Source organism: Erpetoichthys calabaricus, chromosome 4 (genome assembly GCF_900747795.2).
Source record: "Erpetoichthys calabaricus chromosome 4, fErpCal1.3, whole genome shotgun sequence".
Classification (NCBI taxonomy): Eukaryota; Metazoa; Chordata; class Cladistia; order Polypteriformes; family Polypteridae; genus Erpetoichthys; species Erpetoichthys calabaricus.
The window spans coordinates 140,896,093-140,968,181 of NC_041397.2; the positions used below are offsets into that span (position 1 = coordinate 140,896,093).

The 72,089-nt window shown below is 40.0% G+C and overlaps 1 protein-coding gene across 1 annotated transcript; it reads right to left on the minus strand.

The window, feature by feature from the left end:
- Positions 1-19,654: 19,654 nt before the first annotated feature.
- On the minus strand, positions 19,655-31,507 carry vgll3 (vestigial-like family member 3). Its single transcript, XM_028801280.2, has 4 exons — positions 31,056-31,507; positions 29,538-29,760; positions 24,913-25,419; positions 19,655-20,602 (listed from the first exon to the last, which is right to left on the minus strand). Exons 1-4 carry the CDS (start codon positions 31,149-31,151, stop codon positions 20,559-20,561), a joined length of 870 nt encoding a protein of 289 aa, XP_028657113.1. The 5' UTR covers positions 31,152-31,507; the 3' UTR covers positions 19,655-20,558.
- Positions 31,508-72,089: the final 40,582 nt, after the last annotated feature.

Below are 72,089 nucleotides of genomic sequence, written 5' to 3' on the forward strand. Positions count from 1 at the left end.
GAGGGTATGCACCCAATTAACTGTATTCATTCATCTCTTAAGTATTCTTTGAAATACATCAAAAGAACACTTAGAAAGGATTTAAAGCTTAAAACCATTTAATAGTCTTTCAAGGGTGAAAAATATCTTTAAAAAGACACCAATGAACCATCTTCTGCCTTGGTTTTCCCTTAAGTGATAGTGACTTCCTGTGAAACGGTCCTATTTAAAGTGTGGAGGTAAAAGAGGCGGAGTGAGAGGCGGAGTCAATGTTTTTTTTCTTCCGGAGTCATTTTTTTCTGGGCTGAAGGTGGAAAAGGTAGAGATATAAGTGGCTGTATCACAACCAATTTCTTCACCTGCATATCTAACAAATGGCTACTCAAAAGGGATGTGCTAAACCCATAAAGCATAGCCCAACATCATCAAACACAACGCTAATGCTAATCCTGAATGGGATGCCTGTCTAGTGTGGGGCACATTCATTCAGTCACTTGTGCAGTGCCAATCAAATTAATATGCATCTATGACTAAAATTTAAGAATGAAAAGTAGAAGGTTGGGCCAGCAGCCTAAGCAGTGGATGGAGGTGGCAAGCTCTTCCTTCCCTTTCTTTTATGCTCACATTCTAAAGTCGACACCTACATTCATAAAAATGAAGGATTTTGGAAAATTAACCCCATTTTGTCTGAGAAGATTGGAATGTATGCACTTTAATGTTATAAAGTGTTTGGAAATTGCATGAGATAGTGTTCTCAGTTAAGGTGTTATAGTTTAATAAATACATGTGGATTAGCCCATGTCCATCCACAGTTGAAATAGCATTTCATTGTTCCTTATTTACTTCATCATGCTTTTTTTTAGTTTTTGATAGCAGGTATACAACAACCTTACAAAATAAACAGTGCAGGACAAGCTTGCATTGGACAAAGGGGGGTGAGGCTAAGCAATCATGTTAGTCACCAAGGTCTCAGGCAGCAGCACAAATGAGTTTGCCGGTCATGTAAGTGGCCTGGAGCAGCTCAAATTCAGGCATTTCTTGTGGTTATTTTGCTTAAAAGATTGTCAGATAAATTGCCCTGAGGAACTGGACCGCAGGTGCTCTCATTCTCCATCTAATCATGTCAATTAAAATTCTGTGTGGTGCAAGGACTGCGGCGGTTTCATAACCCGCTCCCTTACTCAGATATATTCAATAGTTCAGAGAATCTAAGCAGGGAAGAATAAGGCTTTTGTTATGTTTTTTCACATGCTGGCAGCAAAATATGTTCTGAACTTAAATATATAAAGAAGAAAAATGAGAGGTTTAATCCTCAGATATATAAAGAAGTAAAATGGAGGCTTTACCTTCAGTTTTAACAGGTAAGGGTATAATGTAGAAGATGGTATTTGGCATCCCAGGCAGAATTCCCCATTAATCAAGGAACTAAATATCGAGAAACTTGTAAACACACTATCAGCAGCACCTTAATGACTTAGCAAATAAGTAATGGAGTGCAGAATTGCTTCCATTCAGGTCTGACATTACCTTGATGGTGGCAATTCCAGCCTTTAAAAATGCAATACAGAAGGACAGAGTCATCTTCTGGGTCAGCAGTGGTCAGATTGTGAAGGGAACAAACAGACACATCCCTTGACTGGCTTAAGCCCTGAGCCTTTCCTGTGTTCTCTTTAAACATAAACCTAGCAGAATGATTACATTGTCAACATCACTGAATGTGGGCATAACTTTTTTTTAATGTGCAGTGATGAAGAAACAAGCACAGTATTATCCTAAAAGTGTGTGATCAAGACATTGAATTTGTCCATGTCACTGCCCAGGAAAGTAAGTTGCATCAGCCTGGCTGACTCAGAAACAGAAATGATTCACTTAGTTACCAATATCTTAATTATGAATCATTCTGAATGCTGATGATTTAAGACAAGGAATCAAATGTCTATTAGGTATGTTCCATTTATGGACACTGCAGGCTGGACCTGTTCTATTCAAATAATAATGCCTTTAAATATAAACCAGTGGTAATAATCTGAGTAGGCCTGACCTCACCTTACAAAGCAGCAGCTCTTGTTTATCCAAGCCAGATGTATTTATGTGTTTCTGGGGGTTGTGGTTTGTTTTTGTTTTATTTATTTATTTGGTCCTTCTATAAAATTTTAATTTCCCCATGAGGACAAATAATACTGCGGTGGGTTGGCACCCTGCCCGGGATTGGTTCCTGCCTTGTGCCCTGTGTTGGCTGGGATTGGCTCCAGCAGACCCCCGTGACCCTGTGTTCGGATTCAGCGGGTTGGATAATGGATGGATGGATGTTCCATTGTACTTGTGCTTTTCTATTTCACTTCAGTTTTTAGCTTGCTCATCGGAGTTTAGCTTGCTTACTCACACTACTATGACATTCTTAGTTATGTTCAACTACAGTTATAGATGGTCACTGTAGACCCCAAGGCTGCTGCTGTCTGCAAAAATCCTTTGTGTTAAAATCATAAACTTTTTGCACTGCTTTTCACTTTCTCTCACTGTGTATGTTATTAATAAAAGCAAATTGCTCTTTTTTAATCTTATGTTTTTATGGATTATAACCAAATTTCTAACCTCTGGAACAATTGATTTGAATCCCCTTGTAGATCAGACTAGTACAAGAACAATAAATATACAGTATCACTTGACAGAGGCTTGGTCTCACCTACTTTAAAAATGCTTCTGTAACCCCAATGTTAAAAAGAGTCTGGTCTTGATGTTGACAATCTAAACGATTTTCACCCTCTCACTTACCTTTTCTATCTAACGTTCCTGAGCATCTTATGGAGACCCAACTCACTAGTTACTTAACTTATAATAAGGTGATGGAACCCCTTTGGTCTGGTTAACAGTGCTCAGCACAGCTGCTTTGGGTAACTATTGGCTTACTTTTGGCAGCAGACTCTGGTAAACCAGCAAATTATGTCTTTTAGATATTAATGCAACATTTGATACTGTCAATCTTGATGCTCTATTGTTCAAAATGGAGATCTTTCTGGGTATCTCTGATGTTGCCCTGCCCAGTGGTTTAAGTCCTAACTGACTGATAGGCAAGAGTTTGCTAGTCTTGATAACAGCTCATCGCCAGTCACACAAGGAGTTCCTCAGAACTCTGTCCTCAGCCCTCTGCTGTTCTGTATCTTCATGCTTCCCCTTCACCATATCCTTTGTTGCTTTGGACTAGGTTATCATTTTATGAGGATGATCTATTTCAGTAGTAAAAGTGAAAGTTCCTCAGAGTTTTCTCTGCTCATAACTTACCTCAGTGAAATTAAAACCTGCATGGGACACAACTCCTTAAATCAAAGTCACACTACTTAACACTAAAGCTCAATTTAAGAAAATTAGCTCCTTTTCAGTCCCCCTTGGGGTTGATGTCATCAGACTTTTTTCTTCTGCTAGGAATCTTGGTGTCATTTGTGATTCCTCCCTTTCTTATTCTACCCACAAAAAATAGATTAAGAAACATTCTTACTTTCACCTCAACAACATATGCCATGTTTGTCCATTTCTCTCCTTTTCAGTTGAAAGTTGTCTGTGTTTTTATTATATCCCACAACAATTATTGTAACTCACTATTAGCAGGTGCCCCTTCTAATCTGTTATCGTAGCTCCATTTGGTTCAAAACTCTGCTACAAAAGTCCTTACACATATCCACAGCTGCTTTGTTTTCACTGGCTCCCTGTGTCTTATGGGATTGAAAGTAAAATTTGATCTCTAACCTATAAAGCTTTCAATGACCTGGCATTAGGCAACATCAGTACCCTCCTCCATCACTACTTCTCCAGTCTGCCCACTAAGGTTTACTGATTCCAGCAATCATGTTGTGACCCAAAATATCCTGTGCTTGATGGGTTACAGAGTCTTTAGCTGTATAGTGCCAAGACTTTGGAATGAAGCCTCTAAATTATTGAGATCAGCTGACTCAATTCATTCTTTAAAAAAAGTACATAAAATTAATTTGTTCGGGAAGGTATTTACAGTGGGGCAAAAAAGTATTTAGTCAGCCACCAATTGTGCAAGTTCTCCCAATTAAAAAGATGAGAGAGGCCTGTAATTTTCATCATAGGTATACCTCAACTATGAGAGACAAAATGAGAAAAAAAAATTCAGAAAATCACATTGTCTGATTTTTAAAGAATTTATTTGCAAATTATGGTGGAAAAAAAGTATTTGGTCACCTACAAACAAGCAAGATTTTTGGCTCTCACAGACCTGTAACTTCTTCTGTAAGAGGCTCCTCTGTCCTCCTCTCGTTACCTGTATTAATGGCACCTGTTTGAATTCGTTATCAATATAAAAGACACCTGTCCACAACCTCAAACAGTCACACTCCAAACTCCACTATGGCCAAGACCAAAGAGCTGTCAAAGGACACCAGAAACAAAATTGTAGACCTGCACCAGGCTGGGAAGACTGAATCTGCAATAGGTAAGCAGCTTGGTGTGAAGAAATCAACTGTGGGAGCAATTATTAGAAAATGGAAGACATACAAGACCACTGATAATCTCCCTCGATCTGGGGCTCCACGCAAGATCTCACCCCGTGGGGTCAAAATGATCACAGGAACGGTGAGCAAAAATCCCAGAACGACACGGGGGACCTAGTGAATGACCTGCAGAGAGCTGGGACCAAAGTAACAAAGGCTACCATCAGTAACACACTACGCCGCCAGGGACTCAAAGCCTGCAGTGCCAGACGTGTCCCCCTGCTTAAGCCAGTACATGTGCAGGCCCATCTGAAGTTTGCTAGAGAGCATTTGGATGATCCAGAAGAGGATTGGGAGAATGTCATATGGTCAGATGAAAAAACTCTACTCGTCGTGTTTGGAGGAGAAAGAATGCTGAGTTGCATCCAAAGAACACCATACCTACTGTAAAGCATGGCGGTGGAAACATCATGCTTTGGGGCTGTTTTTCTACAAAGGGACCAGGACGACTGATCCGTGTAAAGGAAAGAATGAATGGGGCCATGTATCGTCAGCTTTTGAGTGAAAACCTCCTTCCATCAGCAAGGGCATTGAAGATGAAATGTGGCTGGGTCTTTCAGCATGACAATGATCCCAAACACACTGCCTGGGTAACGAAGGAGTGGCTTCATAAACTACTGTATATGATATCAAAGCTAAGGAAAATTTACTAAGTGTTTGAAAAAAATTGGTAAAGTCTCAAAAAAGACAGCAAAATTATTTAAAATACCTAATCATATCAATGGTTGCTGAAATCAGTGCCATCTTCAAGAAAAGGATAATTCAGACAGTAACTCAAGTGACTCTGTTATGACTAGTAGAGCAGCTACAATACATCAACCACAGGAACCACTACAAAGTCGGCACAGACATCACCATAATGGCTCTTTGCAGGATAGGATGTACTGTATCAGAGAGTCAACATAGCATAAGAGTATATTACAGGATTGGTCTACGGATTCAATGGAGTAAAGACACTTTCTGGAGGTAGTGTAAAGAGCAGAGGTTCACCTAATATGCCCCTTATGTCTGATAGAGGCAGAATTGTGGTGCTGTTTATGCAGCGCAGGGCTTACAGACAGCTGGCACTGAGTTACTTATTGCTACAATAATCATTCACCTAATTATCCAGGAATGTAGCAAAAAACTAAAGTTTTGTTTTGATAGCCTAGCACTGTGGTCTCCCTAGGGACTGCAATTAATCCCAGCAGAAGGAAAACCGTTGCACAATGTTTTCAGTGGTGGTGGTGGTAGTGATGGTGGGGGGTGGTCCTCCACTCAGCTTGTGGGCCTCTGATAGCCTTAGAGCTGCAGAGCAGTTGAGGTGCTACTTTATGAAGATGTTTTCTAGTTCCGCTAGTCCACCTAATGAGTGAAAGCACTCACAAAACTAGTCAGAAGGTCTCCTTGAAATTAAGAAGCCATTACTGTCTAGCTTCTCTTCTCATAGTTCTAGTCTAGAGTTATCAACAAAGAAGTGTTTTCACCAACAGAAAATAAAAGAAGAGTTTCTCATGCCAAGCCAGAAAAGAATTAGTGAATTGGCTTCTGCAGCAGGTTTTGAACCATGGGAAGTCTGGGAAGCATGTAGTTAACTCGGCCTCACCCTTCATTAGTGGGATTTTTTTACATTCAGCTGATTGGATGCAATGTGAGAGAGGAGGTCAAGTTTAGTCAAATGTTCTGTCAGCTCCACTGGCTCTATCTTTATCTATGACTACAATTCTCCATTGGTCTTTGCTGATCTAAACTTCTTTCCCATGCCATTCTGTGTCATAACAGAGTATCAGACACTGCAGAGTAATAAATAAATATGACCAGGAAATGATAGAGAAAAGATGGATTTGAAAACAGACAGGGGTCTAAAATGGGAAGTATACAAATTAGTTACAGTGAACTAATAAGAAATGAGATCTAAAAGTCAAAGTTGAAGAAAAGCAAAGCAAAGGCCCTAAAACTAAAGCCTTCCTGATAGCACTATTTAGCTACCACAAGTAACCAGGACATGAGAATTAAATGAGAGTGCAAAGAGTAAAGCAGAGGTGTTGACACTTAAATCTTGTTAGTGCCTTTTAGTTACAATGATAACTTGAAGGAAATTAATTTTTTGTTTATTCTTTTAAAGGTCTTTGATCCAATACACCAATGTTAAATATGGCATCCCATAATGAAAGACTAGCCAGTGGGTTCCTTGCAACAGTATGTCATTGTAGCAATATGGCTATAGCTATAACAATGAACATAAAAATAGTGATGATAGTGGGGAAACATATCTAAAATGCATTCAAAAGACTTTATGGTTTTAACGAACAGTTAAGCTATAACGTTACAATAAACAAAGAAATGTATTTCAAGATATGAAAACTAAAATCAGAACATTCAGAGCCTTGCTTTACCAGCAGCTTCAATGCACATTTGACTGCTGAGATAATATGGTTATGTATGTGGGATTGTTACCAGTGGTCTTTCATTTTTTTTAACCCTTAAACTTGAGTGAAGTGAAAAGTGATATTTTGGCAAAATTCCGTGATTTCACCTATAGAGCAGGAAAGATTTCTGTGGGATAGAGTTACGAAGAGGTTATAGGTTTCAATAATGAGTATATTTAAGAATAACCAGTTTGGTAGCTAGCATTTTATTTGTCATCTTTTCATTTTTTATTATTATTAGTAGCAGTAGAATACAGTATTAGTATTAGTTTTATTATTATTATTAGTATTCGTTTACATTTTTTCTCTCTCTATTTCATTGGTTTCCTTCCACATCCCCAAGACTTGCATGGTATGTTTATTGAAGATTCTAAACTGTCCCTTTGTGAGTGTGGGTGTTGGACTGAGTGGGCTTTGTTTGCGATTAACTGATGCCCAGTCCTGGGTTAGTTCCTGCCTTGAAGATAAACAGTTTAGAAATTCACCAAAACCCACTTAACTCAATGCAATAGGCTTCCTGGATTCTCTGAGAAACCCACTGGCTCTAGTTGACATTTTGCTATATAGTGTATGATTGGAAACCCATGTAAAAGAGTCAGGAATCTTCAACTTACTGCATACCTTAAAGTGGCAACAGAGCACAAGCCTCCTGTACCCCACGGACCATTTTAATTGGTTTATTATAGAACAGTTTAAGAAAAATGTTCAGATATGGTATGAAAAAAATTATTATATTATAGAAGATGAAAGAAATCCTGAACAATGAGCCTTCCTCACATGAGCCATGCAGTCCTGCAACCCACAGGATGCCTTATCACCTGCTTGCTTGACTCTTTTATTTTCATACAATCAAATTTTACTTCAGATAAGTGTCACAGGTGTCTGGTCACACTTATAGGTAATCTAACTTAGACACCATTAAAATATCCGACTACGCCACCCAGTTTTATTAAGAGACTGGGAACTCCTGAAATGTATCAATAATAGCACACAGGTTTCTTTAAATTGGGTGGTGAGTAAACACACAATGAAAGACACAACAGTAATTTCAGAAAAAGGAAACAGTAAGTTCTATTGTACAAGACAATATAAGGTACATTAAAAAGATAAACGAACATAACAGAACCTAAACATATCAGGAATTAATTTCCTTTTTTTAAAAGGAAAATACACAGTCCACACTCTAAAAGTCCGTAAAAACAAGAATTGGAGCATACAACCTTTAGTGGTGCAGAGTCCAGTTTGGGCACTGTGTTACCCCAACACTTAATTGTTCATGGATGCACTCTGTTCCCTGGCAGAAGTTGTGTCAAATTGTTGACTCCCTGTCAGCATCTCTTCGTTGTTCCTTTTTCTTCCACTCTGGGCTCCTTGTGTTGCTGGGACCTAGGCACACCTCATTCCTCGTCTGTCAGCTTCGCTTGGTCCTCTCATGCGGCTTCCCTCTTTCGCTGGACCCACAACTGGCGTCTCCTTGTGGAGCTGTCTCTTCCTCTCTGGAAGTAAATGTTGCCGTCCTTGTGCCTCACGTCGTGCCAGCCAGGTACCCTTGTCTGCCTGCGAGCCCCTGTGCCCTGTCCGAGTGTCTTGGCAGCGTTTCCTGTGGACTCTCCCCTTCTGCCTTCTGCTGGCCAGGAGTTTATATTTACTTCAGCCCCTGCTGTTGTCAGTCCTGGACAAACAGTTTAATCAATGGCACATCTAAATTGCCTGGGTTTAACAATTAATAAAAACACAAGTTAACAAAATGTATGGTTACCAAACATTAATAAGTACAGATATGCTGATTAGGAACCAATATTTCCAAGCCAGGTAAATACAAACATTCTCTAAGGCCAGACTTCAAAGCAGTGACTCCCTTGCAAGACAGCAAATACCATTAATAAGTACAGATAGCCTTTTAACTTCTCACCCCCCAGTCCCAACAGTGGGTGCCTAATGGAACCACCCAGTGCACAAAAAAATGTAAAAGTGTCCCCCTCTGACATAAGAGTCAAACTTTACATTTACTGCATTTGCTAGAAGAGTAAGCTTTATATGTTGTGTTTCACTTTGCTCTGTGACATTTATAATAGGTCTGTTTCATACGCTTACTGTTACCAGCTTGAAATACATAAAGATGGGGACTTTTCTTTCTTGTCAAGTGCTTAACATTTTCCTCTTAACAGACTTTTGATTTCCATGTTGCCAGTCTGGATCAGGATCAGGACCGGATCTAAGTATAGGCAGAGTATGCAATGGCTTGGTTGACATGCAGGGAGGGCACCAAAACCTCTCCTTCAGCTTCCCCTCTGGTTCCAGAGATAAACACGGATCCCCCCTTTCATTGATTTCATATATGCTTTCAGTGGTGCCTAACACCAAGGGATCCCATTCCCCTAGCTTGTCAGTTTCAAATACAATCACAAGGGTGTCATTTTCCAAGATGAAACCCCCCCCCCCCCCAAACCCCACCCAACCACTCATCAGTTTCCAATCTTCAAGGTGGACCGATCCCTTAGTAAGTCATTGATTGCAGTTACTGATCCTGCCACGTGGATCTAAAAGGAGGACCCTCTTTTGGATGTCTCTTTTTAGGTGCTTGAAATCAACACTGCCTACGGGCACAATGCACCATTAAGTCAGCCCTGTTAGGTAGTATAATTAAAGAATTTGGGGAAACTATAAATGCTTTATTCATTACTGCATCTGTTTTCATTTGATTTGAATAATATGTCATGCTTTGACAAGACTAAGGGAATCTCTTTAATCAAAGTTACATCAGTATTTCAGAAAAATTAAATCAGCTTATCTAGCATAAAAGTGTCCAACTACACTGTCAAATACATATTTAGGGATGCCATAAGAGAAGTCCATAAAAACGAGGCACTTTTTCACACACAGGATCATAGGAGTCAAAAACAAACTCCTAAGTTTAAGCAGTTATGTTAACAGGTTATAATAACAAATATCAACTAACCAAACAAGCTTGATTTAATGAGTGGGCTTATCTCATTTGTATAATTTTGCATGATCTGCTAGATTCTGCAATGCAGCAAACAAGAGCGACGTAGATTTGCACTCTAATAAATTTTTTGGTAGGCTAAGTCACACATTTTTCAATACCTGAGCTAAGCTGATCATTACAATGTCATACTATACATTTGAGTCAGGACCAGGAATGACCTACACTTGCATAGTACAAATCTGTAACAGCAGGACCTGGTGATCACTCCTCTAAGCAATGACAGACAAAATATCCTTAGCCAATGCAAGCAATCTGTGAATCATTTCCTAGACAGGCATCTGCCTATCTGTTCTGTTAACTCTGACCATGCTTTTGCTATGGGTTGCATTTTGGCTAGGTTGTGGCCTACTCCTTAAGTGTGTTTTTTGTATCAAATACTGTAGGAAAATGTCAAGATCAGTAACACAAACAACTCCATGACATCAGTAATGGAAATGTTAAGCAGTAAACAGATAGAGGGGTTGATCAGTATTCACTTTTGCCGGGTTGACCCCTTTCAGAGCAGAACATGTATACAGCAAAAAATATCATCATTTTTTAATTTCATTTATTTATTTTCTTTTTTAGTACTTAATGTAATCTTTCCTCCTTGGGTTTGTGGTGTCTGGATTTTTTTTTTTTTTTTTTTTGCTTTAAACCGATTAGTCTATTTTATGTAAATTAATACTATGTTCCGGTGTTTATTCCATAATGTCTTGAAAAAATTAAAAAAAAAACAATGTCAGAAATCAAAGTATATTGCCTAACCTATACCTCTGGTTTAACTATATATATAAGAGTAAAAGTGGCATCTTGGGCAAGAGCTGACGAAGATCTTCTTTATCTGGCCTGGAGAGACATGGTCATGGAGTAACATCACCATTCAATGTACTCCATTACCACAAGGCTCATAGATGACCTGAGAGGAGAAGTCAAAAATTTACTTCTTGTCGAATGAGTTTTAAGGCTTGAAAAGTCTTAATCTTAAACATTAAACCATTTTATCGCCATCACAATTCAAGAGCTTTAACACTCTCTCTCTAATCCTCTAGAGTTCTCCCAGCAACTCCAATCCAGTGTTTCTTGGAGTTGTTTAGGTTAACATCTCATATCTCAGCTTCATTTAAGAGTCAATTATATTACCCATAAACATTGATAGATTATAATCTTAATTCTTAGTTCTAAATCCATCATTATAACTCACTTGGATTAGTGCTTTTCTGTTTTCAAGTGTCTTCATAAGCACAATTACAAGTTTATGGTCTATGGCATTGATATTGACCAAGCCTCACAACTATTTTATTTAGAACATTATAACAATATAGATGAGAATAGGTCATTCAGCCCAACAAAGCTCGCCAGTCCTATCCACTTAATTCTTCCAAAATAACACCAAATCGAGTTTTGCATGTCCCTAAAGTTGTACGGTCTACCACACTATTTGATAACTTATTCCATGTGTATATGACTCTCTGTGTAAATAAAAACTTCCTAATATTTTTACCAATTTCACCAATAACAAAGCTGTCCCTGTGTTCTTGATGAACTCATTTTATAATAACAATCTCTGTACTAATTGTATTCATAACTGTAAACACTTCAATCATGTCACCTCTTAACCTTCTTTTGCTGAAACAGAAAAGGATCAGCTCTTTAAATCTTTCCTCGTAATTCATGCCCTGTAGGCCTGGAATCAGCCTAGTCGCTCTTCTCTGGACTTTTCCAGTGCTGCTATGTCCTTTTTGTAGCATGGAGACCAAAACTAAACACACAATACTCCAGATGAGGCCTCACCAGTGCATTATAAAGCTTGAGTATAACCTCCTTGGACTTGTACTCCACACATATAACCTAATATTCTGGTGATTGTCTTAATGGCTTCTGAACAATGTCTAGAAGTTGAAAGTGACAAGCCCATTATGACTCCTTCTCATAAGGTGTACTTTTGATTTTCAAGCTGCTCATTGTGTATTCAAACCTAACATTTTTACTTCCTACATGTATTAGTTTACATTTACTTACATTAAATTTCATTTGTCACAAATCTGCCCAAGTCTGTATTCTGTCCAAGTACCTCTGTAATGATTAAGCGGATTTTAGATTACTGTATCTGCCAATCCACCTAGCTTGGTATCATCTCCAAACTTAACCAGCTTGTTATTCATATTGCTATCCAAATATTTTATTTATTAAAAATAGAAGCAGCCCTAGGGCTGACTCCAGAGGGTCACCACCCTTAACATTATCAAATTCTGATTTGGTTCCTCGCACCATTACCCTCTGCTTCCTGTGTCTGAGCCAATTTTGCACTCATGTACACATAACATTCTGAACTCCCACTGCATTTAGTTTAATGCCCAGCCTTTCATGTGCCACCTTATTAAATGCTTTCTGGAAGTCAAGATAAAACTAAAAACTGAGCTGCTTTTACAGCATTGTCCAAGTTCTGTGGTTTCTTATCTTGCATAAAACTTTGTTTCTGGCCAGTAGCTTTCTTGATATTAGCAAATGAAAAAATGAAACTTTTTCAACACTGTTTCAAGGCCATGATTCCTCCATATGTAGCAAGATGTCAAGAACAATGTATTAAGATTCAGCTGACAGGAAGCTTGTTGGTGGAGATTGGAGTGAAATGTGCCAGGGGCAAACGGGAAGGTGATACTGGAAGCAGTTCATACTCAAAACAATGGCACTCTCTTTTGTGAGAGAATATCTTGCTATAACTAAGATCTGTTTTCCAATGAATCTCGTTAGTGACACCACTGTGTGGAAAGAGATGAGCGGGATTGCAATAGTTTAGCTGTGTCCTGCAAGTATTCGAAGATTTTCAACAGCGCTTTATTATAATGTGCTCCTTTAGGCTCCTTCCTGATGGAGGAGAGTATAAATTTCACTATTCTAGAGTATAATTACCTTGATGACAGTATGCAACACACAGTTGCTAATTTATTATTTCAGTCATTGCTTGTCATCTAAATCAATTGGCTCTGGGTCACCATTCGCTTCTTCCCTTACCTCTCTTTAGCTCCATTCTTATCCAGTTTGTTTGCATCTACTGGACTCCTTTTTCTCATCTGTTCTCTCTGCCCCTCCCCATTACTCATTACATGGCTCTGTAGCACTTGATCTCTGACACTCATACTTTATTTGAGACACGCTGTGACAGCTGCAAGTCTTTGAGTACATGCACCCCCATCTTACTCTATGCAGATGGCTGACATTTGGTTGCCTGAAACTTCTACCACAGAGGACACAGTAGTGATTCCTATTATTGACTCAGAAATATGACAGATTTATTGTTGTGAGAGAGGAAACTGTAATTAGGGAGCTGAGCTCATAGGTATTTTTCTACTGTAGTCTGCCACCTACTCCATTTCTGATTTTGTTTTTTTATAACTCCGCATCGCTGTCCATTATGGAGTGAGGACTTTGAAAGGACAGTGTTATTGCAGTTATGAGCTTCAGATTTCTTTATGATATGGTTTGAATAAGACTCACCATGAAATACGGTATACTAGTTAAGCCAGCACCAAAAGTAAAGCGTGCTGATTCTTGAGTCATGCAGAGACCTCAGCTAATTGCAAAGAAATACCCAGGACAGCTGACAAGGACGTCCCACTGCAAGCTGCCCACAGACCTCCTACTTTGAAGGTACTGGAAGTACATTTACCTAGTCCAACAAGGACTAAATACTGAGTCAAAATTTTGTCTGATTTTCTACTAATTTCCCTTGCGGTGGTGTCAGAATGAATGACAACTGCATAACCTTTTTATGCAAAACCACCAACAAAAACAAACACGTTATGTACAGTAAATGAAATGAAATTATGAAAACGATAATACAGTACTGAAAAAAAAGACTGTTATACAAAGCAAGCATCATACAGTATTCATGACATTAAATAAATGAAATTAAAAAATGAAGTGAAATTACAAAGTGATTAACCAATTATTCATAATTTCCGGCTGAGAAATAGTGGAGATGTTATTTTGGAAAAACACTTGCATCTTCTAGAACTTATTATTCTGTTGTGATTACTTCTGACGGCTGACTGACTGACTGTTGTGAGTTACACTCATTGCCAGCAGCAATGCAAATTAATTTTTCCATGCTCACTATCATTTCAGTGCACGCACATATAAAATGCATTTACTTATATAGAGCTTGTAATACATGAACACATACATTGAGGCATGATGCAACACGCAACGTGAATAATACACACCAAGCAGTAGTAGGCATGTACAGTATGTGGAATGTATGTAGTACATTCTACATGCAGGATCTAATCAATAACATGTTAGATTAAGCATTTAAATTGAGGAAGCAGATTCGTTCTCCTCTTTTTTATTCTATTTATTATTATTAATTTATTAATTTATCTATTTACTTATTTTTACTAGCTTAAAGTTTTACTCTGCTGGCCTAGCTCTCTTTCTCAGGGTTGGGGGTTGATTTGATTTTTGTAAAACTTGAGTTATTTGTATGAAATGTTATTTGATGTTAATAAAATTAATAAAATCAAAAAAAAAAGAATGTATGTAGTATCTGATTGATACCGAGGTATCAGACATACTTTTCCTAGAAACTTTCTGTGTACACATATGGATAACCTAGATGTTCTTATTGATTTGTCAGGATTTGAATTATCGCACTACTCTTTTGATCTTGCTGACCTATGGTGTAGCCCAACTTCTGCTTGACATGCGCCACTTTATGGACGCGTAGCACAATGTGAGTCTTAGTGGTATATATTATGGTGGAATATATTAATGCTTTTTAGGTTAAACAACACTCCAAAAAAGTACCGTACAGCTACAGCACAATGTACACTGGTATCCACAGCAAGAGCTGAAGGCCACTCCACAAACATTAACATGAACCTGGCTTGTGATACTAGGTTTTTTTTTTCATAATCTTCTAATTGGTGTTACTGAAGCATAATTTGACAAGAAAGTCCAAGATATGTTTGACTGTCTTCTCAGTTTTTAAATTCACAAAGTAACCATTTAACTAACTCAAATTGATCTCCATTACAATCTGAAAAAATAAGTTTTTGATAGTGTAAATGCTGCCTCGTGATGCCTGGCTTATATATCCAATGGGTGTTGCAAATAGTTGGTGCTGCAGGTATACTTTTACAGGTACAAGGGTGTTACCTCTAGAAGGGCACATTGGCTACTGATTTTAAACCAACCAGCAATCTAAAGTGACTTAATTATTGCAATTGAAAATGTCTTCTTGTAATGTTTTATGTTCCACTAGATAGATAGATAGATAGATAGATAGATAGATAGATAGATAGATAGATAGATAGATAGATAGATAGATAGATAGATAGATAGATAGATAGATAGATAGATAGATAGATAGATAGATAGATAGATAGATTAAGGGAAATTTGGCATTTTACAGAAGCTCTGTAAATAAAAATACATAAATGGATAGATAATAAATATATATGCACACCCTATGGTCTGAACTCACACCAGAATGACTAAAATGAAAAAAAAAAATGAAAAACAAAGAAAACGTCTGACTTGGCTGTCACAATTACAGAGTGGCATTATGTAGACATATTGCTGTTGGTATAAAGGAGCCCCAGTACCGTTTCTTGACACACTTCTGGTGAATAATTCGTTGGCTGAAAGTCCTCAGTGTTAGTGTGTCAGGGAGAGGATGTGCAGCATTGTTCATAATGGCACTCAGTTTTGTTTTAATTCTCTCCTTCGCTAATACCTCTAAGGACTCCAGGGTGTGTCCCTTAACTGAGCCAACTTTTTAATTAGCTTGTTGATTGGGTGGGCATCTCTTGAAGTACCAGCCCAGCACAACACAGTTTAGAAATTGGCACATGCCATCACAGAGTTGTAGAACATGTGAAGGATGTCATTATCCTCAATAAAGTAATGCAGTCTCCTAAGGAAAAAAGTCTGCTCTGCTCTTTCTTATATAGCTCCTCTGTGTTCCGAGAGCAGTCCAGTCTACTTTAATGTGGACCCCCAAGTACTTGTAGGAGTGCATCACCTCCACTTCCACTCCCTGAACAGTGACTGGACATAAAGCTTTTTGCTGCGGTGAAAGTCTATATCCAGTTCCTTGGTTTTGCTGATGTTAAGGTGCAGACAATTACTTTTTCACTAAGAAACAAAGGTCTCCTATATTTCGTCTCATCCCCCTTCTTGATACACCTCATAAGTGAAGAATCATCTGATAATTTCTGCAAGTGACATGATCTGGTGTTATATTTATAGTCTGATGTGCACAGAGTGACAGGACTGTTCCTTGTGGTGCTCCAGTGTTGCTCACATCCATACCAGAAACATAGTCCTTGTGCATCATGAACTGTGCTCTGCCCGACAGACAGTCTGTTATCCAGGACATTATAGGCTCATCCATCTACATCTGAACTTACCCCTTAACAGGGATGGCTGGATGTTTATGAGGGTGCTGGGTAAATCGAAAAATATCATCCTCATGGTGCTGCGAGCTTTGTCCAGGTGAGAATAAGCCTTTGCGATAGGCAAACTGCAGTGGGTTCAGGTTGTCTACAACAAGAGGACTTATATATTCCAGCACTATTTTTTCTATATCACCATACCACTCTGCAGTGGGCTGGCACCCTGCCCTGGGTTTGTTTCTGCCTTGCGCCCTGTGCTGGCTGGGATTAGCTCCAGCAGACCACCGTGACCCTGTGTTAGGATATAGTGGGTTGGAAAAAGACTGACTGACTGACCATACCACTATATACCACGCTTTCTATAGTGAGAAATAGAGGGCATCAAACCCAACTTTTGAGCAGCTCTCCATATTTAGAGCCTAATAAAAGCTTGATAAAAGATCACTTGTTTAAACATATAAAATATTAATTGAAATTTCAGCTAACTCATGTAGCAGGTACACAAAACTGTAAATAATTTTCTGTATACGTCATGTGGAGCTCAGCTTGCATTAAAAAAATGTGAATGGTGTGTATAGATAGATAGATAGATAGATAGATAGATAGATAGATAGATAGATAGATAGATAGATAGATAGATAGATAGATAGATAGATAGATAGATAGATAGATAGATAGATAGATAGATAGATAGATAGATAGATAGATAGATGTGAGTTGACAGAGTGTTAACTTGAGCCTGTAAGCCATCATGAAGGAATATCAAACTACTCCTTCTTTACAGCGGATAGATGCCTGTTCAGAGTAAGCAACTATAATAATTTTAAAGAAAGGGTAAAGTCCAGTTAATCCTTCCACAAAATAAAGCTCACAACCAAAGGTCTCACTTTTCTATCAGTAAGAAAAAAATTTTCACAAATTATGAGCAGGTGGTTAAAGTGGCTTTGGCTAAGAATTCTCCAGTTTGACCCATTTAATTAATTGGTTAACTTTAATTTCCTTAGTTAAATAATGGCCATATTATCTCCAAGACCACTTCTAATGTAGACTTTCAAGCACTTAGGTGTTCACTGACATTTCTGTCAAGTGTTTTTCTTCACAAGAGGTTAACAAAATAACTTTGTGGAGTGCCAATATAACTCACCAATGATTTAAAGTTGTGGCAAATGAACAAGTGATTAACTGTCCTGGCAAACTGGAGCTTGGCAGCAAATTAAAAATTCAATATGTGCAGCCTTTCTCAGCCTCTATGGTACTTTGGTGGGATAGCAACAACTGATCTCTGCTGCTAGTCAGCTGCAGGATGCCATTAAAAAGCTAAAAGGATGATGCCAGTTGTAAAAAAAACTCCTACTGCTGCTGTCCACAAGTGTGACCAAAAGAAACAGTCAGGCTCTGTTATGAAAGGGAGAAATGATGTACAGGAAACAGACCATTTTAATCTCATACAGGGGTATTCATTGAAGGCACTAGAAAACGGCTGCTATCATAACAAACACATGTGATCAGCTTCCAGATAAACTCCACAAGAAACAGTAAAAAGCGACTTAACACTTATGACTAAGTGACAACAGATACTCTGAGAACATGTAAAACTCTATTTATTGACAAAAACAAATATACAGCTTACTTTACAAAACATTCACAACCGCATGCTGTATAAGAGCAGTGGCTTGAAACATTGAACAAATAAGTCAAAGAAGATTCACAAAGTGACTCTACAAGAAAAAATAAAAATGAAATTCATTTTAATAAGAGTTACACAATACTGGCGGCACAGATGAGCAAATGCACTGCTAAAACACAGGACATTGAACACCCTGATGTAGCAAATGATGGGGTCCATGAAGGCCTATAAAGGACCAGCAGGCCTTAAGGCAGGCCTGTTTCAGGCAGTACTGATCCAACGGCTGTTTAGGTCAACTTCCAATCCTTTACATAAGCCTATAAATATTACATTTAGATATATCAAAAATATTTAAAACACTGTTAAAATAATATCATCTATGACTCCTTTCCCAATAAGCAGTATTGCAAAGTGACTCAATCAGTATTATAACAACAGTGACCACAATGAAAGTCACTAGAAATAAACCAGGATATAATGCAGCAATCCACAATAAAAAAAGAAACAGTGTACACTTTGTATCACAAAGGCAAGGCACTCCCCAGAAAAGGCACTATATACTGAATGAAGTCTGAAAAAATATTAAGTCTTAATTTTGTACGGCACTCCTCACAGAAATGGGAAACATGTTTTATACAAAAAACTCAACTCATACTGTAAACGTGATCATTTGACACTACATAGCCATGACAGGAAAGGTGCTAAATGTAAATATTATATGATCTCTTTCGTAAAAATGACACATTTACATTACACAGTACTACATACACTCCCTCAGACCTTCTTACGCCAATCCAAGGTTGGTATATATTGTCACGCATGAGTGCCTGGGGACCATCTTCTGGGCTCTCGTGAACAGTACCACCCTGGGACAAGAGGAGGTGCTGACTCTGACAGTATCTTCTCCTTTCCATGCAGCATTGAACAGCCAGCCAAGGAGGATGCCTAGCTGCAACACCAAAGCCCCCAGAAGGCTCCATCCCTTATGGTCCCAACGATATAAAAACGAGCCACTCCACGAAGGTGTTATTGCATTCTGACTTGATGATCATAGAGGACAGGGCTCTGAAATTAATTATTGGCGTGCTATTTTCATTTTGTTATATTTGAACCCTAATTGCCATCTGGCTAAACAGGGTGACCTGGTCACCACCTTACCTATTTCTCGGTGTGCTCTCATCTACTTTCCAGCTGCAGTACAATATATATGTATGTATATATGTGTATACTGTATATATACATACGCAATATATTTGTGTGTGTGTATATGTGCATATGTATATACATATATAAATATATACACAATATAGGTATGTTTACTACATATACAGGTATAAATAGACACACACACATACATACTGAGTGTAATACTATATGTTTATATTTCCCCTCTGTTCTGTTAGTGGTTACTGGGTTCAATCCCTGCTCAGTCACTCTATGTGACTGACAGCCTGCATGTTCTCCCCGTGCTGATGTGAGGGTCAGTGTGTCTTACAATAGACTAGGTTGGTTGATGATACCAGCATAAGACTCCAGCCTCTTAACAACCCTATAAATACATTCAGTGGATATGGATGATGAATGAATGAATGTAGTGCCTTTACTAGAAAACAGAAAATATTTTGTACTCTAAATGTTATCATACTACAGAAAGCAACAATGCATGAACAATGTACGACATTGTATTATAGTAGCATTCACCTAGGAAGATGCTATATATCAGCCAAAACTCGGCAACTTTCCACTTTGTTTACTATAACACCTTCTATAATGACCACAGAGCACATTACACAGTAATTCGCAGTACAGGGCAGGAGAATTTAACCTTTGGCTCCAGCAGACTACCCTACTGCTGCCCACAATGGCATATTTGTGAATTTTTCTTCAGATACAGCTTCCCCTTTCTACAAACAGCATTAGTTGGCCCAGTCAGTGAAAACAGCAGCATTTAAAGAATCCTGAAATTGAATATAAAATATAATTTCTCTATGAATCATTTGGCAGATGAAAAATCCTGCATTGCAGACACATTTAGACATTTATGTACAGCAGAATAAACTACAAAATATTAACTGTGATAGAGAAGGAGCAATGTTTTATGAGAAAAATAATCACATGAATAGAATATAATATGTCTATATACCTTTTTGTCTGAGAGATAGAAGGTTTATACAGAAAAGGAAAAAAATTGGCATGAGATGAATACTGACATCAAGCAGCTGCAAAATGCATGTGAACATGCTGACAGTGCCAGTAAGGAAAGCCAGGCGCCATTATGGCACAAAACTTTTCAGGACAAATGAAAAAGACATTCACGAATAGGCTTGAATTTTATATAACAGTGTTTCACCAAAAATATATACCTCAATGGGCCATAGGATTTCTAAATTCTATACAAAAATACATTTAGCTTAAAAATAAACATTTTCGTCCTTAGCTGGCATGCTCTTATCTTCTCCTCAAAGTATCAGAAGGATAATTTGCAGCTGGTCTCTATCTTTCTTCTTCAGCTTTGACTTTTTTTTTTCCAATTTGTTTTGTGGTCCCTGTTTCTCATGATACTCAAAAGCTGACAATGGAAAGGAGAAAGCACTAAGCTGTATTCCATCTTGGGAGTGCTGCTCACTTTGTAGCACATTAGGGTTCTAGTCAGAACCATCCGGCTCCCTTCCCCGCATCTGGATGTGTAAATGCTGGGAAAAAAAGAAATAGAAGAGGCACAAATAGTGAGAGGAGTCATTGTTAACATTTATAGAGTCAGACAGAATATGCTAATCCAAATCGTAAATGGTAAGAACGCCTGTGGCAAATATATCTAATGCCAGATGCAAACACATCATTTCAACAGAAGTTTAAAAGAAGATTTGGTATTTAGGAAGAACCTCACTCGTTGCCTCAAATTTGAAGAAAGAGATCATTTTCAACGGCATTATTAGTTCAACCTGAACTAATGTAAAGGGATTATGATGTTAATTGAATTTCTAAAGAGGTTTGTGAAGAAAAAACATATATGACCATTAGTCCAATGTACGAAATGTATATAGGAAAAATTATAAAAAAAAGTCTAATTATTTACTTCATGAGTTAGAAATACATAAAAAAAGAAGAACAGTTGAGTCAAATATTTGAAATATTAAAATGTGTGCTACAATGTAAAAGTTTAAAGTCTAAATAATCTCAATTGTAATAGAAATGTGCCCTTTTTATCCTTTGAAAAATGTCTACAAAGGGCTAGATCCCTAATAAAGGATCAAAAGTCAAAATACCATCATATTCGTAATCACTGACTTTGAAGCAGATTCTCTCACATGCTTATATTTGAAATTTGTTATTTTCAACCTCCTGGGAATGGCTCTTATAGGGCTAGGACCATCGGTAGAAAATCAAATATCATAAATATTATCATAGTCATGATCATCAACCTTGAAATAGCATAAAACAACATTCAACATTTTTTGAGGTTTTGTGAAAAGGAGCAATTTTGACATCTCATATACCATTAGGGAGTGAACCATTGGGGTCTGTTGATGTAGCTTGCACAATTCAAGTTCCTCTGATCATTTTTGATTAAGACATCTATTGGTTTACTCTTTATTATAAGGGTGTGATTTTCTGCACAAAAAATGGCCTAACATGGCCTAAAAATAAGGACCTTTCAGGAATATGGGGGAACCACAAAAAGCATGACATCTTACATAACTAGATATCAAGATAAGTTGAACAGTATACCAGATGTGGGGGTTTTCTCGTACCAGTGGGTCAGAAAGCAAAATCAATCTACCCAGCTGTCCATTTCCCTAACAGACTTTTGCACTACAGAACTGCTGGAAGCAGAGACTATCTCACCAGATTCTGATGCAAGGGAGAGATCAAGCACACTTGGTTAACTCAGAGTTAGTAATCAACCAAACATTAAAACCTTTGAGATGTTGAAAAAAAAACCTGGACTTCCTGGATAAACTGTGCATGACCATCGAGAGAACAAGGAAATACCACACAAACAAAGGACACACTGAGGATCACAATAATATCCCAGAGCCATAAGTAGCAGTAAAATCACTCAACCAAGCTGCACAAACTTTTGTTTCCTTACCTTAAATACAACTTTGAATTTTAATTTTGTGTTCCTTCTGCAAGATGACCTTCCACTGAGTTTAGTCTAACGAAGTGATGTGTCAGTTAACTACCAGGTTTTTGATAACTATTTACATTTTTTTTAATTAAATTTGATTGAAGTTAAACAAACAAATAACCATTATAAGTTAAGAATTAACAATCAATAGGAAGACAAAAACTGCATGTATTGCACCAAAAGATGTAACTTAAGACAAATTATGAAGGTAGATTACTGACAAAAAACATTCAAAATAAATAGTTATAAAATCCCTGACCCAAATGACCCTGTGCAGGAGATTACTAGAGAATCGCATGTCACTGATGCCAGTGCAGACCAGGGAGAAAGATACGACAGATACAGTAAGCACAAAATTTTCAATTTTAAGAAAATTAATGGGACGTCTAAACTGACAGTTTCATCAATGTTTGTTTTTGTAGTCTAAACAGATTTTTTTGTACCAGGAAAGGCATTGAATTTTGATGTCTAATCTCAAATATTTGATTCCATTAACAGGGTAAAAAGATACTACTGAACTTATTAAAGCTACAGTATCAACAAATAGAGAGACTGTTTGGCTTTTTCTTTCCTTTGTTTTATAATTGATGATAAATCAAGTAAATGTAACAAACAGAGCACAGATAATAGTTAATAAGAAACCCTAGAACATAAGAAATGTGACAAACGAGAGGAGGTCTTGGAGTCCATTAAGCCCGTTCGTTTAGCTAACGGCTAAGCTGTCCCAATATCTCATCCAGATTCTTCCTAAAAGTTGTCAAGGTTTGTGCTTTAACTACACATCTCAGTAGTTTGTTCCAGTGTCCCACAACTCTTTGCGTAAAGAAATGCTTCCCGGCTTCAGTTTTAGATGCACTTCCCCTCAATTTCCACTGATTGTCGATGTCCTCGGGTATGTGATTCACCCTTAAGCTGAGAGAATGTTGCTGGATCTACTTTTCCCTCTGTCTTTATATAAATTATCTCAGGTATCACGCTATTTTTATTAGCATATGGAAAGATTGTCATAGTGAATTGAGAAGCACAATCAAATTATCCTAAATGTTATATTGTACTATATATTATACCAGTGTGGCTGGGTGTGTGACTGGCATTTTGTTCAGGGCTGATTCCTGTCTTGCATATAATGTTAGCTGGGTATGTTTTGTCTCCTAGCAGCTCTGACCTGCCTTAAGCGGGTTGGAAAATGTTATATTGTTTTAAGTGAACTGTACACCAGTACGTGAAATGCAGTCTGTAGTGTAGAGATGAGCAAATCAGCAATTGATTTGTGAAGATGTATTGTTCGACTTCTAGTGACTATGAAGTCAGTAGATGGACTGAGAGAGCATGGGGGGGTCATGAGGTTGCTGGAAAGGGGTGTGTGGCGCTCCCGATATCATTGCAAAAGGACGAAGGTCTAAGTCTTTAGAGTCCTGGTACTTCCTGTTTTGCTATATGGTTGCGACACATGGACGCGTTTCAGGTCACTGGAACGAAGTCTAGACTCCTTTGGTATTGTGTCTCTTTGGAGAATCCTTAGGTACTGCTGGTTTGACTTTGTGTCAAATGAGCGGTTGAACATGGAGTCCTGGATGAGGCACATTACCTGCATTGTGAGGGTGCGTCAGTTACAGCACTGTGGCCATGTGGTGCGATTCCCTGAGGGTGATCCAGCTCATAAGATCCTCATTGTTGAAGACCCGAGCAGCTAAACCAGGCCAAGGGAACACCCACGTAACACCTGGCTGTGGCAGATGGATGCATTTTTGAAGGGTGGGACTGGAATGAGTGTCTGTCTGGGGGGATGCCAACCAGGATCCTGAGCTGTTCCATCAGGTGGTGGGTGCAGCAATATGCTGTACCAGTGCATGCACCCCAACCTGACCTGAAAGCACTCCAGGTACTATAACAGTAAAATATTGTTACAGCATGGCTTACACTGCTATAGAGAGCTTATTTTCCTTAATCCTAAATGCAAACATGCATTTCTATTCTTTATTTTTGATAACCTTTAATGAATCTAGATTAAAGGCAAAAGTATAAGCAGTATTTGTTGCACACAGGGACAGATTTGGGTTTAGACATTTTCAAAATGTCTCAAAAGCTTATAGACTTTTTCCAGTAAACTATATCCATAACTTTCCTTAAATTACACCTGTTGGTGCAATAAATGCAGTTTTAGGCATGGATTGGGTATGTAAGAAAATTTTTGTATATTAGGCAACTTATATAGTGCTTTGTTTTAGAAATATAAAGAAAAGATTAATAGATTAATTTGGCAAGAAACTTTGGCTGTGCAAGAATACTGGATGTCTAGCTTGTGTCTGACACTGCCAGGGTAACGTCCAGCTCCCTGCAGCTCTTTACTGGATTAAACATGTTTCCGAAGGACTAGGTGGATAGTTCTTTCACAGCAAGCACATTAATAAGACGCTTCAGAAAGTTAATGAGAACTCACTGCCATACCACTGAACACAACAGATTGTAAAAGGGATAAAATAAATTACATTTTGACTCTTTCTCTTGTTTTAATATATTTATCATTTTCAGACACCTGTAATTCACATGTAGCCATGAACAATTTTCATCTGTTAGGAAAGACCAGAAATCAGCTGAAATGGTCTATTAGATGTTTTAAAATGTGAATGTTTGTTTGCCTGCTGTATTGCTGTATTTCAGTATTTCACCTGTTCCATTCAGTGACACCAGATGTCATCTTTAAGTTCATCATAATTGATAAAAAAATTTGAAAATCAGGTTCCTATGATCAAACAAAAATTATGTATATCACTGGAAAACTAAGTTTGAAAAGAATACACCCTTAAAAATGATTAAAAATAAACAAATAAAATAACAAGGCAGACCGATCCTGGTCTCTGATCTCCTCACCTGAATCAAAACTGATGTCGACCATTCCCTGGAAGGTTCCAGCCCATGGCTGGCTGGTGGAGGTGCCATCTCCTTTGGTCATGTCACATGTAGTTGTGGAGTTCCGGGAATGTGCAGAACGCATAGCAGGGACTAACAAGGAGCTGTAACGTGGGTCCAGATGGGAGCCGTGACTGTGGTGCAGCAGGTGATGGGGGTGCTGATGATGGTGGTGGTGAAAGTGAGAATACACATCATGGACATGTGGGTACGAAGGGCTAGCCTGTGAGGTGAGCTGGTAATGCCAGGAGTCTGTGAAAGCTGCCGGATTGGCCAGTGCTGGTTGCTGAAGGCTGTGCCCCCACCCCGAGGGATCAGAGTTATGGAAGGTAGCAGCAGGGGTTGTGCTTGCAGCTGGGAAATCTGCATGAACTCCAGCAATGCATGGGGCTACCTGTGGCTGGTATGATGAACTCCAGAATGACGCAGGGAAAGTGGTGCACTGGCTGCTAGGCACTGGTGAGCTATCTGAAAGACAGAAGAGGACACACACATGAGCAGTCATAATAGAGCAGATTAAATAAAGAAGCACAGTTAGTCTATTGTAGCTACTTGATCTTCATAGATAAAAAATATTACTGCTTAGAAGAGAAGGGGCTGAGCTGCAAATAGCACCCTAGCAAGGTTGACATACCACCTTTAGACTTGCTGTGTAACTCTCTAACTCAATTTCCTCAAAATAGTATCAATATTCAGTAGAATGGTACCAACCACAATAAAAGTATTATATAATGGTGTGCCAGCATGATGTCAATGTACCTACAAAGCGACTAATATGTGCACATGAAAAGCCATCAGAACGACAGGCTGACACAGGACTATGAATGCAGAATACTAGGCCTAAAAAGTGTGTCAATTGCAGAACACACTTGCACTTGTCAATGCTTGTGTACAAACTAAGGCAGATTTGGATCAACCTACTGTAACAGCATATACTTAAGCAGTTTGAGGAAATCTGAATCTTTGGAAGGTAGCACAGGGAGAACGTACAAAACTCCACACAGGAGGCAACAAAAATGACCGAACACTGTTTTTATTTTACATTACTTCACATAGTGATTTTAGGAGAACAGAATAAATGTGAACAGCGCCACATAATCAAATAGCTTCAGAGAGTGCTTTTTCTATACATGATGTGTAATGAATGTACAAATCAAAACTGAAAATCTTTTAGTTGTCATTTTTAAAAAACACAATAACAAGAGCTGCTAACCGTTCCTCACACTCTAATAAAGTGGAAAAAGGTAATAAGGGTGATGGTGTCAACACAAGAGGAATTTCAACAGCAGCGCTGCAACATGCAGCAACCCTACACACATTGGTTAATGTCCGAGCTAGCGCAGAAAAGTGTTGCACAAAGAAAGGGCTTAATAGGAGGAACGTTTTCATCCTGGAATGGAGAACAGGAGATTTGCATAAAATATTGTTTATCTGTTGTAATTACCTTACAGTTAGCATACAAATTACAAAATTATTGCAGTGTTCTTTCAAGAACAACAAGTAAGAAAATGTAAGCATTGCGTAACATTCTGGTGCAATCAGGGTCTTCTTTAACTTTTTTAAATTTTTGTTTATTATCTTCATCAAGAGAAAAGATTCCATATTTTTGATTATTAAATGTATCTGTAAAAATAAATCATACTCAAAAGTAACAGTGACATCCATCCATCCATCAATCTATCTATTTCCAAACTTGCTTATCCTGAGTAGGGAATGTCCCAGGGATTGTAATTACATGTATTAGTAGAACACATACTGTAAAATGAATGCTTTTAGAATTATTCTACATCATGCTATTAAAAAAACAAATAAAATAGACTTGTGATCATTAAAACAGCTTTAATAGACAATAGATTGCAACTCAAATGAAGTTAAACTTTGCTTCAATTGATGTACTAAGGTTAGTTGTGGGTTGTGAAGGTTCTACAATTAATTACGGTTCTCTTTCTTAAACATAAAATTTTTAAGAAAAGTACTTAAGAATTAAAATCTATTTTGATGTTCTCCTGTGTGCTGCTGAAGTAACAGCGAGTTTCCAATCATCTGTAAGACCCTGCAGAAGTATAAAGAACTTGTACTGTTGATATACTTTATTTCAATGTCAAGAATGGCTATCATACATTGAAAAGAGGAAAACGTATAAATTGAAATAATCTCGGTCAAGGCAAATTTGAAAGAGTAAATTAATTGATAATTAAACTTGTACAGGATATTTGACTGCTTTAAGACAGCTATTTTGACCTTCTAAATGGGAATTACTAAAATTTCAAAAAATTGTGCAACGTTCCCTATTTGTAGCTTGATGAAATCTGAACATTTCTGTCAAATTGTCTCAAAGAAAGGTGGAACAAGTTTCCACAAAATTAGTTCACTGGGAACTAGGTTGGTTCATGCAGACAGACAAACATACATGAGGTGCACAGTAGGTGATTTCATGTGTCCAAACCACCTAAATATTGAACACAAATTCTAATTTTTTTAAGTAAAATAAAGTAAATTGGCTAACAATCAATAATAGCACATGCAAAGAAAACATAGACTGTCCCCTTTGACATCTCTCACATTAGAACCCAGAAGGTTCCTGGAGAAGCACAAAGTTCAAATCTGACTTTTCACACACCAACCTTTAATACATAGTACTGGAGTTCTGAAGAGGAATACATGAAGGATTCTATGTTATTGTAAGCGTGTGTGTGTGTGCACAAGTGACCCAAGTGGTCAGTGGGCCTGAGCTCCACTGCCTGCCTCACACCTGCTCATTTGAGACCACCCTGGCAGCAGCACCATATGACTCTGGTGAACATCAAAACAAACTTTACTCAGGATGTGGATTCTATTTCAGAGCTGCAAGCGCAGGCTCAGGTCCTACTGTGACTTTTATTTGGATTAAACAGGTTGGAGAACGCAGTGTTACATTAAAGAAAGAAAGAAAGATAGAAAGAAAGAAAGAAAGAAAGAAAGAAAGAAAGAAAGAAAGAAAGAAAGAAAGAAAGAAAGAAAGAAAGAAAGAAAATTGCGAAGTAGCACCTCATTGCTTATCATGGCCATTCTTTCTTTTTAAACTGACACTCTTAAGCATAACTTCTTTTCTGACGGGTAACTCTACTTTCTATTTACGGCTATAGGCTGGTCCAGCAGGTGGGTTTAAGGAATGCAACTACACCCCATTAATTTATCTGTTCCATAACCCCCTAACCAGTTCAGGGTTGCAGGGACCTAGTGGCATCAAGAAGAATGCCAGGACAGCCTAACAGTAATGATATTTTTCATGTAGGTTTTCATAACTGACTACATACAGGATGTCCTATCCTATGAAGATAAGTGTGGCTGCAAACCAGGACTTTACCCTACATGGATGTGTAGTCTACCAGACTCAGATGCATAATGATCTTGATAATTTATTTTTCTTTAAGGATAGCTAAAAGGGGAATATTTAATGACTAATACACACAATTTCATAACAGATGATATATTTCCATCTATACTTTTCTTAATCTGTTCAATCCTAGAACAGATGCCATCCCATCACAATGGGCCAATGACTGAATTGACAATTAACCTAATTTGCACACTATTCATCCATCCATCCATTTTCCAACCCGCTGAATCCGAACACAGGGTCACGGGGGTCTGCTGGAGCCAATCCCAGCCAACACAGGGCACAAGGCAGGAACCAATCCCGGGCAGGGTGCCAACCCACCGCAGGACACACACAAACACACCCATACACCAAGCACACACTAGGGCCAATTTAGAATCGCCAATCCACCTAACCTGCATGTCTTTGGACTGTGGGAGGAAACCGGAGCGCCCGGAGGAAACCCACGCAGACATGGTGAGAACATGCAAACTCCACGCAGGGAGGACCCGGGAAGCGAACCCAGGTCCCCAGATCTCCCAACTGCGAGGCAGCAGCGCTACCCACTGCGCCACCGTGCCGCCCACACTATTCATATTTTCCTTTTAATTAGTATAATGAAAATTATTTGACATCAATTTGTGATTTGTGTCTAACAATTGGTAAAAGCATGGTGGCACAGGGGTTAATCCTGCTGCCTCACAGCTCCAGAGATTTCTCAGTGTGAAGTCTACGTGTTCTCCATATTTCTACTTAGGTTTTTCTCCCATGTCCCAAAGATGAGAATCTCAAATTAATTGGAGAGTCATTGTGAGTGACTGTGCATGGGTATGCAGGGCTGTGGCTAGCCATGAACCAGTCAGGCTGGGTTCCCACCATGCATTCAAAGGTGTTAAGGTAGACAATGAAAATTTATAAATAGTTCAACTGGTAAGGAAAGGTGCAAACCCCTCCTGGACGAGATCTAATATGTAGTAATTAACAAGTGGCCATTGGTGCTATCAATCTAACCCAGCTGCATCATGCTTATATATTGCATCGATTTAGTCCAGCATCCCAGCCTCAATGCATGATCTTGCTGCTACAATGTGTAACATTTTTTTTAAATCATCTGAAAAGGATGCCTGCTATGAATAACACTAAACAAAAACATTCAATGATTTTGTGGTCCAGAATTCCTGAAGAAGATTAAATAGAGTTGTCTGAGACCCTGAAATTGTACACTGACCTCTCCATGTTTTGGAACATTTTAGCTCAGCTCGGCAGTCGCTGGTCTGGCTCAGGGCCCGAGAGAAGTGCTCATCCACCACATCGCCAATGTCTCCTTGGAAGTAGGTGAAGAGTACACAGCGGGAGTTCAGATACTCAGGCTCCTTGGCGGCCTCCTCTGTCTCTGCTTCAGTCTCCTGTTTATCTTTGGCATCCTCTGCTTCCAGCATCCTTGTGCCTCTCTGTAAAAATAGAAACATGATTTGTGAATTTGTTCGCAAACAATACTAAAAAGCTCATTTAGACATGTTACAATTCACAGATGGGACAGTAGCACTGCCAAGGTCCAGTATTATAATGTCTGACAAAATGCAGCTACATTGTTTTTTTTTTGTGAATTTTTGTTTTTCTTCAGCCATTTGTACAGTAAGATCTAACAGATTAAAGAGTCAGCTAAAAGGTGGTATCATTTTCTTCTCATTACATTAGGATTCACACTCAAATTATTGAGTAAATCTCATAACAAAGCCATTTCCCATATTGTGGGACCATTATTCTCAATGTACAGGTGTTTAATGATTCATTTCAGAATTATAATGACAAATGACTATAGCATTTATCTAAAATCAAAAACACTTTATGAATTACGCTTGATCAAGACATTCAACCTATAAACCTGGACAATAACTCTTAGGCTAAACACTACTACCTTCATAAACTTCAAACCTAACAATTTCATAATATATTGAGTATTGTGCCACAGTGGTTAGTGCAATCACCTCAGTCGTTCTAAATTGCTCTAAGGCTTGATGGAGTTCAACCTGTCCATGTTGAGTTTTCTACAGGATACCAGTTACCTTACAGTTTAATTGGAGTACTGCGTTGTTCAATGTTATCATAAAATGGACTGGCACATTCCACCCTGCCCTGGCCACTGCCTTGAACCCTGTGTTGAGGTAACTCACAAATCTCTAGTCACAAAAGAGTCTTTAAAAATGATCAGATGCTTATTTCTTATTTCTGCTACTCATTTATGTGAACTGTGTCTCTGCAATGAGCAGATGAAGAGTCTTGTGCTGTAAGGCACTATAAAGTATTGCCTACACAGTACTTGCCTGTTTACCATTCTTAGTGCAGTTTCATGTTTTTAAACAGCAATGCATGTGAAAAATTATTTCATTTCATATCTATCTATCTATCTATCTATCTATCTATCTATCTATCTATCTATCTATCTATCTATCTATCTATCTATCTATCTATCTATCTATCTATCTATCTATCTATCTATCTATCTAAACGCACATTAACTGGCGTTGTCGTTCGTGCAGCCTGAAAAGCTCAAATCGATCTGTCAAATTTACAATTCAGCGAGAGAAGCAGTGAAGCAAAATGTCAAGATCGTATCAAAAGGAAGGAGAACAAATCAGGCACCACCGCGATCAGTGGGTATTCTTCGCACTAGGGATTGCAGAGACAAGATGATTCGGACGGGTAAAAAGATGAGACTGCCGAATACGAAGATCGGCTATCCTACCTGCCGGCCCAGCTGTCCGTACTGCTCCTTGAATCCTGCTGGCACAGATGGAGGCAGACCCTGTCGAGCTCCGCACAGTACATCCAGGCAACTCATGGCACGTCGGACCGGGCGGACGGAATCCTATCAGCACCGAGGAACGAGCTTTAGAAACGCGGTGCTGCCTGGACTGCCATCGCCCCTATATACTGTAACAGTGAGGCCAGGCGGCCGTGCTATTAGCATAAACACAAAAGACCTTGGTGCGGATGCAAGTGGCAAGTGGCAGGCTTTCTGGGACACGACAGCGCTTCTCTGATTGGAGAAAAGTTTGACACTGAAGAGATCCGTGGATCTCAAGAGCACTCACAGTTAAATGCTGATTGCCGAGTAGGAAGCGCGGCTCAAAACAAGACTTGTGCGCTCCTCCCGGACAGCGAGAGTTGTTGCGCTCGTGTACACATTTTTTCAGCCGGTAAGTGGGAAAAGTAAAACTAATGTATCAGTCTCTCTCTCTTTTTTTTTACAAGATAATCTCTAGTTCGATTTAATCTTTTAAGTAGAGTGGGGTTTATCGAGCTTATGGCTGACTATTGACAGTCGACTCTGCTCAAAATCTAAACATTTGAAGAGATTCAGCCTGAAGCTGCGCAACCCGCATAATTTTCTTTTACTGCTATAATTGTAAATAATATAACCCCTTCCAGTGGGAGATGTGACTTTATTGTCTCAATTTCTTATTTTTGGTAAACATCCGTGCTCAAACTAATGTGTTCGTGGAGGCTGATTAAATGAAGTGGGGAGAACAAACAATGTCCACATAAAAGCCACTTCACATTAACTTGCTTTAGTCTTGTATAAAATACCCTTTGGACTTTCATCCATTCACCTATTTCCAGTATCCTATCCATTAATCCATCTCACAGTTATACATTGAAAAAATTGTTTCAGCGATATGTAATTTTTATATATTTTACGTGCTGAATTAAAAATTGAAAAACATTTTTCTCCATCATGTGACATTTTTTCACAAAAAGTGAATTATATATTTTAAAATTGTTTTCCCATTATAATCAATTAAATATCAATATTCTATTTTAATGATAATTTGTTTGAATGTAATTTTTTAATCCGTGTTTAAAACAAAACACTTGCTTTATTCAATACAAAGGTCAAAATATGGAATGGATGGAATTAAACACAGCAACAGGTAGCAGCATGTGAAGATATTAGAGACATGTCAGTAATCAATAGGCAAGACCTGCTGCTCATTTGAAAGAAATCAACCAGAACTCTGAAAATCTTTTTGAGAAGGTAACTACAATAAGCACCATGGGTTTATATGGTATGTGGGGTCCAGAAAGTTCTGTGTATCTTAATGGGTTAGCAGTCAGGGCATACAAAATTTCACTGTTTTCTCTGTGAGTCGGACAGCAGAGCCAAGAACTGACTTTCTTTCCAGGAACAGCCAACTAGAAAAAAGCTACAGCTTGGTGTTAAATCATCAAACATAGCATGGTAGATCCAGATGAAGTGCTACTACCACCACTTTATATTAAGCTTGGTTTAATGAAGCAGTTTGTAAAAACTTATCAAAAGATGGAGACTGTCTCATGCACAGTATTTGTGCTAAACGTTTATGGATTTGTTTGAGTCTAAATTGAAAGAGGATATTTTTGATGGACCTGATATTAGAAGACTGATTTCTTGTGCATAGGGTGATGAACAAATTAGAATGAGAGGCTTGGGTATCATTCCGAGTTTTTAGCTAACAACGAAGATCTACTTTATTAAGAAATTGTGAGAAATTAATTAGTTAGGTTTTAAGGAATTAGGTTGCAAATTGAGTCTCAAAATTCACTTTTTTGGAGTCACATTTTTCCCTGAAAATCTTGGAGCAGCGAGTGAAGAGCAGGCTGAAATATTCCATGAGGTTATCAAGAACATGGAAAGAAGGTACCAGGAATGTGGGGATGTCAGTATTGATGGCTGGATGATTCATAGGGACACATCAGGAAAAGTGCTCAAATGGCAGGCCACCAAATGAAAAACTAAGAAGTGACAAAAATTAGAAAAGTTATATGTAAGTCAAGTATAGTATGTATTTTTGTTTTCTTTACATATACTGAATGATTTAAAAATATTAAAATATTAGATTGACTAAATATTTTCTATTTGTTATATTGATTTAGAACAATATGGTATACATGAATGCAGTGTATAATTTTAATTGCATTTCTTTTCAGTTTTGTACTTACATGTGATGTGATAGAAATGTTCTACTTTTATTTTTGCACTGTGTTCATAAATGCAAATAAAAATAACAATCTACAAAACAATTTTTATGAGTTTAATTTTGCAGACCTTTGAATTATTTAATTCACTGATTCCGATTCAGGATTGTGGTGTTCCAATGCCAGGCAGCAGCATCTAACACCATTAAATAATGTCCTTAGTGTTCTGTTTACACTCTGTACAGAGCGACATCTTTGTACATTTGTAAAGTCATTACAAATGTTGGCTTTTGGCTCACAATGGCTCATTCCTCCTTATCCAGTATTATCCTGTTATTCATATTGTAAGGTTATGGAACAGCCCATCCTAATAATAAATCTTATAATTAAAAACACTGTGTATGTATTTTATATAAAAATACTACTAAATATATATTGTATGTAACTGTATATATGTATATTTTCATTGTTGTGTCTTTGTGTAGGTATTCTATTATAGTCACTGTACTGAGGAGATCATAAGAATTCAATTGTATTAATACCCATGAATTTTAAAACCACAAGATTATCAGCCTAATCCCCCCAATGAGATGCTGTGATCCTGAGTCAAGTCAATTCACCTGCCAGCACAACAAACTTAGATACAGAAAGCTGTAAACTGTTCTTTAATGACACTTAATGGCTCTTGACTGGGTCATGCGGTTCCTTGTAGAACCATTGCTTGACAGTGACCATTTCTTTTCTGGGGAGGGTTCTTTGTATATGAAGTTGCTTCTTTGTGCTTTGAAAAACTTACTAAAATGTGGGAAAAAACTGAAGTCTTTAATGTTTGGGAGGCTAACTACCAGGACACTAACAGATAAAGAAAACCCAGACTTAGCCTGATTTACTGTATGCAGCAAGAGTCCTTTTAAAATCATGACTTACTTTTATTTCACAAATGTGCTACTGTCTATTCATGGCTATCTACTGTAGGCAGCCTGTTTTGGGTCTAATTAAATAGAAGTTATTTGTGGAACCTTCCTGTTAATGGGTCTTTCAGGAACCAAAAATGTTTACCCTAAAGAACCACTCTGGTACCTTTATTTTTAAGAATGTACATTAAGTAATGTACACTCTATTGTAGTTGGGTATTCTACAAAATAGAACTTGGATGAGAAGTTTATTCCAGAGTTTATCAACCATGTGCATGAGAAACAATGATGATTGTCAGTTTTAAACTAATACTTTTATTTTTCTTGGCCTCTTCTTCTTTTCAGGAGCTGCTCTCTTTCCCTGTAACTCCCCTTGTTAACCCGATATTGTCTCATATTTTTTGACTACTTCCAATGTGTCAACATCTTCCATGCACTGTGCTTAACATTTTATTATGTCATGTGGTTAAACATTCCATAGGAGTTCATTACACTTCTCAGTGTCTTTCACACACAACATTCTAGAAACATTCCACCATTACTCTCATCCCACTTAGATAGATAGATAGATAGATAGATAGATAGATAGATAGATAGATAGATAGATAGATAGATAGATAGATAGATAGATAGATAGATAGATAGATAGATAGATAGATAGATAGATAGATAGATAGATAGATAGATAGATAGATACTTTATTAATCCCAGGGAGAAATTCACATACTCCAGCAGCAAAAAATATTAAATTAAAGAGTAATAAAAAATGCAGGTAAAAAACAGACAATAACTTGAATAATGTTCAATGTTTACCCCCTCTGGTGGAATTGAAGAGTCGCATAGTTTGGGGGAGGAATGATCTTCTCAGTCTGTCAGTGGAGCAGGACAGTGACAGCAGTCTGTCGCTGAAACTGCTCCTCTGTCTGGAGATGACACAGTTTAATGGATGTAGTGGATTCTCCATAATTGATAGGAGCCTGCTGAGTGCCCGTTGCTCTGCTACGGATGTCAAACCGTCCAGCTCTATGCCAACAATAGAGCCTGCCTTCCTCACCAGTTTCAGACTTATAGAGTCTGCCTCTTTTATTTAAATCTTCTATCTTTATGTCACCATATACTGTATTGCTTTACATTTACAGATACAGCATTAAACTCTCTCATTGCAAATATATCCAGCTAATGTTGTGTTCTCAGATTGCTTTGATCCATCTAACTTGTGAATTTGCCAGTTCACTTCAGTGTTGCAAGGAGCTGAAGGCAATCCTTGCAATATCAGATGCCTAGCAGCAAATCCATTTGGATGAAAGAATTAAATACAAACAAATACATACCCTTAATTTTATGCACAAATCTTCAAAGAGCGCTATCCCAAGACAATTTCATAGGCACAGTACTGTACAGCTGTATCTTTCCATCCATCCCTCCATCCTTCCATTTTCTAAACCAACATATCTAGAGCAGAGTTGCAGGGAAGCTGGAGCATATCCTAGCAAGCATTAGGCAAAAGGCGGGAACAATCTCTGGGCAGCCCATAGTACTACTGCTGTATCCATACACCTGTATGTAGAGCCCATGCAGGTCATTTGGTCAGAGTCACACATTGAATTAGTAATAGTGACGGAAGTGAAAAAGTTGTGCTTTAGAGTCAGATCTCTTATTCAGAAGGTGGCACTACAGAAAACATAACATAAGATCTGCTTACTCTACTTTATTGTGGCTGTCCATTCAGGTAGCATTGGGCTGAAGCAGGAATCAGCTGGATGGGATGCCAGTCCATTTCAAAGGAAATGCACACAGGACCAGTTTGGATTTGGAATAAGTAGGTCCCTGCCTTTGGCATGTGGGAGAAAAAAATAAGTACTGTACATGCAGAAAGACTCGCACAGACATAGAGAAAATTAAAAACTCCGCACAAACAGTATCCAAGGGTGATATTCAAATCCAGGATTTGACGCTGCAGGACTACTACCTTGCTACCCCTGTTTCAAACAGATAACCTTTGTTTTATATAGCGCCTACCTTGAACAGATAACCTTTATTTTATATAGCTCCTACCATTTCAAGATGCTTTACAAGTGACTAACATTATTACTGTTGTTTACATTAACTGGCTATTAGGGTTACACACAATAAGTCAAGAGTCTGGGAATGACCCAGAGCCCTTACAGTTTCTAGGCCATCACTTTAACTATTTGAAGACTAAATTCAAAATAGAATGTGTTTCTAAGGGTGCCCTGAAATGGTTTTGTCTTTCATTTTTCTTCCCTAGTTGATCTCTTTCCTTCTTGTGTTTGTCAGGATTAGCTTCAGCTCACTGAATTTTTAAAGGGGAAAGTGGATTCCAAAGATGAATCACATGAAGTTGATTTTGTCAAATATGGCTTGCATGTCAGAGGTGACTCAGGTCATTTGTGAAGAAGGCTTAAAGCATAAGTAATAAACCATACGCACTGAGCACAAATTATGCACAAAATAAGGTGAAACTGTGGATATATTCGCAAGCTCACTTGTCGTCAGCTTATGGGTGTCATATATGTCATTCTTGATGGTCATCTTATCTTCAGGAAGAACACCCTACGTTTTAATTGATGTCTCTTTATCTTTGAGTTTCATGATCCCAAGGACTCATTGCAATCATACAGTCAACACTTCATCATACAGTTTTAACTTGGTCTCCTAGTCTTGAAAACTCTTCTCAGACATTTTCTAAAAACTTTGTCTTAGCACCTTTCCACCTTTGACATGCAGATGTTTTTTTATCAACATATTTCCACATATTTGACTTGTTCACTACTATTGTTCTGTTTATTTTCTTTTTCAGTTTTATGAAATAGCTTTACTGGTATTGTTTAATTCCATTTGCTGTGAAAAATCTATCAGGTATTGTTTTAGGTGTTCTTGGTGTCTACCAGTAGAGAAGTGGTTCCCAGACTCAATCCTGGGGACCCACTGTGGCTGCAGGTTTTTGTTCCAGCCAACTTCCGTTTTTTCATTGGACTTCTAGCCTAATTAAGTGAGTCATTACTTCCCAGTTTCTGTGTTTGGGAGTCAATGTAGAAATTACAAACTAAGTTTGGTAGGTTTCTCTCTATTACAAAAAAAAATCTTGGAAGGCTTGGAAGGAGACGAGACATGATTTTCTCAGAGACACTTTAACATCCCGTGAGACAAGGCAGTGAGACAAAAGGACAGCTGCAGATCACGCAGCATGGCAGCAGCAGCAAGCCAGCAGCTGATCGAGCAAAGAGGAGGTAAAAAGAAAATGTATTTCTCCCATTGTATCACCATTTAAGAGGGGGTTTTGGAGGAGCGACTGCATCTCCTTAGTGTGCATTCAGCCTTCCTCTTCATAACGTGAGCGGCAGAGATGCGAAGGGGCTGGCACGCAGCACGCCCCGGTATGGGGGTTGGTGAGCGAAGCGAGCAGGGGGCAAAGACCCCTAGTTTATTAAAATGTAATAAGCAGTTATATGGGGAATATGTATTTTTTTCTTTTTTGTCATTAACAATATTTTCAACCATTCGGCTTTTCCAGGTGTGGGCAGCAGTGGGTAGCGCTTTTGCCTCGCAGTTAGGAGACCTGGGTTCGCTTCCCGGGTCCTCCCTGGGTAGAGTTTGCATGTTCTCCCCATGTCTGCGTGGGTTTCCTCTGGGTGCTCTAGTTTCCTCCCACAGTCCAAAGACATGCAGGTTATGTGCATTGGCGATCCTAAATTGTCTCTAGTGTGTGCTTGGTGTGTGGGGGTGTCCTGCGGTGGGCTGGCACCCTGCCCAGGGATTTGTTCCTGCATTGTGCCCTGTGCAGGCTGGGATTGGCTCCAGCAGACCCCCGTGACCCTGTGTTAGGATATAGCGGGTTGGAAAATGACTGACTGACTGACTTTTCCAGGTGTTCTGGTTATTTAATTTACTAATTAGTGGGTCTGACACTGAAGTCGTTGCTGCTTTCATCATCCCAGGTATCTGCTGTGCTAGTTGTTAATTCTCACTATTAGGGTTAAATGAAGGGAGCAAACTACACAGGAAAAGAGGAAAATAATAGGAAAACAACAAAAGAGAGTTAAGCATTTATAGCTTTAGAAAAAATAGAATTTTTTCTAAATGTCTTCCATCCATCCATCCATTGTCCAACCTGCTGAATCCGAACACAGGGTCACGGGGGTCTGCTGGAGCCAATCCCAGCCAACACAGGGCACAAGGCAGGAACCAATCCCGGGCAGGGTGCCAACCCACCGCAGGACACACACAAACACACCCACACGTCTTATAAATGTAAAAACCTTACTGTTGTGTTTTTCTGAATGCAGAATAAGAGATGAGTAAAAAAGACCAGCTAATTAAATGAGATCAGTTGTTATCGATTATTATTACTGATTGTGAATCTGGTTTGAACAGAAACCTGCAGCCATATTGGGTCCAAAGGATCGAGTTTGGGAACCACTGCAGTAGAGCATTACTAGTATCCCTTGTTTTGTGTGTCCTAATATTGCACTGTATAGTTTTTAAATTTGATTGTGTGATGTAAATTATTTTCATTTTAGTGTCTTGTATTTGTGTGTGTGTTTGTGTTATTCTGGTATTGCATTTTTGTCACTGATCTGAAGAGACATGCAAGTGAGACCTTCATTATATTATGTACACTAGGTACTGTTATAAATGACAATAAACTTGAATTGATGTTAATTGAGTGATAACTGTAAAGTGCCTTGTGATGGAGCATGCAGTTAATGGCATTATATAAAACTAGCCAACCCGCGGCGTAACATACGCCGCATAATTATGTATTGATGGGTGAACACTTGCTGAATGACACAGTTGTCCAAATGGGGTGGGTTTGTGGATACCACTGTGAGTGAATGAAAAGATGGACCTCTGGAGAGAGCAACATACAATTGTCCGTGACTGAAAGCGGAATCGTCTGTGACGATGGAGGCCATGCTGGTGAAAGTTACTTCGTCGGTAGGGTTAAGTTTCAGCACTTGTTCATTAAGGTGTAGCGAGTCTTCGTTGTTGACGCTTAATATAGCTTGCGTACTGAGTTGTTCTGGAGTCACAGTTGAGAAACACTTTTTTAATGTCTTTTAAGCACAGGGAAAAAAATTAACATGTGAAACATCCGTAATGTAATAAGCCACCAAGAAAAGTAACATTGCAACAATACACGCTACGATCCGATCGCTGTAAACAGAAGTGAAAACAAAATTGAGGCCAGTGCATTCTTTAACTGCCTTGTAGCGCAATGGTAGTACTGCCGTTTTGCAGTAAGGAGACTGTGGAAGATTTTGGGTTCACTTCCCGGTTTCTCCCTGTGTGGATAGCGCTTTGAATACTGAAAACACTGGTATATCAATGTAATGAAGTATTATTATTCTTATGCGTCCAGCGCTCTCTCTCGCGCGCGCGCGCCTGTGTGTGTGTCTCTCGCTCGCTGCACGTGTTCCTGCAGGCATACGCCGCATAATTATTTATTGATGGCTGAACACTTCTGGAAAGACACAGTTGTCTAAAAGGGGTGGGTTTCAGGATACAACAGTAAGTGAATGAAAAGATGGAACTCTGGAGAGAGCAACATACAACTGTCCGTGACTGAAAACTGGTTTTGGCAGATACATGCACATCTTTTTGAAAGTTTGGCCCTGTGCCTTATTAATTGTCATTGCAAAGGCAAATCTAACAGGAAATTGTCTTTGCTCAGATGCACGCGCAGGCTCTCTCTCAGCAGCACCCGAGCCCCCTCCCCCTCTCTCAGCAGCACGGGAGCCTCCCCAGCCCCCCCTCTCTCTCTCAGCAGCACGTGAGCCTCCCCAGCCCCCCCTCTCTCAGCAGCACGGGAGCCTCCCCAGCCCCCCCCTCCCTCTTTCTCTCAGCAGCACACGAGCCTCCCCAGCCCCCTCTCTCTCTCTCTCTCAGCAGCACACGAGCCTCCCCAGCCCCCCCTCCCTCCCCAGCCCCCCCACTCTCAGCAGCACGCAAGCCTCCCCAGCCCCCTCCCTCTCTCTCTCAGCAGCACCCGAGCCCCCTCCCCCTCTGTCTCTCAGAAGCACGCAAGCCCTCTCTCTCTCTCTGTAACATTGCAGCAGTTGTATAAACACTTTTTTTTTTAAATGAGTTTTAAGCACAGGGGGAAAGAAAGGAACATTTCAACAAATCCGAACTTTATTTAAAAGCCAACCAAGATAGTAACATTGCAGGAGTTCACCATTTTTAATCAGGCGACTGACAGTAGTGGAGTCAGGCACAGAGAAGGTCAGCTGCTGAGAAAGCATCTCGACTGTTGCCTCTGTGTGTGTGCCCGGCTCTCTCTCCGCTGCCTCTGTGTGTGTGCGTGGCTCTCTCTCGCACACTGCCTGTGTGTGCCTCTGTCTCTCTCTGGCACTGCCTCTATGTGAACCAAGATTCCACTGAGGTTGACTAATGAAAAGTCAATGTGGCTCAGAGCTGCAAGTGGACTGTGGCACAGACAAACAGAAGTGACGGCATGTTTTTCAAGGCGTCGCGTCCGAGTTGGTGGGCGTGACTGTAATTTTTTCGTCGTATCCAATGGTCTAAGAGTTGGTGGGCGTGGCTCCTTCCTGCGTGCGCCATTGGCGTCTTACTTGTCGGCGGTTTAGTGAATCCACGCCCCTTCCGGCGTGCTTTCCATGGTCGGCTACTTGTCTTCTGGCTTAGTGAATTATATATATAGATAAGGATTCATCATCAGGAGACCTGTCTGTTTCTGGCTATTCTCTTAATCTCATAGTACTGATCATCTGTCACTTGAACTATTGTGGGTTTTTTTTTTTTTACTGATCGGACACCATGGCTGCACCCTGTGACCCCTTCAGCTCCCTCAGAATGCAGCAGTTCATAAGTTTTCTAACTTTCCATCATATTCTTTTGACATGTCTAAATCCTCCTGTACTGTGAACTAGTCTGATTTTGCTTTATTGGTCATCACAAAGAGATGCATAAATGGGTCATATGGTGACTTTAAACTGTATGTGAATTAATGTTTGTCGGTGTATGTCCTGAAATCCATGACACCCTTTCAGAGTTAGTGTCTGCCTTGTACCTCTTGTGCTTTAATCTCCAATGATGCCGAACTGTGCAAAGCACGTACAAAAATGAATTGAACCCACTAGTAGAAGCTTTAACCCTTCAGAACTTGCTACTACTGTTGTACTGTGCATTCATGATAGCCTACAAATGTCAGCTGTCCCTGGCATTGCAGAGAGGCTGAAGATATACTGCCTTGACCCCACAGTATTGTAATAGCCTCCTGATTATTACTGGACCTCCTCTATCCTTGTCCAATTTTCACAAATATCTTATGAACCACTTCTTCAAATTTCTTTGATAAGATACAGTTTCCTCTTTCATGTAATTTAAAGCCTATCCACGTTACACTTTCTTTTGCTTGGCAGTCTTGCTGTTCTTTGGTGTATTTATTTGTAAAAACCTAGTTTAGATTCTCTTTTCAATGTATTTTTGTATAGTGCTCCACACTAAGTGTCGGATCAGAGTGCTGGCACAAATTTGCAGCTATAATGTGTTAGTAGTAAATTGTTAAACCTTACAACAATAACATACATGAACATGCAGTAAAAAAGGGTAATTTTATTTTTATTAATTTGAACAAGGGTCATGGATTTGGAGTTGTGGTGTCTGCAATTTTATGACAGCTGGTTTTAGAGTCAAGATTTTTATCTGAATCTGATTCTACCAAATTAATAAGCAGGACTACAACTTTAACTATGATATCTGGAAGTTTTGTTTTTTTTATTGGCTAACATGCTAATAAACACACACTGATATGTCAACAACAAATGTGATTTATTCTTTTGAAAGAATGTTGACAACCATTTCAAGCTGGGTGGAAATGACTACAGTGAGTGCACAGGGCAATAGAGCTATGCAGCAAAAGAAAAACATACAAATAAAGTCAAGGAGTGGCACTGAGTGCCAGTGTAGCTATAAGGTGCATGGACACTATGTGGCCAAAAGTTTATGGACCCCTGGCCGTCATACACAGTTGAGCTTGTTAGACAACCCATTTTAAAACAACAGGCATTAATATGGAGTTGGACCCCCATCGTAGGCTAAAAGGGCCTCCATTCTTCTGGAAGGCTTTCCACAAAAATGTTTGCAGCTTTTCTGGAAATTTATTCCCATCCAGACAAAAGAGCATTTCTAATGTCGGTGATGATGTTGGACAAGAAGACCTGACTCACAGTTTGTGTTCCAATTCATCCCAAAGTGTTCAGTAGGGTTGAGGTCAGGGTTGTGTTCTGGTCACTGGAGTTCCTCCACATCTAAATCATTAAATCAGGTCTTTATGGACCTGGATTTGTGCACAGGGGCAGCCATGCTTGAATAGAAATGGGGCTTTCCTAAACCACTGCCACTATTTTGCAAGCACAAATGTCTAAAATGTCTTTGTATGCCATAGCATTAACTGTACCCTTTAACTGGAACAAAGGGACTTGGCCAAACCCTGATAAACAGCCCCAGACCATTATCACTCATCCGCCAAACTTTATGATAGGCACTATGTGGTCCAGAAGGAAGTGTTCTCCTGACATCTTCAAAACTAAGATTCATCCATCAGACTGCCAGGTGATTCATTATTCCAGAGAATTCATTTCCACTGCTCCAAAGTTCAATGGCAGCATGCTTTCCACCACTCCAGCCTATTGACTTTGTACATAGTGATCTTTGGCTTTTGTGGAGCTGCTTAGCCCTGCAAACCCATTTCATGAAGCTCCTGATGCATAGTTTTTATGCTTATGTTGCTTTCAGAGACAGTTTTGAACTCTGTTGTGACTGATATGGCAGATGGCAGGCTATTTTTACACTCTATGAATTTCAGCACTCTCCCTGGAAGTTTGCATGGTCTACCGTTTTGTAGTTGAGTATGTTACTCCTGGGCACTTCCTTCCCTCACGAAAAACACTCACAGTTGGCTGGGGCAGATCTATCACAACATAAATTTCATGTACTGACTTGTGGCAAAAATGCCATCCTGTGATAGGGCAGTGTTTAAAGTCTCTGAGCTCTTCTGTATGGCCTGCTCTTCTGCCATGAGCATTTGTCAATGGAAATTGCACCTGTTAACAATGGATATGGCTGAAACACCCAAACTCAATAATTTGGAGGTGTGTCCATATAGTGTACAGTAATCCCTCCTCCATCGCGGGGGTTGCGTTCCAGAGCCACCCGCGAAATAGGAAAATCCGCGAAGTAGAAACCATATGTTTATATGGTTATTTTTAGAATGTCATGCTTGGGTCACAGATTTGCGCAGAAACACAGGAGGTTGTAGAGAGACAGGAACGTTATTCAAACACTGCAAACAAACATTTGTCTCTTTTTCAAAAGTTTAAACTGTGCTCCATGACAAGACAGAGATGACAGTTCTGTCTCACAATTAAAAGAATGCAAACATATCTTCCTTTTCAAAGGAGTGCAAAGCAAGCAGTCAAAAAAAAAATCAATAGGGCTTTTTGGCTTTTAAGTATGCGAAGCACCGCTGGTACAAAGCTGTTGAAGGCGGCAGCTCGCACCCCCTCTGTCAGGAGCAGGAAGAGAGAGGAAGAGAGAGAGAGAGATAGAGAGAGACAGATAAAAAAATCAATACGTGCCCTTTGAGCTTTTAAGTATGCGAAGCTCCGTTCACCATGTCCTTCAGGAAGCAGCTGCACACAGCCCCCCTGCTCACACCCCCCTACGTCAGCGCAAGAGAGAGAGAGAGAGAGAGAGAGAGAGAGAGAGAGAGAGAGAGAGAGAGAGAGAGAGGGAGAGAGAAAGTAAGCTGGATAGCTTCTCAGCCATCTGCCAATAGCGTCCCTTGTATGCAATCAACTGGGCAAACCAACTGAGGAAGCATGTACCAGAAATTAAAAGACCTATTGTCCGCAGAAACCCGCGAAGCAGCGAAAAATCCGCGATATATATTTAAATATGCTTACATATAAAATCCGCGATGGAGTGAAGCCGCGAAAGGCGAAGCGCGATATAGCGAGGGATCACTGTATATGATATGCACATCAGGGTTGTTTTTTGATCCTGTTCCCCTGGTATTCTGACTGCTCCCACTTGTGACAACATTGTTTTCTAATGAACTCAGATCAATACTCTCAAATAAATAATGAAAATTAATCTTCCATATTTCACAGTAGTGTCAAATGAAATATTGACTTGGCTGTAAAGTGCTTTTACCAGCTACGGAATTACAGGAATGAATGTCTTCAAACACAAGTTCAACACAACTTGCAGTTTCTGTTGCGTAATGCTAGCAAGGAGCAGATCTTGCTTCTCTTTAAATCACAGTTTGGTTTGGCCATGGAGCATTAAGCACAGTTCAGCTAGTGCAGCTCATTTCCTTCTGCTCTGAAACCAGCGAAAGCCTTCTCCATATGTCTAACTTCCCTGATGTTTTTTAAGGTACTGTCTGCCCAGTTCTGATTTGGCTTTGCACATCTGAATGGTCTATTTTTCTAAATATGCTTTCAATATCTGACAGTAATTATTAATAGCATTATTATTAGATTTTTAATGCTTAACCAGTTTTTCACACGTCTGTGTCTGTTGTGTCACTGACATCACAGTCTGATTCTGTAAATATGGTGATAGACACTTGTTATCCCTCAATGGACAAATCTACAAGTTGTTATTCTTAGCATAATTAGCTTATTATCCAACCAGGCCCAAGTGTCAGGTGAGTTTCTTTTAATTTTCTTTGAATTTTGTTTTGATTTCAACTTATGATTAACATCTGGACCCTTTTTTATTGTAAAATATTTTTTTTCAGAAATGTATGCATTTTTGTTAGTATTATTGTATTCATGTATTTATGATACATGCATTATGTGTTCTCCTTTGTTCCTTGTGTTTTGTGGGTGGAACCGTCAAGAGGCAGGGCCACCCTGATGCTACTGCTCATTGACCACCCTCAGTCTGTATATTTGAGACTGTTAAGCAGGTAATTTAGTGGGTCATTGATTGTTGTTGGAGTTTGTAATTATTGCTTGTCTTTGTTAATTTCATTTCCTGGATTACTTGTTTCTGTTTTTGGGATTACAGTTTACTCGAACAGTTCTTTACTTTTAAGAGTGTTGTGTCATGTCATTGTTGGAACACCATTCTGTTTATAGACCTCCTTTCTTAGGCTAACTTGTCTCCATCTTTGATCAGCTCTCCCGGTGTGGTGTCATCTGCAAACATAATATTATTCATAGTACAGTATGAATTTGAATGCATTCATGGGTGTAAAGTTTAAAAAGAAGGGGGCTCAGGACACAGCCTTGTGGAACACCGGTGCTAAGTGTCAGGGTAGAAGAGTGATGGGTATCTAGCCTGTCTTAAGGATGTTTGTTAAAATGTTGTTTTTCCATATGCACATCTGCTGGCCAATACCTAGCTGGAACAGTTTGGTGATCATTCTACTGGGGGTGATTTTATGGAACCCATTAAGCTGTAATCCAATAACAGCATCCTTAAATATGTATCTGGTATTTAAAGTGGGTCAGTGCAGTGTGGATGATTGTAACAATGGCATCTTCAGTTGAATTTTTGGCCTTTATAGGTATACTGATATTGATCAAGTGTGAGCAGAAGGATGGATTTAATATGTTTTTGGACAAGCCTCTCAAAGCACATCATAACACTTAGGATTTATGCCATTAGTGTATAGTCTTTGGGACTGCTGATTGTTTCCTGCTTAGGTAGTGGAACAATAATAGCAGACCTGAGACATTTAGGGACAGTGCAGTGTGACAGAAAAGGTGAAAGATTTTAGTAAACAACTCTGTAAGCTGATTAGCACATTCTCTCACTACCCTCCTTGAAATTCCATCAAGACCGACTACTTTTTGTGTGTGGACACTATGGAGTGTTCTTCTGACATTATCCATCCATCCATTATCCAACCCACTATATCCTAGCTACAGGGTCACGGGGGTCTGCTGGAGCCAATCCCAGCCAACACAGGGCACAAGGCAAGAAACAAACTCAGAGCAGGGTGCCAGCCTACCACAGAGCACACACACACACACACACACACACACACCAAGCACACACTAGGGACAATTTAGGATCGCCAATGCACCTAACTTGCATGTCTTTGGACTGTGGGAGGAATCCGGAGCACCCGGAGGAAACCCACGCAGACACAAGGAGAACATGCAAACTCCACGCAGGGAGGACCCGGGAAGTGAACCCAGGTCTCCTTACTGCGAGGCAGCAACGCTACCACTGCGCCACCATGCCACCACCTCTTCTGACATTATCTTTTGTTGATATGAGTGCCATTCTTTCAAGAACTGGTAGAGGCATCATCCTAGTTGCTACCCTGTCTGCTCAACGCAAGCAAAGAAGTGGATGAGCACCTCAGCTAGTAAGACACAGCTACCTGCCTTTGTAGCTGGTGAAATGTTGGGATACCATGATCCTCTGTTTCAGCCAGTAGAGTGTCCTGGCATTATTGATTCCTGTATTCAGGTAATATCTAGTTACGCTATACTATTTTTTGTTGCCAGACCTGAGGGTGGCCTTGTGTTCTTTCAGCAGAGGCTGAACTTCCCTGGTCATCAATGGTTTGTTATTAGGAAAAGTCTGGATATGTTTCTGCGGTGGGCTGGCACCCTGCCCAGGATTTGTTTCCTGCCTTGTGCCCTGTGTTGGCTGGGATTGGCTCCAGCAGACCCCCATGACCCTGTAGTTAGGATATAGCGGGTTGGATAATGGATGGATGGATGGATATGTTTGCCAACAGTGACATTATCATTGATTATCATTACATTGAAGGTGTAGTTCTGAAGCTGATGGAGTGAACCCTTAGGCCATGTCTTAACAGTCCTAACTGTGGCTTTCATGTTTCTGATGAGGGCTCTTGACTGGCCTAGGTGGGAAACTGAGGAGTCCTGATATCCAGTCCTAATATTGCTGTAAACATGGTTGTCATGGGGGAAAGTTCATGTAATGCAGTGGAATTGAAGAAACTGGTCATAAAAGGAACATGCCAGCTAATCTATTATTCACACACGCTAGTCAATAAAAACAAAATTACAGGGAACATTGGCCATAACTACGAATGGCCTTAACTTGGTTGTCTATAAATGGGCACATGACTATATTTTGGAGTTCACATCCTTTGTATCATGTACAGAAACAGAACATAGACAGGAGATGTTCAACATGCACTTCAACTAGGTTATGTGTTAATGTATTGTAAAAGAGAATTATATTTTTCAAAGTAGTGGAGTGGAGTAGTGGAGCCTTGATGGGTTTGAGGACCTAGTATATCCCACAGACACTTATCAGTAGGTTCTCAGGATACATGTACTTCAGTTGATGTTATGCCTGGAAGATTTCTCTAAATGGTAATCAAAAATGTATTCTTCCCTTTGCTTACCTAAAATTGAAGAGAATCTCACCTAAACCAGAAATATTGGAATCCACTAATGGTGGTGTTTATCATCAGTAATTGCCTGATGACTGGGTGGTCCACATATGAGTAGCACAAAAGTAATGTGTAAAAGCCCACCATCTTCAGAATGAACAGTGAAGATCAGATAAAGCAGATGTAGCAGACTAAACCTTGGGAAAGCTAAATGAATTTTGGGACAGAGAGTATTACTTCACAGGTGAAGAAGAAGTTGGAGATATTGTGGGTATTCAGATCCATGTTAATATATTGCTGTGGCTTAGGAAGCAGACTTCTTGAATGAGTGTTATGGAGTTTCCCCTCAACATACACACTGAATTGCATGCAGGGATTCTCACAATCCACCATCTGAGGACTGCACACTTGGAATTTTTAGTGGTGGATTAGATGGACATCTAATTTTTAATTTGGGTTGAAGACTTGAAAAAATTGTCCATGCATATAATAACTATGTTTTATATTTTTCTTTTTTATAGGCTGTACTTTTGGGGCTCAAAAGGGCGCAATCTACTGACTATGTTGTCCTGCTTCAATACTCACATGGGGAATGGTTGAAATACCTAGCGGGCGTGATCGATAAGAATGGCCTGCCTAATTAATTCCAAAAGGTGAATTGTTGATGGACTTGTATGTAAGTTGTGGGTTATTCATACTAAATACCATATTTGAACACAAGGCTGTTCATAACTTTACATGGTAACAGAGTAACTTAGGTGAAAAGAAAGGGGACCACTTTTGTGGCAACATCAGTCGATCTGAAAACTTTCAGGAATAAAGAAGGGACATGGAGGTGTTTCAGGAAATACATAGCCAAATTTCCTATTTCAACAAACTTTTGCCACATCTCAGGAGAGGCCAAAGATATAAAATCTATTCTAGATTGAAATAAGGAGGATGGCTACAATGGAGACTAGCCTAGAATTAGCAGACGAGCAACAATATTAAGGACAGTGACAAGTTAAAGGAAAAGTCCTGCCATGTGATTTAAGCCCAAGACTCCAAATTTACCTCTGTCAAATCTTTGCTCCAGTTATAGAAGTAGCTAAACCAAAAGCCAAGGCTTAAGGGAACAGCAATGTCAGCCACAAGTCAGCAACCAGCCCTGAATGGGGTACCAGTTAAGTACATTTGAAGGTGAGAATTTGTAGAGGTTTGGAAAAAAATTGTGTACAGAGCCTATAGTGCTCTTTTTGTCTTGATTTGTTTTTGTGTTTTTGCATGTGATGGTGTTTTTCCTAATTTTTTTTTTATTTTGAATTTTTCTTACTTCTTCAAAGGGTGTCTTGCAATTTTAGTGTTCTGCTTTATCATAGTGATATATGCACAGATCAAATCATACACAGTTGTCTGCTCCTTTCTACAATAGTTCTGCATTGCATACTGTACATATGAATAATTTCATCAATCACTTTCTGACACTTCTTGCGATGACAGGAAACATATGTTGATTAATTGCCCGAAAACTTGAGTAATGTAAGTTTACTTGGCAGTGGTGCAAACTGAAAGATGCTGTTTCAAATGAAGACTGACTGCTCGAATGTCATTTTCAGCTTTCATGAACAGAGGGTGCAAGACATGCTATGGGGTTCATCTAAGCTGCTCATTTCTAATTGGGAATCTTAATGCACACTACTGCAAACTTCAGAGATTTCTCTCAACTGGCTACTTTGTTGTGTTTATTACTAAGTCAGAAACATTACCACAACATACTCAAAAGTCATGCATGCCACTAAGAGATGCTCTTGGCTCATTTGGAATTGGAGGTCACTCCCTCATCACCGCCCATAGCTACTGTATGTTAAACAGCTCATTTAATAATACTTTAATTTGTCTGAGAAATCATTTTTAATGGAGGTATAGAGGTTTTAAAGTTTATAGGGTCATTATTGACATGTGTACAGAATACAGTAAAATTGGCAAGTGCCAGTCAACAGGGCAATGCCAACCTTAATGGCAGTTGCATGATTAATCCTTCTTGTACTCTTGTGTAAACTGCTGCATAAATACTGGGCAACAGAGCTCAAAGAAAGAATACAAGTAGTCGCTAACTGAGTCGTCTGTGCTTTGCGTCACTTGTTTTGTGCCCTAACGCTTGTTACTTATAAACCATTTTGAGACAGTGACCACTCTGAAAAGAACTATTTAATACAGACTATTGGTTTAATGGATAGTTTAGACTTGTTTATGAGTTGGCAGAAGACTTCCTTACTTAAAGCCAAAATTGTCTGCCTGTTACTGAAGGCACCTTACTCCCAACAATTGATTAAAAACTAAGCCAGTATGAAAAGTGTTGTATGATGAAGTCTACTGTAAAATACAACAAATGAAAATACAGTCTGAATGAAGATTTGCATCAGAGTACCTAAACTGTTTCTCTGATTCACTTTATACTAGAAAGTGAAGTCTCCTACAAGCAGCTTTATATTTACATTGGCATTTAAAATTTAGTTAAGAAATGGAGCTTCAGTGATAGACATTATATCAGTATATCAAAGTCTGATTCATCATTGGATTTATGAAAAATATACTAAAATGGTGTACTAATTGTAATATAATTAACCAGTAACAGCGCACTGCATGATAACGTACATGAATACACTTGACTTGAGCATTCATCCTTTTCATACTCTTTCTCTGTACGTTTAGCATTCGTTTGCTCAGAAGTTGATGCGCTTGCTGCTTCCTGAGCAGCTCTTCTTTTCTCCACTCTAGCGGACAGCTTCTTCTCTTCTTTCATCGGCATCTTTCTGCATTAAAACTGATTAAGTCAGTGTTTGTGTTGCAATTACTTAATACGTTTTCTTTAATTTTCATTTAAGCTGGCACTTAAGACTTCAATCTGCCTCAAGATTGATTTAAAATATGAAGAGGTAGGGGAAGTGACAGTGACGGTGGTAGGGATGAGAACGGCACCCATACGCATGCACCACATGGCCGGCCTGCTGGCCGCTGCCGAGAGTTGATATTACAATAAAATAAAATAAAAATAAAAAGAGGAATAACCTTGGAGGTCAATCATCACCCACAAAAGTGGATAGTAGACGTAACATAGTACATGTGTACCAAATTTCAGGTCAATAGGTTAAACGGTTTGCGAGCTACAGGTGATTTAATATCCTGGACAATCAAACAGACAGCCACAGTAGCATAATATATATAAAGATTATAATTAATCAATCAATTAATTGTTTAACTACAGAGATTATTACTTAATGAGTCAACTAACTAATTGATTAAGTGATTAACTGCAGGCTAATTTAAAAAGATATGTCTTTCCCATACAGGTAGAATTCTTAAATGCTCTGAAACAGTGAGACATGAGGCTATTTAAAGTTTGTCCATCTATTTCCTATTGTCATTACAGGCACATGGCGGCCAGGGTAGTGCTCAGGCCCCATAAATGACCCATGTCATGCCCTAAAAGAATGATTTGTGAAATTGTTGGAGGAAGGTACCCTGTATAACATTGAAAAATGGATTCCTAGACAATGTTAGCAGCAGGGTTATCACAAACTGACAATTTTATCTATCTATCTATCTATCTATCTATCTATCTATCTATCTATCTATCTATCTATCTATCTATCTATCTATCTATCTATCTATCTATCTATCTATCTATCTATCTATCTATCTATCTATCTATCTATCTATCTATCTATCGTGAACCCTGGATTCCTGGAACCCTGTATTTTGATGGGTGGCTCTGCATTTTATGTGATGAGATATGCTTAACCACCACCTCTGCTACTAAATAGTCAGGATTGTGCTCCCCAAATCTCATTTTATCATTTACATATTGGTTATTGGTTTGGGTGTTGCCTATCCTGGAAGCAAAAAATCCTGAACTGTGCACTAGCTATTTGTATGGCACACTCAGTTTCTTACTGATATTTGCTTACTCACTCAGTCAGGTTCAATTTAATGTTGCTAGGCAGCATAACCAGTATGTTCTTAGAATGTGGGTGTGCAAGAGAAGGTACTCGGATGAGATCCTGTGATTATAAAGCTGTGAGGTACTACTCTACAACTCCAGTTTAGAGAAATCCCTTACCTTTAATGCTTCATATCATACCAGGTATGTAAATAGTATGTATGAAGAGAATGCTGTATATATGGATACAGAATGGATGACGTTTAATGTCAACAACAGGAAGGTAATGAATGAGGAGGACAAGACCATTCAATTCTAAAATAAGACAAGTGGAAACAGTTCCCTATGACTGGAGATGCTGGTTGTGAGTTCCTGTCTTTATCTTAGAATACAATCCTAGGCTGCCATCCTAGTGAAAGCAATGCTGCGACTCAATGAAGTGCAGTAAATTGGTGAGACCTTATGGTAGAAGTCATCAGTTATGGAGTAACCCTGCTTTAAGGAAGGTGATGGACCTTGACCAAACAACACAATTGATTTTAAGATAGAGAAGATTTAGCCAATAGAGGAAGAGGTCTGAAATCCTGCTTGTTAAAGCTGTAGCAAGGGAGCTTAAATTTGTTAAAGGGACTAACTGGGAGCCACGCCAAGTAATGCAATCAAGTTGAGGAAAGGCAGAAGTAATGATAGAGGTTCTTCACGCTGAGGGTCAGGAAGCTCGTTGTAGAAGTTAAAATGCAGCTTTTTGTTATGCGTAGAGTGAGCCTGCCAGTGGGTGGGAATATCTGATGGGTTGTCAGAGGTGTCTTTTTACCCTTTAGTGTGTCTGAGTTTTTTTTCTTCTGTTATTCTTTTCATTGCCTGCAGTATATCTAGGGGATAGAAACAACACTAGGGCAGCTGAATGTGAGCCCATGGACTTATTTTCCAAGACTGATCCACCATTTTTTTACGTAAAACGGCATCAAGTTTGTTTACAATTTCAAAAATATGAATTATCAGAGTGTAGGACGTGATGCCGTCCTAATAAAAAAATAAATAAAGTAAAATCAATAAAGTGTGTTTAGCTGAAGAAGTGGGATTTTTATTGAGAGAGTTGCTGTTCTGGGAGAGCCATTATGCAGCTGTCATGTGTCAAAGATGAGAAACATGAAAACAGTTGACAGCCACTTGCTAAGAAGTAAAATCTGGACATGTGGAAACTATTGATTATTTAAGGGGAGCAGAATGTCCTGTCTTTATTGCCTAATGTTTTGAAGAAAGTGAGGCCCTGCTCCACATCTGTGTTATAGATTGAGCTAGGCTTACTTTAACCAGTTGTGGAAACTGCAGGATAAATGATTTGTGACACGTCATTGTAAAATAGAGCTATATGAAACACAAACTATCTGTTGGATCTTAGGCTTCAGCTCTTTGAGTCGAAACAAGATCAATCAGGTTTCAGAATATATGAATGTATGTGAGAGTATCTTGAATAAACATTTCATGTCTGTAAAGTGTTTATTATAGTTCCAGAAAATAATGATTAATTCACCAACTGGATCACACTTTTACAGCCAGTGTGGCTAAATGGCTAAAGGAGCCAGACAGGATGCAAGTTCATATCCCAAGTATGAAGGAGATGTGGTGGATTAGCAGGAAAAGTCAGGTATTTAGGGAAAGACTTCGGGACTGAAGATATGTTTTAGCATAGTCTTCAGCTATGCACAAAGGAGCTACCGCCCTCTAGTGGCACCCCACTTACGACTGATAGGACTTTCCAAGGAGTGCAGCTTTGGTTCAAAGGGGGAATTGGCCTGCCTAGACCCTCTGAGATCTTATAGTGATACATTTAAGGAAGCCAGAAGTTATAGAGCTCAGTACAGGTAATTTCATGCTGTTGGTTTATTTTGAGGAATATTCAGCTATACCTGTATGACTAGGTAATTTTTAATTTTTCAGTTTTTTTTAATTTAATTTTCCTCTTTATTGTTGTATCAGCAAAAGTGTTTGAGATCATATACTCATGTAAATTAAATATTCCTGCAACATGTGGGGCAGGCTGCTGAACCTATTCAAAGCTTTACATGATGACTGCTGCTACTTTTTGCAATTTCTTGATGTAATGAAAATTATATGTAGTCATATGTGGGGTGCACACTTCATAGGAAGTGTGGTCCATCACTGGCTTTTGGTCTGACTTTAAGTATCTCTTGGATGTGGTTAAATATATTATTATTATTATTATTATTATTATTATTATTATTATTATTATTATTATTATTAATAGGAGAACTGCCATTTATTAAAACAGGCACAATGGTAAGTCTTTCAGATTCAATCACACTGTGCATTTACAAACCTCTATTCAGCGGATATCCTAGTACTTACGTCCGTCTTTCTTTGTGCTTCATGTTGCCTTTGTTCATTGAACATTGCAGCCCTCCTGTGGACACAGAATGACATTACACTCAGGCACAGATGCCAGGTGTTTTGTGTTTTTATTTAGATAATTACTATTATACTTTTTAAACCTGCTAAATCCAACTCAGGATTGCAGGAGTCTATCCTGGAAGCAAAGAGCATTTTCAGGAATCAGCAATACACAAGGGGCCAGTCCATTGAAAGATCATTATTGATACTGCTATGTTTATGTCTATTTTTATTATGTTCATGTTTATCATTTTCCATCCATCCATTTTCCAACCCGCTGAATCCGAACACAGGGTCACGGGGGTCTGATGGAGCTAATCCCAGCCAACACAGGGCACAAGGCAGGGAACAATCCTGGGCAGGGTGCCAACCCACCGCAGGACACACACAAACACACCCACACACCAAGCACACACTAGGGCCAATTTAGAATCACCAATCCACCTAACCTGCATGTCTTTGGAATGTGGGAGGAAACCGGAGCGCCCGGAGGAAACCCACACAGACACGGGGAGAACATGCAAACTCCACGCAGGGAGGACCCGGGAATCGAACCCAGGTCCCCAGATCTCCCAACTGCGAGGCAGCAGCGCTACCCACTGCGCCACCGTGCCGCCCATGTTTATCATTTTGATTAATAAAAATAATTTCACTGTATTCTGAACAGGGGATGGTCAACTTAGACATACAAAAATAACTAGGAAACTCATGGCCTTGAAGGTGCTCAAGTAAAGGTGGTTCATATAGAGCAAGCTGAACATTTCCATTTTGGCCACACATTCTCTTGTTTTCAGTACCGATGTAATTTTCATAAGTAGTGTTTTTCATATAAACATTTTTATAAGGACGTAAAAGCAATGTTTGTATGTGGGTGGAAGTTATCAATATACATTTCTCTGTTTTTGTTCTTGCTGTATCGTAAAGTATGTGTGGCATGTTGATGACCCATAGTATTAGTCAGCTTCTCCATGGATGTGTATTCAGGTACAACTGAAGCGCCCTCTTGAATTTGGCTTGATGCTCAGGAGATGACTATTATAAAGAAAAAGCTGATTTAAAAATCGATAAGTGAACATCTCATATTTGATCCTATTATCTGCTTCATTTTGTAAAGTTAAGCAAACTAAGAACTCAAAAGTGGCATTTCGTGGTGGGGTATTTTAGTTTGACTTAGTTTATATTTTTAATGTTATTGCACCTCAAATATAAATCTTAAAGTTAAAGGATTAAATTAGTGTGGAAATGAAATAAACATTTCCTGGAAATTAATAGGCATTTAATAATGAACATTACTACCTGCACCCTGTGATAGACAGGTTCCTGTCCAGGGATTGCTCCTGCCTTGCTCATAATGCTTGCTGGGATAGACTCCAGCAGCCCTGCCACCCTGCCCTGGATTTTGCTGTTGTTCTAGCCTGATCCAAATACATCTCCATATCCGTTCTACTTTGCTAGTGTGGTGTGTGGGTCCTGGTGGTTAATGGACTATTAACTGTTAACTTTTTTTCAGTTTCTTTCATGTTGAACAGTCACATTTATCATTAATGCCATTACAGCATTAGAAGATTAAAAAAAAAAAACATTTTGAAGAGAATAAGCCACACAGGGCAAGAAAGCTTACCAGTCCTATCTATGTAATTCCTCTAAAGCAATATCAAGTCAAGTTTTGAAAGTCCCTAGAGATCTACTGTCTACCACACTACTTGGTAACATATTCCATGTGTCTATAATTCTTTGTGGGATAAAACAACTTCCTAAAGATTGTGTGAGATTTACTCTTATCACCAACTGTGTCACCATGTTCTTGTTGCAGAATTTATGTTAAAGTAACAACTAGGGACTATTGTAACAATTTCTTTTATAATTTAAAAAAGTTCAGTTATGTTACCCCTTATTCTCTTTTTGCTTAAATTGGAAAGGATCAACTCCTTGAATCTTTCTTGATAACTTATACCCTGTCATCCTGGGGTCCGTTTTTTGTGCATATGCACAAAAAGAGGCCTGAAATGTGCATGCTCAACTTTCCATGCAAAAGTTGGGATTTATAATAGAAAACTTGATGGAAATTCTGACCCATCCATACTCAACATTTTGGAGAAGGCAGGAAATTATGAATCTTTTGATAAAGTAGAACAAAGTGGCAAAACCAGCTAAACATCAGTTCACACACATAATAACTTATATCACTGTGCGATTATTATAATGTGTGTTGACATGCCAAATTAAACCTCAAAAGTGATGAATATGACGTGCAGACTCTATTTTAGTTATCTTTTAACCATCATGCCAATGTGACAGTCTGCACAGAGATGAATAACCTATTGTAGCTACTCATGTTTTATAAGTGTTATGAAGACCAAAAGAAACCTTTGTTATGAGTTATGAGTAATGATGCATTTTTGTAGAACCTAAACTAATGTAAAGTGTAATAATAATTGACAAAAAGTGAGTGGTTTGGTTTCTAAGCCTGAGAAGTCACAACAGGTACCTAATATAAATTGACCAAAAACCAAGTGAGCTCTTTAGTACATATATGCAGTACTGGCCCTCTCAAATACTTTTTAATATGAAGGATTCCCAGGTCTTATACTAAATATGCAATATCAAGAGAAATGTGTCTCAACGAAGCCACCTCAGACCTCTCCAAAGTGAAGTTTTGTTAGTAGATCCCATTGAAGAGAGAATAAACACTCTACTGATGCTTTGTTAGTGATATGAAGATGCAAAGAAGTGTATGTTAAGGTCTTGTTACATAACAATAAATTAGTCATTAATGTATATTTACAGTATCTAAAGTAAAGTGTTACCAGATGTAACTCACTCCCTGCGCACAGAAAGCTATAAATCTCATGCCTTTCTGTTTATTCATAACCTAATGGTTGCCCAGAATCAGAATCAGAATGATGTCTGTTCATACCCTCTTGCATGCTTAGTTGTGAACCATAGGACTCCTGAAATGCAGCTGGTGATGTCTAGATGCGTCAGTTGGGACGCTGCTTTACCAGCGAATGAAGGTCTACAGCATTATGACTGCATGTGTTGTGCTACCTAATAGGACGTGTCATAATAATCTCCCAACCCTCATTGAAGCCAGAAGGTCCCACTCTCTACCCACCTACTGGTGACAGTATATATTGTAGAAGTATAGATATTTCATTCTAAAGCATACGTCAAGTGCTTTTTCTGATTCTTCTGCAACTTTCTCATCTTCCACATCTGCATCTCTGTCATAATGCAGTAATGCATAATGCAATTCAGGACTGGTGCGGCTGATAGAGCTCACTGCCTTCATGGCAGCAGTGATGTTGCCATTGAACATATTTGCTCTTGTTGGTGATACCCGCGCTTACCCCACCAAACTTCTGAAAGTTCTTTGCATGTCTCTACTTCAGAGAACTTCTTTCCATCCATCCATCCATCCATCCATTGTCTCCCGCTTATCCAAGGTCGGGTCGCGGGGGCAGCAGCTTGAGCAGAGACGCCCAGACTTCCCTCTCCCCGGCCACTTCTTCTAGCTCTTCCGGGAGAATCCCAAGGCGTTCTCAGGCCAGTCGAGAGACATAGTCCCTCCAACGTGTCCTGGGTCTTTCCCGGGGCCTCCTTCCGGTTAGACGTGCCCGGAACACCTCACCAGGGAGGCGTCCAGGAGGCATCCTGATCAGATGCCCGAGCCACCTCATCTGACTCCTCTCAATGCGGAGGAGCAGCGGCTCTACTCTGAGCCCCTCCCGGATGACTGAGCTTCTCACCCTATCTTTAAGGGAGAGCCCAGACACCCTGCAGAGGAAACTCATTTCAGCCGCTTGTATTCGCGATCTCGTTCTTTCGGTCACTACCCATAGCTCATGACCATAGGTGAGGGTAGGAACATAGATCGACTGGTAAATTGAGAGCTTCGCCTTGCGGCTCAGCTCCTTTTTCACCACGACAGACCGATGCAGAGCCCGCATTACTGCGGATGCCGCACCGATCCGCCTGTCGATCTCACACTCCATTCTTCCCTCACTCGTGAACAAGACCCCGAGATACTTGAACTCCTCCACTTGAGGCAGGATCTCGCTACCAACCCTGAGAGGGCACTCCACCCTTTTCCGGCTGAGGACCATGGTCTCGGATTTGGAGGTGCTGATTCTCATCCCAGCCGCTTCACACTCGGCTGCGAACCGATCCAGAGAGAGCTGAAGATCACGGCCTGATGAAGCAAACAGGACAACATCATCTGCAAAAAGCAGTGACCCAATCCTGAGCCCACCAAATCGGACCCCCTCAACGCCCTGGCTGCGCCTAGAAATTCTGTCCATAAAAGTTATGAACAGAATCGGTGACAAAGGGCAGCCCTGGCGGAGTCCAACTCTCACTGGAAACGGGTTCGACTTACTGCCGGCAATGCGGACCAGGCTCTGGCAACGATCGTACAGGGACCGAACAGCCCTTATCAAGGGGGCCGGTACCCCATACTCTCGGAGTACCCCCCACAGGATTCCCCGAGGGACACGGTCGAATGCCTTTTCCAAGTCCACAAAACACATGTAGACTGGTTGGGCAAACTCCCATGCACCCTCCAGGACCCTGCTAAGGGTATAGAGCTGGTCCACTGTTCCGCGACCAGGACGAAAACCACACTGTTCCTACTGAATCCGAGGCTCGACTATCTGACGGACCCTCCTCTCCAGGACCCCTGAATAGACTTTTCCAGGGAGGCTGAAGAGTGTGATCCCTCTGTAGTTGGAACACACCCTCCGATCCCCCTTCTTAAAGAGGGGGACCACCACCCCAGTCTGCCAATCCAGAGGCACTGTCCCTGATGTCCATGCGATGTTGCAGAGGCATGTCAACCAAGACAGTCCTACAACATCTAGAGCCTTGAGGAACTCCGGGCGTATCTCATCCACCCCCGGGGCCCTGCCACCAAGGAATTTTTTGACCACCTCGGTGACCTCAGTCCCAGAGATGGGGGAGCCCACCTCTGAGTCCCCAGGCTCTGCTTCCTCATTGGAAGGCATGTTAATGGGATTGAGTAGGTCTTCGAAGTACTCCCCCCACCGACCCACAACGTCCCGAGTCGAGGTCAGCAGCGCACCATCCCCACCATATACAGTGTTGACACTGCACTGCTTCCCCCTCCTGAGACGCCGGATGGTGGACCAGAATCTCCTCGAAGCCGTCTGAAAGTTGTTCTCCATGGCCTCCCCAAACTCCTCCCATGCCCGAGTTTTTGCCTCAGCAACCACCAAAGCTGCATTCCGCTTGGCCTGCCGGTACCTATCAGCTGCCTCCAGGGTCCCACAGGACAAAAGGGACCGGTAGGACTCCTTCTTCAGCTTGATGGCATCCTTCACCGCCGGTGTCCACCAACGGGTTTGGGGATTGCCGCCACGACAGGCACCGACCACCTTACGGCGACAGCTCCGGTCAGCTGCCTGAACAATAGAGGCACGGAACATGGCCCATTCGGACTCAATGTCCCTCACCTCCCTCGGGATGTGGTCGAAGTTCTGCCGGAGGTGGGAGTTGAAGCTACTTCTGACAGGGGGCTCTGCCAGACGTTCCCAGCAGACCCTCACAACACGTTTGGGCCTACCACGCCTGACCGGCATCCTCCCCCACCATCGAAGCCAACTCACCACCAGGTGGTGATCAGTTGACAGCTCGGTCCCTCTCTTCACCCGAGTGTCCAAGACATGTGGCCGCAAGTCCGACGACACGACCACAAAGTCGATCATCGAACTGAGGCCTAGGGTGTCCTGGTGCCAAGTGCACATATGAACACCCCTATGCTTGAACATGGTGTTCGTTATGGACAATCCGTGACGAGCACAGAAGTCCAATAACAAAACACCGCTCGGGTTCAGATCGGGGGGGCCATTCCTCCCAATCACACCCTTCCAGGTCTCACTGTCATTGCCCACGTGAGCATTGAAGTCTCCCAGCAGAACGAGGGAGTCCCCAGAAGGTATGCCCTCTAGCACCCCCTCCAGGGACTCCAAAAATGGTGGGTACTCCGAATTGCTGTTCGGTGCATATGCACAAACAACAGTTAGGACCCGTCCCCCCACCCGAAGGCGAAGGGAGGCTACCCTCTCGTCCACCGGGGTAAACCCCAATGTACAGGCTCCAACTCGGGGGGCAATAAGTATACCCACACCCGCTCGGCGCCTCTCACCGGGGGCAACTCCAGAGTGGTAGAGAGTCCAGCCCCTCTCAAGGAGATTGGTTCCAGAGTCCAAGCTGTGCGTCGAGGTGAGTCCGACTATATCTAGCCGGAACCTCTCAACTTCGCGCACTAGCTCAGGCTCCTTCCCTTTCAGAGAGGTGACATTCTACGTCCCAAGAGCCAGCTTCTGTAGCCGAGGATCGGACCGCCAAGGTCCCCGCCTTCGGCCACCACCCAACTCACACTGCACCCGACCTCCTTGGCCCCTCCCATAGGTGGTGAGCCCATAGGAAGGGGGACCCACGTTGCCTCTTCGGGCTGTGCCCGGCCGAGCCCCATGGGTGCAGGCCCGGCCACCAGGCGCTCGCCATCGAGCCCCACCTCCAGGCCTGGCTCCAGAGTGGGGCCCCGGTGACCCGCGTCCGGGCAAGGAAAAACGCCGTCCAAAATTGTTTTCCATCATAGGAGGTTCAGAGAACTTCTTTAAAACTTTTTACTTTTTTGCCTCTTTTTCTTTGTTTTCATTGTCTCACTTCATAGGAAAGTCTGTTTGTTACAAATGTATGAGGTTGATTCGCATGCTCCATATATGGTGGTTTCAGGGTGGGAATTGAGGCACGTTTATGTATGCACATTAACAAGATTATTGTGATTTATAAAGGCCAATTGTTGTCAAATGTATGTATGCCAAGTTTTATAGATCAGATCTTTTTTTAGGTGCAAGTATATGCAGTGCATCCGGAAAGTATTCACAGCGCATCACTTTTTCCACATTTTGTTATGTTACAGCCTTATTTCAAAATGGTTTAAATTAATTTTTTTCCTCAGAATTCTACACACAACACCCCATAATGACAATGTGAAAAAAGTTTACTTGAGGTTTTTGCAAATTTATTAAAAACTAGCAAAATACCCGTGCTTCGCAGCGGAGAAGTAGTGTGTTAAAGAGGTTATGAAAAAAAAAGGAAACATTTTAAAAATAACGTAACATGATTGTCAATGTAATTGTGTTGTCATTGTTATGAGTGTTGCTGTGTTTTATATATATAAAATACACACACACACATATAAACATATATATACATATACATATACACATATATATACATATCTACATATATATATATATATATATATATATATACATATACACATCCACATATCAACATATATATATACACATATATACACACACACACGCTTTATGGGTGATGATTGTTTTACTCTTTTTATCTTTATTTTATTTTATTGTAGAATCAACTCCTATCTGCGCACAGCAGGGCAGCCGTGGGCGGATGCATATGGTGTATTCACTCCATGTTATCGTGCATTGCGCTGTCAGTGGTATTTTGATAAAAGAATTTGAACAACATATAAGAAGCGTATAAATTATTAAACAGTAAAACATTAACATTTAAGAAGTAAAGTTACATTAAGTACTACTGCAGTGCCTTCGGGTATACCTCATTTTTTGTTTGCCCATTACATGCTTAAATGTATACATTTTTTGGTGCACCTACCCGAGAACACGCGACATATAACCGAGCGTGGGAGAAGCATGGATTTTAAACACGCGTTGAGTTCATCTGCTGGTCTCCCTCGTGGAATAACTGGTAATGTTTGACTAAAATCTACAGCGAGTAAAACGACATTACCTCCTATTTTTTTTTTTACGATCTCTGAGATCTTGCTTTTTTCGGTTCAAGGCTTCATAAGCTCTTTTATGTTGTATGGTGTACTTATCCCAAACCATCATCTTTGAATGTTGCAAGACTTTCGCCTTGTATGTAGATCGGGGTAATTACATTCATTGCATTCCTAGTCTGAATCACAATCTGATTGTATGGGTGGTTACCTGGCACTGTAGGGTTGCCACCCGTCCTTTAAAATACGGAATCGTGCCGCGTTTGAGAATGAAATTGCGCGTCCCGTTTTGAATCAATACTGGACGGGATTTATCCCGTATTTTTTTTATCATTTTTTTTTTAAAGCAGCGTCTCATGCAAATCATCCCACACGCATTTTATGAAGATGCCTCCTTTCCTACTTTTGATTGGGTAATACTTGATGTCATCGTTAGTTTGATTGGTGTTTTTAACTGTCCAGTGAGGAGGGCGTGTCTTTTAAGTACAGTCTGCAAAGTGTTGGCACTGAGATGTGGCATCAGCGCCATAGTTGAAGCCCCTAACGATGCGGTCAGCAAGTCGGCTAACATCCGCCATGTGCCGTCTTTCAGTTGCGAGAAGCAGATCATAGAATGGTTGAAACTGTTGCCCCTAACGTTGCGCCACGGCGTGTGGTTCGTTTATACCTCGTGTCTTCTCATTAAACTTTTGTCTCGCGAATATGTTATTGCAATCCGCAGCGGGAGCGTTTCTATAAACTTAATTTAAACTTACGTTTTACACCGTGCTTTGTTTCCCTTATGAACATGCTTGTATGCTTAACTCGCTCCGTTCTCAATTGTTTAATTAATTTTTTGCTCTTCGCTGTTTGCGGCTGTTCCTCCATTTCCCCCTACTTCGTTCTTTTATCTCGCGAATATGTTATTGCAATCCTTAACGGGAGCGTTTCAATAAACTGATTGAAAATAGTTTTGCATTTACCTTTTTAGTAAAAGGCGAGCTTTTAAGCCTGAAAAATCACCCCGTAAATGCACACGTTTAATTGGACATGTGTTAATATGTATGGTTACACAGTATTAAAAGACAGTGAACAACGTCAGTTACCTTTCTTCCCGCGTTTGATAAAAGGTGAGCTTTTAAGCCTGAGAAATCACCCCGTAAATGCACACGTTTAATTGCACATGTGTTAATATGTATGCTTACACAGTATTAAAAGACAGTCAAAAATTAACGTCATTTACCTTCGTTCCCGCGTGTGACTCGTGCTGTAAATGTCTTCCTTGTTTTTAGTTCACGTGATTACGTAGGAGGCGTGATGACGCGATACGTGACTCCGCCTCCTCCATTACAGTGTATGGACAAAAAATATGTTCCAGTTATGACCATTACGCTTTGAATTTCGAAATGAAACCTGCCTAACTTTTGTAAGTAAGCTGTAAGGAATGAGCCTGCCAAATTTCAGCCTTCCACCTACACGGGAAGTTGGAGAATTAGTGATGAGTGAGTCAGTGAGTGAGTGAGTCAGTCAGTCAGTGAGGGCTTTGCCTTTTATTATTATAGATAAAAAAACTGAGTAATCACATGTGTATAAGTATTCACAGCCTTTGCTCAATACTTTGTCGATGCACCTTTGGCAGCAATTACAGCCTCAAGTCTTTTTGAATATGATGCCACAAGCTTGGCACACCTATCCTTGGCCAGTTTCGCCCATTCCTCTTTGCAGCACCTCTCAAGCTCCATCAGGTTGGATGAGAAGCATTGGTGCACAGCCATTTTAAGATCTCTCCAGAGCTGTTCAATCGGATTCAAGTCTGGGCTCTGGCTGGGTCACTCAAGGACATTCACAGAGTTGTCCTGAAGCCACTCCTTTGATATCTTGGCTGTATGCTTAGGGTCGTTGTCCTGCTTAAAGATGAACCGTCACCCCAGTCTGAGGTCAAGAGCGCTCTGGAGCAGGTTTTCATCCAGGATGTCTCTGTACATTGCTGCAGTCATCTTTCCCTTTATCCTGACTAGTCTCCCAGTCCCTGCTGCTGAAAAACATCCCCACAGCATGATGCTGCCACCACCATGCTTCACTGTAGGGATAGTATTGGCCTGGTGATGAGCAGTGCCTGGTTTCCTCTAAACGTGACGCCTGGCATTCACACCAAAGAGTTCAATCTTTGTCTCATCAGACCAGAGAATTTTCTTTCTTATGGTCTGAGAGAGTCCTTCAGGTGACTTTTGGCAAACTCCAGGCAGGCTGCCATGTGCCTTTAACTAAGGAGTGGCTTCCATCTGGCCACTCTACCATACAGGCCTGATTGGTGGATTGCTGCAGAGATGGTTGTCCTTCTGGAAGGTTCTCCTCTCTCCACAGAGGACCTCTGGTGCTCTGACAGAGTGACCATCGGGTTCTTGGTCACCTCCCTGACTAAGTCCCTTCTTCCCCGATCGCTCAGTTTAGATGGCCGGCCAGCTCTAGGAAGAGTCCTGGTGGTTTCAAACTTCTTCCACTTACGGATGATGGAGGCCACTGTGCTCATTGGGACCTTCAAAGCAGCAGAAATTTTTCTGTAACCTTCCCCAGATTTGTGCCTTGAGACAATCCTGTCTCGGAGGTCTACAGACAATTCCTTTGACTTCATGCTTGGTTTGTGTTCTGACATGAACTGTCAACTGTGGGACCTTATATAGACAGGTGTGTGCCTTTCCAAATCATGTCCAATCAACTGAATTTACCACATGTGGACTCCAATTAAGCTGCAGAAACATCTCAAGGATAATCAGGGGAAACAGGATGCACCTGAGCTCAATTTTGAGCTTCATGGCAAAGGCTGTGAATACTTATGTACATGTGATTTCTCAATTTTTTTATTTTTAATAAATTTGCAAAAACCTCAAGTAAACTTTTTTCACATTGTCATTATGGGGTGTTGTGTGTAGAATTCTGAGGAAAAAAATGAATTTAATCCATTTTGGAATAAGGCTGTAACATAACAAAATGTGGAAAAAGTGATGCGCTGTGAATACTTCCAGATGCACTGTACTTCTTTGTTGTCATGTGCATACTTTTACACTCAAATCTATGCAAAGTTTTATAAATGAGACCCCTGTAATCAACCTAGCTGCTCTTCTCAGAACTAATTCTAGCACTGCTATGTCTTACTCCTGGTAAGGGCTCTCTAGTATGTTATAAAACTTAAGCATTACCTTCTCTGCCATCAACCAGTTCGACTGACACCTATGATGAGAAACATTTGAGAGTATTTTCTATTTCATCATTGTTTATTTTCTGGCTGTTACTGAAGTTTGGTAATGTATATTGTGGCCTGATGCAGGAATGACAGATGATCTCAAAATAATTTGGCGTGCCAACTGGGTTATCCTGTTTAATGGGCAGGTGAAAATAAAAATGACACCCACCGTGGCATTACTTTGCTGCAACGCCGGGCTCAACAAAATCAATATTAAAATAGGAGCAAATCAGTTACTCTGTGGGAGATCCATCTAGTGGCACATTCCTTTCAGAAGTGACACCTCTTTCTGGCAGTATGATGGTTTTCTTCTCTTAGGACCAGAAGGGGCAGAGTAGATGCCCTCCCTAGGTGGGTTCTGATTGCTGGCAATGCGGGGAGAGAAGGAGAAAATAGGTCTGGTGGGTCATTACATACCTTGACAGAGCATGTGAGAAGATCCTCAGTAGTGCCTATGTGTGTATATATATATATGTGTGTGTGTGTGTGTGTGTATACAGAGCTTCTTTTATGACAGTATGCGTCGGCTGTGTAACAGCACCTCAGCCATAACAACTGGTCAGGCCATCGAGTAATACATATTAAGTCATTCTGTAATCAATTGTAAGCTGCCCAAATTTGTATATTTTTACCAGTCGCTGTGCATTCTACATTATGTGTTTCCGGTATGTACTACATTCATCCATATTTCTTAATAGCTTTGTTGGTCCTTTTTGGTTTGATTAAAACGCCTTCCCTGTCTAATTAATTCAATGGTGATGTCACCCTACCACCATTGTTGTTTATGTTGCAGTGCTGTCAACAGTCAAAGTGTAATAGTAACTTAATAATTAAATCAAAAATAGCAAACATGTATGTACGTGCAATTACTAATTTTTTTTTCTTTAGTTCCTAGAAATTCAAATAAACAAATCATGTAGTGCTAGGACTCTATATACAGTACCTCAAACTTGATCCAAAAGCAAAGTATGCATACTGCCACCTTTTTGTTTACAAAAAAGCACTGTATTTATATATAGGGGTTTGATATATACTGTATAATCCAGTCTTGTTGCTTCCTGACAGGAAGCAAGGGGAAAAAACTTAAGCAGAATGCCTGCAAAGATATGCTGTGATGAAAGAAGCCCTGGGACCGAGACCATGCTATTGAATGAAATGCTTTTTGTTTATTCTCCCCTTTTATACAAAATATATGTATTGATCACTATTTTTATTAAGGGCTCTCCCTTAAAGATAGGGTGAGAAGCTCAGTCATCCGGGAGGGGCTCAGAGTAGAGCCGCTGCTCCTCCGCATCGAGAGGAGTCAGATGAGGTGGCTTGGGCATCTGATCAGGATGCCTCCTGGACGCCTCCCTGGTGAGGTGTTCCGGGCACGTCTAACCGGGAGGAGGCCCCGGGGAAGACCCAGGACACGCTGGAGGGACTATGTCTCCCGGCTGGCCTGGGAACGCCTCGGGATTCTCCCGGAAGAGCTAGTAGAAGTGGCCGGGGAGAGGGAAGTCTGGGTATCTCTGCTCAAGCTGCTGCCCCCGCGACCCGACCTCGGATAAGCGGAAGAGGATGGATGGATGGATGGATGGTCTGTCTTGTCTTGCACTCTAATGTGTATTTCTCTGTAAAGAGCTTGTGATAGTGTTTAAACTACAAGATGAAATGTAAAATAAAGATCGATCAATTCACATACATTAATGTGGACTCTGTGTCTTTTCTGAAGCCTTTTGAGCTGTCATGTAATATACTACATTAAGTAACTTCTGAGGTTTATTCTTAAAGGTAGTATACAGATTGATACTGTAGATGTCAACTTATACATGATGGGTCTTGTGCCATCTCTGACTCATCTCATACAGGTCCCACAGATCTAATTTTTTTAGTTACTGGATGTTGGAAGAAGTTGTTATGTAAAATAAAACTTGACTACCACATTGTCTGCTGTGTGATAAGCTCTTGTCCAGTTCAGAGTTGGCTCCTGCCTTGTGTCACATGCTGCCAAGATAGTCTTTGGCCCCTCGTCACCTTAAAGTTGGATCATCTCTCAGGAGCAGTATGAAATATTGAATGATAAAGATTATTTGTAAGATGCTTGTGATATCATTCGGATTTAAACATTCTGTATAAAATAATGATTGACTAAATGACCTGCATTTATGTGAATTCCTCTTTCGCTATCATGCAATATGCTACAACAATTATATTGTCCATGTGGTTTTTTGTTAAAGGTTGTGGAAGGAGGCTGGGGGGCAGACCCAGCCGGGACGCCTGGAAGGAGATCTATACGTTCCCTGGGCCACGAGGGGGCAACCACCCTGGATAGCAAGGGGACCACAGGGAAGTAGCAAGGAGGGTCAAACCCGTGGGGGCCCGTGGCTGCCTCCAAGGGGAGCCCCAAGCCTCATAAAGCCTGGGAAATCGACACTTCCGCCACACCTGGGAAGGTGGAGGAAGGACCTTCCAGCAACGCCCGGAGTGCTTCCAGGTGCTCATGCGGCACTTCTGCCACACCAGGAAATGCCACCGGAAGAACGTCAGCGAGCACTTGGAGCACATCCGGGTGACTATAAAGGGGGCCGCCTTCCTACAGTCAAAGAGCGAGAGTCGGGAGCTGGAGGAGGATGAAGCTCCAGTGACGGAGGGAAGAAAGGCGGTCCACGGACATTGAAAGGCCAGAGTTAGAGTGATTGGTGTGGGGCACTGTGTGTGTGCAAAACTGTAAAAAAAAACGGTTGTTTTATCGAAATACTGGTGTCAGTCTGATGGTGTTCGGGCTAGCTCTCACAAGGTGCTATATAAAATGCATCCCTATCAATAGATTTGCATTAACATACAGTGCATTTGGTGATTTGTCTGACATGTCTGGCATTATATACAGTAAAGGCAAATGTTCTGGAAAGCATTTTATGGTAGTGTTTGTTGTAGAAAGTGTTTTATATAAAGGAAAGCCAATTGGTTGGATCTCCAGCACTATGATGAACTGTTGCCTTACCTAGGGTAATTTCCTACTTAATGGTCGAGGCTGCTGGGATTAGCTTCAGCCACTTGTGACCCTAAAGTTGGTTTGAAAACATGTGGATGGATGACAGATCTTCACTGATAATTCTGCATGTCATCTCATTCATTTTGGTCTACTGAGCAAACTGCAGAATAAATTCTTTGTGGAAAGGCTGCTGTAAGTGTGGCTGTGAGCTGACTTATCTCACATTTTTGGTGAAGCGTATGTGACTGAGACATGCTACAATATATAAAATAATGAGCGATCAATTGATTTTATGTATATTTGAAACATATATTTGATTCTTGTGTTGTCATACTGTTCTGATTGAGTTTTTTATCCAATGTATTGTATAAAAATGCATTCAGATCCTGGCTTGTGTACTTTAATTTTAGTGCCTTGTTTGACTAATTTTTCATTGTTCTGTAAAAGGCACTATATATAATGAAGATTGATTCATACTGGCTAAACTGTTGAAATTCACAGTGATAGAAGTTGGACATTAAAGCATAGTATAGTGATGAATTCCCACCAAGTAGCTGTGCTATACTTTGTGGAATACAGCAAAATAGTCTAGGCAGAGATTACAGTTTCATAGATTACCTTCCCTTTTTTATAGTCTATAGAGCAGTGGTCTCAAACTCCGGTCCTGGATGGCCGCAGTGGCTGAAAGTTTTCATTCTAACTTTTTTCTTAATTGGTGACCAGTTTTCACTGCTAATTAACTCCTTTTTGTTTCATTTTAATCGACTTGTTTTTTTAAGATTTTTTTCCTCTAAATTGCTTCATACCTTTCCTTAAATGGCACCCAAAGAGAAATGAAATGTGAAGTGAGTGAGCCAACAGAAGACCAACTAAGTCAGGGCTTGAAACCCAAACCAATTTTACTGTAACCATTTGCTTTATTAGGTGCGGATTCTTGCTTTTAATTAAACCTGTTCTTTAATTCCATGGCTTGTTGCTGCTGTCTTTGTGCAATAGTATACATTTCCAAAATTGTTGACTTTCTCTTTTCTAAGAGTACTGTTAAAATATTTTGTGGACCTGAGCAGATCAGCATAGCTGAGACCTTCGTCTTTCTTTATTTTCAGATACTGTATGATGGACACAGTTTGCTGGTCATGTTTTGGCTTCTTTTTGTATCTCACTTTTGTTTGGCAGCTAATTAAGGAAAAAGAAACAATTAAGGGGTCAGTGTCTTCAAGAGCAAGTCAATTCAAATTAATTCAAAAGAAGTTAGTCAGCAACAAAAACAGGTCACTAATTAAGAAAAGGGTTAGAATGAAAACCTGCAGCCACTCCAAGACCGGAGTTTGAGACCCCTGCTGTAGAGTAAAAGAGAGATTTGAAAGAAAGCAAAGAGCAGACAGCAGACTGAGCAAATGGCAGCTGGCTGAAGTATCTCAGAAAGACCTACTGGGAGTCTGTTTTGTGGCTGTCAATTTCAGAATAATAATAACAAAAACAGTCTATGTTTCCACATTCAACAGGCTTAACAGAGAAAAGTAAATGTGAATGCGTACAGACAAAATCATACAGCTGGATGAGTGCCTGACGACAGAACCCCTGTGAGTGCTTCAGGCCCGCAGCCTCCACCTACATGTTGTGCTAATGGAAAGATGAAAACCAGCAAAAGCAAAGGACAAGACACTCATGTCATAATTAATGGCTCAATCTGAATACCCCAGCATTGTTATCATTATTAATCCAATATTCCAAAGAGGAGACATCTAAGTGCAAAGGCTGCTGAACTTACTCATAATATATTAAGGTAGATTAATGTGTTTACTAAAAAACTGCCATGGGACAGCATGTCATGCCAGTGCCTCCGACAGAGATGGTCAAAAGTTCACATCCCATCACTGGCTCACGTCATCAGACCTGAATCCAAAGAAAATGTTAAACTGCATTGCCAAACTCTGCTGTTTACCAGCAGTGACACTGTATAAATAAAATGGAAAGGGGCAGATATATTTATTTATTTTGTTAGAGGATTCTCATCATATTATTATATATATGAGAGTGCTGACCAGAAGACTAAAAACCAAATATTTTCTTAGTGGATGTTGTCCAGACTAGCAATTGAATTACAATGAAGTAAAAGGTAATGCAGTGGGGCAGTTGGATCCAAACTGGACACAGCTATAGTGTGCAAGTTGCATTTTCACTTTGTATCCATGTGAGGACTAGAGGCTCCTGCTACAGACGTAGGACATCTTAGCAGACGGACTGGTCACACTAAAGTGCACTGGTGCATTTGACACTACTGACAACACATTGGGAAAACCTTCCCATTGTGATGAGTGCAAATGCTCATAGTGCAAACTTTTTTAATTAAAGTATATTAAAAACTAGCCACAGTGCCTGATGCAGACAGGTAATACAAAGATTAAAAATATGTGTAACTTCAGCACATATTTGCGTGTGTGTGTGTGAACAACTCTTCATCCGTTCTCACTCTCTTGAACTGCGTGTCATAGTCTTTCATGATTTGTGAAGCACGTTTCTTGCCTCCTGTCTGGTTTTATATTTGCCATCTTTGAAGACGACTCTCTCAGCATGTTCCTTTACTCCTTCATCTCACATTCTCACTTACTTTTTCATCGTGTTACCAAAGCCAACCTGACCAAACACACCAAATCCAAACTAACCAATTAGATTACTTGGAGAAACTGGACAGACAGACCTTAGTGTTTTATTATATAGCAGATTGTATGTACATTATACCAAATGATGATTATGAATGTTTAAGGTCCCACAGTGAAGCTTTACTTAATTTACTGTATACAATTTTGTTCTTGTAGCAGCTTGAATCCTGTGCTTGGTGTGTGCCAGTGTGGAGTTTGTATGGTGTCCCCATCCTTGTGTGGGTTTTCTTCCCAGATTCCCAAAGACGTGTGTCATGTTAACTGGTGATTTCAAATTGGCCCCTGTTTTGATTTGCATGTGACTAGCCCTCCATGACCCTGAATTGGTTTAAGCAAATTTCAAAATGTTATGTTATTATGTACAGTTTCTAATTAAAGTAAAATACAAATGACAAAAATACAGTGGTTTCCATTATAAAGAATTAATTTCTAATTCTAAAGTTAATTTGAAAAAAATAAAAGATTTTTTTTGAGTGAGTTTTAGACATTATCACATACAAATGCAGAATTAGTAACTGTTATTCCTCTTTTTCTAAACTTGCTTGGGCCCCAACAAATGAAGTGACCTGTCGAGAGTACAATCAGTGGTATGAATCAAACTGAAGCGTCAGCATAACGGTGTGCTGTCCAGAACCTTAGTGGCTACACCCCACACCCTAGTTCTTTACCAAGCATTCTTCTGTGTAAAATATTCAAAGATGTCATGGGTCTACTAAAATGTATGTCATTCATCTTATAAAACTTGGCTTAATTGTCTGTTGTCTTCAGAGTCTCAAATATCTGTTTGACTTGAAGATCAATCTACTGTAACGGGGAAAGGTATACATCTGCCACCTAGTGGTCCAAAATGTCATTTTCTTAAGTTGTCATGGTGAATGAATATACAGTGGATTCAAAAAGTACTCAGACCCCTTCACTTTCTGCACTCATTATTGTATTGTAGATTTAATTTTAAATGGAAACATTTGCCATTTTTGCCCATTAATCTCCACTCAATACCCGTAATGGCAAAGTGAAACTATGTTTTCAGAAAGTTTTGAAAATTAATTTAAAAATTAAAAACTGAAATCTCTGGTTTATATAAGTATTCAGACCCTTAATTCAGGTATTTTGTAGAAGTTTGTTTGGCAGCAATTACAGCTTTGAGTCTTCTTAGGTAATTTAAATTTGAACACCTGGATTTGGGTAATTTATCCCATTTATCCTCTCAAGCTTCATTAGATTGAATGAAACAAATCTGTAAACTAACATCTCCAGGTCTCTCCACACATGTTTGATGGGGTTTAGGTCTGAGCTTTAACTGGACCACTTGAGGACAGTCAGAGACTTGTCCCAAAGCCAGTCTAGTGTTATCTTGGCTGTAGGCTTTAGGTATTTGTCATGTTGAAAGGTGAACTGTCACCCTAGTCAGAGGTCTTGTGCATTCTGAGGTAGGTTTTCTTAAGACAGTGATCTGTATTTGGTTTCATTCATCCTTCCCTCAGTTTTTACTAGTTTACCTGTCACTGCCATTGAGACACACCCCCATGCTGCAACCACC

Coding starts and splice junctions, on each gene's coding strand:
- vgll3 (XM_028801280.2), bottom strand. CDS start 31,151: ATGAGTTGCCTGGATGTACTGTGCGGAGCTCGACAGGGTCTGCCTCCA. Junction 25,420..29,537: donor ATGTTCCAAAACATGGAGAG/GTCAGTGTACAA, acceptor TCTGTCTTTCAG/ATAGCTCACCAGTGCCTAGC. Junction 20,603..24,912: donor CGACATCAGTTTTGATTCAG/GTGAGGAGATCA, acceptor TTTTTTTCCCAG/CATTTACACATCCAGATGCG.